The following is a 72089-nucleotide window of genomic DNA, read 5'->3' as shown; positions in this document are numbered from 1 at the left end:
GCAGTTAATTTCCTGTCAGAGGTCAGGGTCTGCCAGATGGGTTCCTATTGCATAATCGAACTTCCAGAAGGTCAAACATCATATGTTCGAACTTGGAAGATCGAAATGTGATAATATCGAAACATCAGAACAGCAAAATTTTTCCCAGGGAAAAAAATTCACTGTTCCGAAAAACAAACACACAACACAAGCACACCAAAAACCTTATAAATCTACACTAAACCTTACATACATAACTATCTATGCACTAACCTTAACCCAAACCCTAACCCTAAAATCTGTCACTATCGCACACTTACCTTACCCGCACCCTAACCCCAAAGTCCATCACTATAGCACACTTACCTTACCCGCACCCTAACCCTAAAGTTCGTCACTATCGCACACTTACCTTACCCGCACGCTAACCCCAACATCCATCACAATCGCACACTTACCTTAACCCGTTCTGTAACTTTCGCACCACAGTAAAGAAAATGTTGAAGCCACAGAAACGTCCAACCAGACTTCTGTGGCTTCGACTTCTTGTGTTCAACCTTCTGGAAGTTCGATTACATAATAGGAACCCCTGCCAGATAACACAACCACTCAGTTCACTAAACTCCAAGTACCAGTATGACTTAGTCCATGTGCGCATAAATTAACTGAAATATGCCTAATTTGACTATATGCAGATAGACATGTTTGAGCTGTCGGATTATGTGTCACAAACAGGCATGACCCTAGCATTGAGCAGGATTCTACCATCTCCAGAGATGATACCACAATGCCAACAGAAAATGACTGACTTTAATAAGTGGCTTAGCTACTGGTGTCTCATATTTGTCAGCCTTGGAAAACATAGTTGACAGACCATGCTGCTTTGTTAGGAATGGTCTTCCCCTTTCACCACTAGGCTTTTGGATATTGGCTAAAACACTAACCACCCCTATAGTGTCTTTATAGGCAGTGCCAAACAGGCAAACCTTCCAACATAGCAAAATCTATTCAGAATAAGCTAAAGACATTACTGCTCAATGCTAGAAGTCTCAACAAGAAACTGCACTCCCTGGAAGTGTTCACCACCCTGGAGAATGCAGTCATCTGTGCAGTTTCTAAAACATTGTTCAATGCCACAGAAAGAAGTCCGGCATATGTTTAGTCATCCAGTCACATACACAGTGCATACATCTATATAAACTATTGGCACACCTCAATGTTGGTCAAACAATATGACATGCTTGAACTACTCCATGTCCAGCTAATCATACAAAAAATCAATTCACATATTTTTGCTAGTTACAGGTCCCCCATTATGAACAAGGAAACCCATGCACTATACCCAAAGTTACTTGAATCACTCAACATTCAGACCAATACCATACTCATGGGTGATTTTAACTACCCCTCCATTAATTGTGAAGCATACATGTCCACTAGCATGCAGTCCCAAAAGATTTCTAGTCTTTGTTAATGCATATGCCCTGGAGCAGCTAGTCTGCATTCCTATTATGGGTGCAAATATCCTGGTCTGGCTACGCACAAATATGCAAGAGTGCTGCAACCCCCACTCTCCAAGTGAAATGTGCTCACTGGTTAGATCAATTCACAAAGCAGTGTCCTTGAAAATAAATAAACAACTAGACCCCCCACTCAACCCCAAAATCTTTAAGAATTTTTCTAAGGCAATATACCTCCTATTAAGTGATGGCATAGCTAGTTTCTAAGCTCCCCCTAACCCAGAAAACACAGAAGCCTATGTGGAAGCTTACATAAAAACCTTGTATGACCATACAAACAACTGTGTAGAGATGGCAGTACCAGACTGAATTAAACCTAGGCCAAGCCACAAAATCAAGCCACCTTGGTTAATCCCTGATATTTACAGGTTGTACAAGAAAAGAAAGAAAACCCTGGCTAGTGGTAGGAGGCAATGTGCACAACAGAGCAAAAACTTCCTCATAAGACTAAACAAGTAAATCAGGGAACTATTCAAGTCTTCAAAAGCAAATTTTGAAGCAAAAATAACTTCCAAAGCTAAGGTAACAACACATTTTTCAGTTATGTCTGCATTGTTAAGGGCAATACCCAAGATTGTGTAGAAATAGTTATAGATGGCATCACATACACTCAGCCTATAAATTCAGCTCAAGTTTCATCTCCCCATCAACTCCAATTATGCCCCCCCCCTAAGAAATACCCCCACCATTTCTCTACCAGTTATCATTAAAGAACAGGCTGCTAGTGTGCTCCCTAAAGGTAAAAACATGGCTTTGATGGGTCCTGATGATGTCCAAGGATGCCTCTTAAATAGCTTGAAACAGGATATTTCAGGCCCACCAGTATGTCTATTTAACCACAGCCTTCAGACTACCTTTGTCTCAGTGGAGTGGAGGACAGCAGTCATACCTGTGTATAAAGGGACCATCAACTGACCCTGGAAATTACTGACCCATAAGCTTGATTAGTCTTATATGCAACGCTTTGGAAAGAATAATCATGGACCTTATAAATAATGATGTAAAAAACCTCCAAACACTGGACCCAACCCAATTTGGCATTGTCAAGGGCAGGACATGCCTACTAAATCCGGCAGACTTATTTGAGAAACTCACTAGGATTGTGAATATGGGTAAAACAGAACATACTGCTAACCTTGACCTGGCCAGGGAATTTGACACAACTCCCCACTCAGGAATTAAAAATAAACTCATAAAACTGGGCATAAATCCCTACATCACCAAATGTATAGCCAAATGGCTCATGGAGAGGACACATGTTAAAGTGGATGAATCCAGATCCAGCAAGAGGCCATTTACTAATGGTGTACCACAGGGCTCAGTGCTAGGACTACCCCTGTTTGGAATATAATTTTCGGAAATCAAGGCAAAAGTAGAAAGCCTCTGGGTGACAAAGTTTGTCGACAACCCCAAAGATGGAAATATCCTTCAGAAAGATCTGGCTTAGACAAATGACTGATGCCAGGGCCTTGGCCTAAAACTAAATACAAAAAATGCATAATTATACTCTTTACATGAACACCGCCCCATAATAGTGGACTCAGAGGTGAGAGATCTAGATACACAGATAGATATATAGTAGCCTGAACTTTGACCATCATGTGTCCACAGTGGTGAAGAAGTCCTTCTATGTAGCACAGCTTATAAGTAAAGGTATGACATCCAGATCCAAGGAAGTTATAGTCCCACTGTACTCATCCCTCATCAGTCTAATCAAGTACAATGCATCTTTTTTCATGCACTAGACTTGGCACTTAGAACAGATGGAAGTAGCTCAGAGGTTCCTCACAAAGAAAATACAGGGTGTAAACAACATGCCCTATGTGGGCAGACTGAAAGCCAAATCCCTTTACTCTGTCTCCTACGGATTATTAAGGGGTGACCTAAGCCTATCCTACAAGGCACTCACAAATTCAGCACTGATGGAAATGTTGCACATTCGTAAGACTAACAGCAGGAGAGTCACCCAGTCAAGAGATATAAACCTGGTCTGTGGCTCAAACAAAACATGTAGGAGGGACAGATATGTGAATCAGATGCTACCCCTTCTCTAGGACAGACTTTTTATTCACATTAAGCAGAGCTCTTCCTCGACCCTCTTCTAATGCAGTTTGAATAATTGGATGGGGAATCATAAATTCACTCCTAGGGTAGCATCTATGTCCCTTATGGACAGAGGTAGTCTGTAAAATATTCAAAGGCATAGGTACAAGTGATTCTCTAGCCCCCAGGGATCATAAATTGGGTAAGATTTGGATAATATTGGCCAGGCTTGTAAGGACTCTTAAAATGTTAGCCTAGTAATTTCCTATGAACCTATGAACCACACACTCTTGCATAGACACTACCAAACTTAATGCTGAAATTCTTGGCATATTCAAAAGTTTCAGGATTAACACTCATTCCCACATACCATAACCAAAAGCACTTCCCCAATGACACATAAACATTCTGCAAAGCTGATTTTGGTAAACCATTATTCAGCAAATTATGCTGCTGGTAAAAATAAAGAATTGTTCACTCTGTTGAGAAAATGAACATGTGTCAAAGTAAACTGCTAAAATAGAGATGAGAGAGGGAGAGAGAGAGAGAGACAGACAGACAGAAAGAGACAGAGAGACAGAAACATGGAAGAGAGAGAAATGATAGTCATCACCTAATCTAATATAACTGATTTAAATTTTTTACATCCAACCCAGCATAAAAAATGTGCTTTGCAAGGGGGGCTGCCTTCTAATTCCCCCCATCTGTGTGTGGGGGACTGCCCCAGCACTCCCCTAACTTATATATAACAACTCAATGGTCACACTACGGTGGAAGGAAATGCATACATGCAGAGAAACATTAATACAAATATTTCAGACAGGGAAAATAATGCCCTTCTAGCCTACCAGTATATAAAAAATGGTTATGCCCATAATAAGTGCCCAGGTTGCTCTTAAAAATATTTAAACAAGTGCTTGTTTTAATGTAATTTGGTAGTCTGTTCTATGAGTCAGCTACTCTGTCAGCGAAACAATTACTATACACCTCATTCCTATATAAACTACATATATTATCTAATGATTTTGCACTTCTTTTTGATAAAACCAAAACATTCCTAGAGGTAATTGTTTCTAAATGCAGAATATAACCATATAATGTTTCCTTATAAATGTCTGTTTGAGACACTGCATAAATTCAAATATTTTTGTCTTTCATAATAATTTAAATGTTCACATACATGGATGTCTTTGGTTCATAGGTTCATAGGTTGGTACTAGGCTATTAGCCCTAGGGCCTATACAAGCCTAGTCATAACAATTCCCTGGATATTTCTTCCCACAATATTTACTTCCCTGGACCCCTGTCTGGCAGGGTGATTGACATGATTCCTGGGGTGAATTTCCTATCTCCCATCCAATCATCAAGGTTCCTTTTGAAGAGGGCCAAGGAGGCGCTCTGCTTGACATGTATGGGCAGTCTATTCGGGAGTCTCTGGGTCAGTAATCTATCCCTCCAGCATGTTTTGTTCATTGTGATGACAAAGTTTAGATCCCTGGAGCATGTGGCTCTGAGGGATTGGGATTTCTTTAAGTGGAGCATGTCCAACAGCTCAGGGTTTGACATGACCTTGTATGTTAAGCAGAGATCGCCTCTGAGTAGACGATATGCCACAGAGTATAGCTGGAGTTTTTTTAGATGGTCAGCATATGGCATCTGTTTTAGGCCCATGATTCTTTTAGTGAGGTATTTCTGCAGCCTTTCCAGCTGTTGCAGATGTCTTGTGAGGTACATACCAAGCAGGGCATCATATCCTATAATGGGTCTAATGAGGGATGAGTACAGTGGAACAATGACCTCCTTTTTCCTGGATGAAAAGCCCTTAATGATGCGGTGTGCCACATAGAAGGATTTCCTGACTGTTGTGGTGATGTGGTTATCGAAGGTGAGACCACTGTCCACCTGTGTCCCTAAGTCTCTCATCACACTTTCGGTGTCTAGTGTACTGCCACTTATGTGGTAATTCATGGGTACATGTTTTTTCCCAAAGGGGATAACTATACATTTCTTGGCATTAAGCTTGAGCCCATGGCTGTGGCACCAAGCATCTGTTTCTGTAAGGCGCTTTTGTAGAATATCCACAACATTTGAGAATTCAATAATGGCTCCCAGTTTGCAGTCATCTGTATTTCCACTGTACTCTTTCCAATTTAATCATGCTTGTTTCCTTATAAGGTTTCCATATAGTTATTTCATCTTCAAGCTTGAGTTTAGTGTAATTTACAAACAATTATTTCATCATTTCTGATTTCCTAGACTTTCTAAATCGTTTTATACAACCTACAGGTCTATAACTATTGTTAACCAATTGGTTGATATGATTAGAAAAATCTCAAAGCTGGATTTACCCATATACCTGAGTCCTTAAATAAATCTAAAGTCTCAGTTACTAAGTGCTGTATTAAATTTTCACCTTTCACTTTATGTCATATGCTCAGTTTTTGATGTATTTAACAGCATGTTATTCTCCTTTTCCCAAATGGTCTCTTTAGTCAAGTTCTTTTGCAGAGATGCCCTCTCTGTAACAGGTGATCAGTTTGACCATTTTCAAGTCATCTCTATACAGACTATATAACACCTCAGATGAAAAGGATAGATCTAAAAGATACAACCTAAACAACTCTGGGCCTTGGACAGAGCTCTGTGGGACATGTGAACTGTAACCTAGCATTTCACCTGTCCAGTTGCTGTATGACCCTTGCCGTGTACTATTTGTAAGACATACAGCTATTAGTCTTATTAAGGGTACATCAATGCCTAGTTGTTCTACTTTATTGATCAGTTGTTTGTGTATGACCTTATCAAATGCTGATGTTAAGACTATATAAATTACATCACAGCACAAATTTTCATTTATAGCTGTTATTTTATTGTTATAGAACATCATGTTATCGATGTTTATAGAACTATTTTTGACATAGACATGCTGAAATATGGTTTCAAGCCACAACCTTTCCAATTCTGACACTAATTTAGCCAAAACAGCCTTTTCCGTTATTTTTCACAACATGAAAGTAAACTTAAGTGTCTGTGTGAGTTTGGGTTTGTCCTTTTCCCCTTTCCATTTAAACTAGGTTCAACAAGTGCATGTCACCAATCTAGGAATCTCCCCATTTCTAAATGACCTAGTAAAATAGCATATATAATAGTAGTGTAAGTTCATGCCAAAGTTTTCTCAGGTCATTATTACCAACTCTGCTTCCTTTTTGTACATTTTTGGGTGCAGTTTGACTAAATATTTTTAATATAATCTAATTTGATTTCAGTATCTGGGGTTACCTGGATGTTACTAGGAAAATGAGTCACCCCCTTTATGGAGCCAAACTGCTTTGTGTAAGATTTTGTAAATATATCTATAATCTATTGAGTTTGAGAATAAATTTTAGAACCTACACACAGTTTATCATTTTGTGTGTCTTTACTCTTACCACATCTTATGCATTTATAAAATTTTTCTTTATTATGCACAATATTTGTATATAATTTTTCTTCATTTTTTTTTTCTTGTTCTTGTCTAAAACTATGTTTAATGTGTCTTTTCAGCTTACTTATTTCAGTCTTCAAAGTTATAGTTTGACCTCTTTTCCATTTCTTGTATTTTCTGTTTCAAACCTTAATCAAGTATCGTAGTCTTATGGAAATATATCCTCCTGACACTGTGTCCCTATCCTAATGTTAAACATTTTTTGTTGCATTTAAGCAAGTTCTCTTTTAAAACTCTATGCTCTTTCTGCATTTTTTTACAGTGAACACATTGCTCCAATTAGTTACATGATGACTGTTTTATTCCCATATAATCTGTTATTAATATTCCACACATTTCTTAAGATTTCAGATTGGCAGAATTATCTAGCAAGAATTTAACCTTTATAACTCCATGATCATTGTGCATAAAAGTTAGTAAGACTTGATATGAAGTAGCAGTCATTCGTCTAATATGAACTGTTCCCTGGTAGGCTTTTTTACAATCTAAAGCAATTATTGTTCCTGAAAATATATTGTAAATAATGTCTCTACTAATGTTGAAGCAATATTATTCCAGTCTGTTTGTGGTAAATTTAAGTTCCGAGCCACTGCTATTCTTCCTTCATGTGTTTTATGCAAGAAATGTATGAATTGCTCTACGTCATCAGCACTTGACCTTGGTGATCTACGTGCTCCAACAATTGTTATTTGCTCCAGGTTTGTCTTTACAGAATCTATAGTATTGGTATTATTGTTTAACATGTAATAATCACAGGTCTCATAACAATCTTTAAAACCTAACATGACACCTCCACCTGATTTTTGTTAGAATTACTGTTACAGTAAAAACATTTATACCCAGACTGAAGTGGTTTCCAGTTATTGTTCTTTAACCATGTTTCACAAACAATAATAACACCAGTCTTAGGGGAATATAACAAATTTTCCAATGAAAAGGGAAAAAAAGACTTCTAGCGTGGCACACTGTGATAAAGTCGACTGCAAAATTATTTGTAAATCTTTAAGAAAAGCCATACCAGTACTACAAAATTTGTAAACGTTACAATTATCAGAATTATAATTGGTAAAATGTACTAAAGATATCATTAGCAGAAATGTGATTAGATCACTTTCCTAGCCCACTTCTGATTAGATATCATGATAAACTAGTATGACACAGATATATCTACATACATACATGCATGTCTTTCTACATATATGCAAATCTATATCTATATCCATATCTATATATCTATAGTTATAGATATCTATCAAGATAGATATCGATAAAGATAGATACATATGAGAAGATACTAGGAGAGAAGTTAAAAGAAGTTCTCTCCTTCTTAAATACTGCAGTCAGCTATTTCTAAACAATGTGCACATGCACAACACTGGCACCGGTAGTCTCATTAAACACAACAGATGCATAAAATTAATGTAACATAGCACCCATTTCTCTGAAAAGTATACATAGTAACAAACTTTTCTTTCCGTCTTCCAATAAAGAAACTTCTCTGTATGCATTTGTAAATAATACAGTGAAACATAATATACAGGCAGACATTATTAAATTGAGAAAAAATGTTACACTCGTAGTGGAATTTTTAATAAAATGTTGTAATATTGCTCTTGTCGATCTTACAAGTCCAGTGTGCTACTTGTTTGATACAGATATTGCAGTCACTGCAAGATCATGTGACAAATAATTACAAATAATAAAGTCTGTGCTAGAAATAAAATGTCTGCTTATACAATATGTCAGTTAATCCAGAATTTTGCAGGACACTTGAAAAGATATTGTTTAGATTTATTATTCCAGTATTGGTTAAATCTAAAAAATGACATTTGTATAATAACACCAAGGCAAATAGTAAATCAAGGCTAGTTTGAAATGCACCATTTCTGCAGTTTGCAAAATGTCTAATAACAGTCACTTGAATGTCATACAGGCTGGGACAGAAAATCATAAGTCTTGTTATTACAATATTTGTTGTATGGTTTGTTTGACATTTTTATTGCTGGACTAAAGCTGAATGCTTTAAAATATGTATACACTAAAATAAGACTGGATTTAGATCTGGATGGGAATATTAACTGCACTAGATGCAGCTTTGAAATGTTTAATAATGTTAGTGATATGTTAAAACACTACATGATAAATACAGCATAGTATTTTTTTTTCATTTAGTTTATACCAAGAAGTTGTAAAAGAATGTTTAGAAGCAGTACAAAGCAGGCAGAGGAGGTGGTGAGTCTATGGCATGCTTTACACTATCTGTTTACATGAAAATTAAAAGAGGTTAGATGACTATGCTTGGAACTGCACTGAAGAATGGTAAAGAAAAAAAAAAGGAAATTGAAACACAAAGTGCTGTGTGCCACCTGCCAGAGCAGGAAAATGGTGTATCTCATTGTTATGCTGCCAGAGTAGAGTCTGTTGCATGTTGCAAAGAAATGTTTGGAGCCTGTTGCAAATGTGAAAAGAAATTGTCAAATTTGGAGCAAGTTTGTACTGACTGTTAGTTCACCTAAAATGCAAAAACTCTGATAATGAAAAGGTTGAATGGCCTTTTCTAAGCTTGAGATACCTGGGAAGAAATCACATCTGTTGTAGAGGGGCCACCTTGTTCAGTCTTGGAACTTCAAGAAAACTAAAAGAGCTATGTTTTCTTTGTTTTAAAATGCATTGAAACTGCTCAAGTAAAGATAAGGGTCAGGACTGAATAAGCTCTGTGTAGGCTCCGTGCAGAGCCTATACAGAGCATTCCTGTTACCATGACAGTGCTTAGTGAGTGGTAGCAAGCAATGCATATTAATGAGCACTGAGTATGCCTAAACTAGGTTTTGCAGATTTCAAAAGTATTGCTGGCCACGAAAACATGTAATTGAACATGGATATTGAGTCCATGTAAAGGAGAACACATATGGGGCACTGATTTGCGCGGAATGCCACAATGATCACCAGGGCTGTACACATCATAGCTCTCACCCTCTTAATGCAAGAGATCTGGACAAAGCCTGGCATAATCAGGGGACAATGGCCAATAGTTCTTTTAAACTTGGAAATTAGCTAGTATAACAGGGTTTGTGTTAAGATGCATTTTCTAAAGGATTGGAAGTCTAAAACCCAAATGTATGTAATTATTTAGTGAGTTCAGTCCTGAAATAATCCCAGTGATATGGCAAAAATAACAAATTTTATGAGGAGCAGACCAAAAATCGGAGGCAAACATCGGGACATTCTGTGAACATCTGGACATACATACTTCTGAAACTCTTAGAGCAAGAAAAATGGACAAAATGAATAAATAATGTGAGGACAAAGGATGACATCTAGGGACTATACCTCTCAACCTCTTGGTACAAGAAATTTGGACATATCATGACATAGTGTGGGGACAAAGAGCCAAAAATAGGGATACATTTGAAATATTGCTCTTATAAATTTAGATAGTTGTTAGAATAACAGAATTTGTGGTAGCATGCATTTTCGGAAGGATATGAAGTCTGGAACTTATAGACATGTCTTTATTTAGTGACTTTAATCTTCAGATCATACTAGCGATTTGTCAGAAAATCATAAATTATATGAGGAACAGGGCAAAAATCTGGACATTCTGTGAACATCTGGACAGTTGAGAGGCATGATACACATACTTCTGAAAGTCGTAGAGCAAGAAATATGGACAAAAAAACATAAATAATCTGGGTGACAAAGGATGACAACTAGGGACCATACCTCTTACTCTCTTGACACAAGGAATCTGGACAAAGCATGAAATAATGTGTGGACAAAAGGCCAAAAATAGGAACACATTTGAAATATTGCTCTTATAAACTTAGAAAGTTGTTAGAATAACAGAATTTGTGTCAGCATGAATTTTTGGAAGGATATGAAGTATGAAACTCAAAGGCATGTCATTATGTAGTAACTTTAATAATCAGATCATACTAGTGATTTGTCAGAAAACCATAATTTTAAACAGGGCAAAAATAATTGGCAAAAATCTGGACATTCTTTAGAAATCTGGACAGCTGAGAGGTATGCTAGGGACACACATTAAATATTACTCTTACAAACTTAAAAAGTTGATAGGTTGACAGGTTTTGCATTCCCATTAATTTTCAGAAAGGAAGGAGCTCTGAGACTCAAATGGCTGTCACTATTTTCTGACTTCAAGCCTCAGTATTTTAACAATGATTTGCCAGAAGACCACAATTGTATGAGAAATAGACCAAAATGTGAGGCAAAATCTGGGCAGTCTGAAAAAAAAAATCTGAACAGTTGAGAGGTGTGGCTGTATAAATAGCTGCAATTCTGTTACTGCAACATATCTGCACAAAGGCCAACTTAATGAGAGGAAAAATAACCAGTAATATGGACACATTTGACATAGATGTCACATGCCAATGTGTTTGAATGTATTGAGAAATGTAGACAAAGCCATAAAAATGAGGGGACAAAGGGCCAGAAATAAGGACAGATTGTAAATATTCCATGTCCAAACTTATGAAGTTGATACAATATTTAGGTTGTACATCAGCATGAGCTTCCAGCTGCGGTAGCATTGTCACCTCACAGTTAGACGTTGCCCGTTCGATTCTTGTGTGTCGACATGCGTGAATGGGCGTTTCTTCGTTGAAGGTTGTGTGTTAGGCACGGCAATCCAGCACGTGAAAATCTACTGCCAATCATTAGCGGACCAGAGTTCCGCTGTGGTGACCCCTAACCAGGAAAAGCTGAAAGACACAAACAAACAAACAAACACAGACAAACATCAGCATGAACTTTCTGAAGAGCATCAAGTTTCAAAACTCAGATGTCAGTCATCAGTTACTGACTGCAATCTGCAATGCCATGCCAATGATTTGCCAGGAAAACAACATGTTATGAGGAAAAGATCACAAATATGAGATAAAAACTGGACATTTTGCACAGATCAGGGCAGATGAGAGGTATGAATCCAAATGTCTGTAATACTGACAAACAGCAGTCCAGAGATCATCCCAGTGATATGGTAGGAAGCCACATGTTTGATAAGGAAGACATATGGACATCCTGGGAATATCTAGATATTTGAGAGGTATAAATGTGAAGTATATGGGCCAAACACAGACCAGGACAGTGCAACTACAGTGCAGAGTATTGTGAGATCCCATTCCTGCAATTCTGTACTGAAACCGTGTTAATGATCTGTAACAGGACATGTGACTGCCATGTAAAATAATCACTATGGGGAAATGTGTGTGTTGAATAGGGACACACAGATGAATTGTAGGAATGAACACAGGGGAAGAGTACAGGTGAAACTCCTGCACATGCAGCAGAGGAGGGCATGTCAATGGAGGGTGGCTGCAGCAGCAACACCAAGCACATATCTATATGGTACAGTATGGAATAAAAATATGGTGTCTGTGACTGACACACTAGGTGACATAATAATGGGGAGAATGTGTGTGTGAGATAAGCATCCTTACATGAATAAGGCAAAGGACATTTATCAGTGATCTGACATGCAAATGAGGTAGGAAAGCTGTGCAAACTGTTATACCTGAATATGAGTGTACTCTCAGCATACGTCTTCTGCATGGTGGCCTCAGGTAGATTATGGCAAACATTACAAGATCCAACCACAATCATGGAGAATATATGAATAATAACACCACTGATCCTATGCCTCTGACATAACATATGTGATGTGGAGTGATAACAGATGAGCCTGCACACACACTCGACAACTAGTATAAAACATCCACATTAGAGAGTAACCAGGCACACTGCCCTGGTACTGTAGTATCTGGATGAGGTGTTAGGAGGGACACTGCTATACCAGTATATGACAGTCTGGGCACTACAGGCTAGTTGCACTGTGTGCGTGGCATATATCAGTGGCAAAATTCACATCGTTACAAATTATATACATGTCAATAATGTTGCCAAACACATATGTATGCAGTGTGTGCATAAGGCGAACAAGTAGCACACATGTATCAGGTGAAACTACTTGATTGTTGTCCCACACCATCAGACAGTCATGTATATTACACAGAAATAATACCTATGTATAGAAAATGTATAGAGAGGTACATGGAGAAGGGTGCATTGTACTCAGTTATTGGTGTGATGAAGACTGGGAACCATGACATTAGTATGCCATCTAAAATGCATGTCCTTCACATACCCAGTACTTATATTACAGTCAAGGCAGTAGTCAGCACTGTGACCACATGCTGGTGGTATGTACCACTCACTCTCTACCCCAGGACACAGGTCACATATCTATTGGTGTGATGTCTACATTATACATGGGTTTTGTGTCTTTTTCCTGATGCAACACATTCCTCCATGTGTCTCTTCAATGCAGGTGCTGTCATGGCTGTGGCAGCAGTCTCTGCTATGTGTTGATACTGTGTATATTTTACTTATATCACAGATGTAGTAATGATTGGCCACAAGCTGTAGTCCTTCAGGCAGCTGTTTGGAAACAGAATGTATATGTCATCTGTGATGTCCATTACTTAACTAAGGGGCAGGCAAGGGCCTAGCAGATACCCCTGAAATACAGACTTGATCACTGGACCTGAGATATATGTCACTTCACACATTTCAACATAGTGAGATGCCATGTGTGTCATACACTGGTCTTACCATTTGTTGATATAGCTGTTTATGGCCACAAATGACAGTGTTGATTGAATACCACAGTGTGACTTTTTGTCAAATGCCTTCATCTGATCAGTTTCCACAAGATGATACTGTTGTCAACATGCATGCCCTTGATTACCTCGTTGAGGACATCTATCAGATGTAATGGACCTGATGTAGCACTAACAACTCACACAGATCTGTTGTATACACCTGGAATATTACTAGTATGTATGTAGAAGAGTTCCATAATGACATGTTGGTCTGCCTCACAGATGAGGAGAGTCAAGATGTCTGTATACATGCATGCACCAGGTGCTGTCTCCCAACTCGAGTGGATGCATGTTGATGTACACCCTTGTATGAGAATATAGGCCATGTAGAGGGTGTGTTGAGCTGTATATTCCAGCGTATCAGGATGGTATATATGCTGGGTCACACCATAGCTAATCTGTGATGTAGTCACTGCACATTGATTCCATGTGACAGCCCTAGAGGAAGGTAAGACAGTGCATTCTACCTATTGTGATCTGGCCTAGGGTTTTGACACAATCTCAGATGCAGGCATCATTGAGAAAACCTCCAAGCTAGGGATTAAATCTTGCACCAGTTGATGGATAAACAATTTGCTTACTGACAGAACACATCATGTGGCATTTGCTGCATCAACCTGTACCAGTAGAGCTATCACCATTGGCAAACACCAGAGATCTGTGCTTGGCCTTTCACTGTTTGAACTGTATTTTCTGACATTTCAGGCTAATGTATATGGCCATTGGCTTACCAAGTTTGCTGATTCTTGCATATTGTTGAGTCCACCAATGGTGATACCAGAGTACAGGAATTAGGACAAAGGCATACAATCTATGAATAAATGCAGAAATGTAGGCTTGTAATGTTGTCTGTCTGAAAAATGGAATTCTATGTTAATCACAGCATTGTCAACAGTCCTGCTACTCAGAATCCCAATGATGCAAGCACTGGGAATACATTTAGATAGCAATCTGAACTTTGACCATGAAGTGTCCAAACTGCTATTGAAAGCTTATGTTGTGCACATCATATGTCATGCCATCATATTGACATCTTAGGATTGTATGACAGTACTGTAGTCAAACTGCATTACAGCACTAATAGAGTATAATGCTCTTTTTTACATGTACCTCACCAGACACATATAACAGCTGGAGAGACCACAGGGCTTTCACTGCAAGACAACACAGGGCCTACACACCATCCCATGCATGTTTGCAGATAGACTAAAAGCCATGTCACTGTAAACTTTATTGTATAGGATGATGTGACAAAATATCAGTGTCCCACATGGTGTAAAATGCTCTCTGTAATGTCAAACAATAGTTCACACACACACACACACACACACACACACACACACACACACGCATACACAAACACCTCCCAGTTAACTGCAGTGAGAATAGATCCCATACCTAAGTGCACAGACTACAGAACACGGAATTTTATGCAAGAGCCAGAGCTCAAGTCTGATTTAGAGTTCGTCAGACAACACTTTATAGATGATGATATCAGCAGTAGCTGGTGAGGAGAATATGGTAATAACAATGTTCCACGTGCTGGTGTAAAAGGCTGTCTGTAATGTCAAGCAACAGCTCATAAACACCCACACCCAGTTGACTGGAGTAAGAATATAACCCTTATCTATCTAAATAAACAGACAACAGAACACACTGCTTAACACAGGCACCACAGCTCAAGTCTAATTTGATAAGGAGTGCAGGTGAACTTATAGTAGATGACATCAGCAGGTCATGTGGGAAACATGAGGTTTGGAGGCCTGCATGGAATGTATGTGTAGGCATGTGCAAGTATCAAAATAACAGCAAACCATGCCATTGGAGAAGTAACTGTGGGATACACACTTCTGCTGTTCAGTCTAGACACCCACACATGCATGCACACACACACACACACACACACACACACACACACACACACACACACACACACACACACACACACACACACACACACACACACACACACACACACACACACAGACTACTGAACACAGTACATAATGCAAGCACCATGGTGCAAGTCTGATTTATATAGGAGTGCAGATAAACTTATAGTAGATGACATCAGCAGGCCATGTGGGGGACAACAGATTGTGAGGCCTGCATAGGCACATAGCTTCATAGGCTCAAATCGGGCTACTAGCCAAATAGCATTATGGTGTGCAGAAGCCTAGCTATGTAAAAACACAGGTACTCTTATTGAGCATAGTTGAATGGTTGTTTTAGCACAAAGTGTTTATGAGCAGCACCGGCTGGCCATGTCCATGACGGACATAGGTGTCAGCACAGAGATGACTGTACAATCACCCAACCAGTAGTTAAGGTTCCTATTTTACATAGTCATTGAGGAACACAGTTTCACATGCAGTGGGAGCCTATTACAGACTCTGGGGTGGCACCTATGTCCCTCATAGACAGGCCCAGTTGCTGCTGTTCGATAAATTGCTCTGCTAACAATGACCATCTAAATATGCTTAATAAGGGTACATTTCTATTGCATCATATAGTGATAGCCATGTACTCCTAATGCTTACCAATATAGTACAATGGGTGGGAGATGCAAGTATACAATAAATCTAGAATAAATTTTCTCTCTCAGGTAACAAAGAAACAGATTTCAAACAGGTTGTCAGCACACATACTTCACCTCCTCAACAACCAAGTGCACAACACATAAACTCACTTACACAGACATGCTCATTAGAAGATTACAGAAAGAGCAGAGACCTCACAAATGCAAACCTTCTGCACACATAACAGTCCCAACAGAACCCATGACACATAAAAACAAATGTATCAGTGTCTCACCCATTAAGCCCTTAAGGAACAAACACCTCAAAATCAATGTCTTTGTCATAGGAAAATCCAAAGTGAGACACACAGATGTCCCCCTCACCAAGTTGTACAAAGAGAAAGTCATGGTCAGCTGCCTGTCAGGTGCCACAATCCACAAAGTCATGCATGCACTCAAGTCTTTCAACAGCAACCACAGTTATGCCCTGCTGTACTCCATGTTGGGGTAAATGACTTCAGCTGTACCTCACTGTACTATATGAAAAGAGATATGACTGACCTCTCAGATTTTGTGTCCCAAACATGCATGTCCGTAGCCCTAAGCAGCATTCTACCTTTACTCTGGATGATGCCTCAATACAAACAAAAGAATTATTGACTTCAACAATTGGCTTCGCTACTGGTGTCACTCCAGGAGGATACAGTAGTTTTCATGCTGGGAAGATATGGCCGACAAACCACACTGTTTTGCCAGGGATGTTCTACATCTGTCACATCTTGCCTTTTGGTTACTGGCCAAGGTACTTGCCTCCCTATAGTGACTTTTCATGGCAATGTCATAAGAACAAACTTCTTGACATAAAATATCCTCAAAATACAAACTCAAGGTTATGCTGCTTAATGCCAGCAGTTTAAATCAAAAACTACACTCGGTGGAGGCACTTATTATTTGGGAAGATATTGATGCTTGTGCAGTCACATAGACATGGTTTAGGGGTGCAGAGAGTACTCCGCCATGAAAGTCTATAATGCCTTCTACACATTCAGGCCACAAAATGAAAGTGTAAGAACCAAAGGAGCAGGTGTATCCATCTTCATAAAAGACAAGTACACCTCAAGATTGGTTAAGCAGTATGACTGCTTAGAGTTACTACAAGTTCAACTAACTTAGGAGAAACCCCATCCACATCATTGTTAGCTATAGGTCCACCAACATGAACCATGAAAACCACACAGTGCTTTCCTGGACTTACTTGAATCACTCATAATACAGACAAACACCCTAGGCAAGGGTAACTTTAACTATCCTTCCATCAGCTGAGATACATATATGAGCTCAAACACAATTGCACTAAGGTTCCTGTACTTTGTAAACACAAATGCTCTCGAATAGTCTATGCCCTCACAAGGGACTCGAATGTTCTTGACCTAGTACTCACCAACATGGGAAATCGCTGCACCACCCCAGGTGTGAGACTCTCACTGGTAAGGTCTGACCATAAATCAATCACATTAAATGTAACAATTGTACCTGACCCTCCCTGCATGATCCAGAAGGTAGAAAAATCTCTGCAAAGCAAACTATAGCCTCCAAAGTGATGGCATATTTACTTTCAAGCCTACTGTTACCACTGACAGTATAGACTCCTATACAGAGGTGTACACAAATGCCCTGAATAAACTCCTTTACAAGTGTATAGTCTTAGCTGAACCAGAATGGATCAAAACTTGCTCTTAAAAAACATCTCCCTGGTGGGCATCTAGCATAAATATATTATACAACAAGAGAAAGAAACTGATGTCCAGGAATAAGAAGGAAAAGTCTCAATAGAAAATTACTCTCCATAGCTTGAACAAGCAAATTAGACATCTTGTAGAGTCATCTAAAGCTAATTACAAAACTAAATTAGCATCCATAGCTAAGGATAATCACAAGGCATTCCTTAGCTATGTCTGTAATGTAAAAGGGAAGGCCCAGCTTTGCATCAAATTCAGAGTGGACAGTAACACTCATACTGAACCTGAGGATATAGCCAATCTGTTAGCAGACAGGTTTGGGAAAAATTTCACAACCTATCAATCATACCACACAGCATGTCTGTCAACAATATGATACCTATTATCGCCAAATACCTGGTCATAACTGCACTCATCAATGCCAAAAACACAGCCTCTATGGGACTGGATAACCAGCAGAACCACTGGGTACTCTCTTCAACTACAGTCTAAGTACTGGCTTTGTCCTGGAAGGCGGAAAACAGCAGCCATAATACAATTGGCAGAGGGGGCCCTCAACTGACCCAAGGAACTATACACGCATAAGCCTGACCAACCTTGTCTGTAAGGCCATGGGGAGAATCAGCAAGGAAATTGGTGACCTTCAAACTCTTCACCCGACCCACTTTGGCTTCATCAAGGGCAGATCATGCCTGTTAAACTTAGTGGAATTCTTTGAGAGTGTCACCAAAGACCTGGATGAAGGAAAATCAGTACATATTACCCATCTTTACTTGCCCAAGGGCTTTGACACAATCTCCCACTGAGACATCATTGCAGAACTCAGCCACCTGGGGATTAACCCATACAGCATCAGATGGGTAGTCAGCCGGCTCACCAAAAGAATGCATACAGTCATAGTTGGGGATTTAATCTCTACCAGCAGACCTGTTACCAGTGGTGTCCCACAAGGGTCTATGCTGGGCACCCTACTGTTTGGAATTTATTCCACAGAAAATTAGAAATAAAAGAGATGGCCTGTGGCTCAACAAGTTCACTGATGACTGCAAACTGGGTGAAATCATTGAACCTACAAATGATGTCAACATACTACAAAAATGTGCTTGCATACATAAATGATTGCTGCAAAGCCACAAATAATACACTGTTATTCCTTTGGACAAAGGAAAATTTCATGCAAATTACACTATTACTAATACCCCATGTGTTTTAACCCAGTGGTGAGAGATTTGGGAATGCAGGTTGATTGCAACCTCATCTTTGATCATCATGTGTCCACTGTGATAATGAAGGCCCTTTATGTTGCACACCTCCTAAGTGAGGGTATAGCATCAAAGACTAAGGATGTTATAATGCCACTGTACTCATCCCTCATCAGACCAATAAGAGAGTACAGTGCTCCCTTTTGCATGTACTTCACCAGACACCTGCAGCAGCTGGAGATACCTCAGAGGTTTCTCACTAAGATTAATCCAGGGACTTCCAACATGTTATCTACATGGACAGACTGAAGGCCCTGTTACTGTACTCTGTATCATATAGACTGCTGAGAGGTGACTTGTGACTGGCCTAAACAGCAGTTTCAAACCTTGTCTTAATGCACCACCACAAATCACATGGGCAAGACTCACTCACTCTAGGGACCTAAATCTAGCCTGCAACATCAACAGGACATGCTGGAAAGACAGAAATGTCTCCCAGAGATTGCGACTCCCATGGAACAGACTCACAATTCACATGAAACTGAGCTCATCAATTACTCTATTTAAGCATATCTGGGACAATCGGATGGGAAAGCGTAGATTTACCCCAGTGGTTTCACCAATGTCACTCTTGGAGAGGGTCCACCAGTGCTGATCACAGATTCACAAACATGGACTACATCTCTTGGTCTATAAGGGAACAATGGTACAATTTTGGTAGGCTTGACAAGGCCCAAGGGCCATTAACCTAGTAACCTCCTATGAACCTAGGGCCATTATGGTAATAACTTTGTATGAACCTATGAAGCTATAACCCTATTTAGGCCTGCCAGCATCTTCTCACACACACATGGGCTGCTGCTGTCATGTACTATAAGTTCAGCTGCAGTCTTGCAAATGTCAGACTTGTACCATGGCACTTGCATTATGTACTGTTTCAAATGTCACCTTATCTTGTACCAGACAGATGTCTGTGACATGGCTTTTAATCTGTCTATGTACATCATGCCATGGTTTGTAGGCCCTATGTTATCTTCCTTAGAAAGCCCTGTGGCTTCTCCAGCTGCTGCTTGTGTCTGTAGAGGTACATGCAAAAGAGACCATTATACTATATTACGGTTTTGATGAGGTTTGACTACAGTGGTGTTATGCAAGCCTAAGATCTGAATATGATGGTGTGACTTATGATGTGTACCATACTTTTGTCCTGGAAGATCATTAAAGAGAGAAGTTAGCAAGTAATGATACACATTGCAGTTGCTGACATCAACACCCTTACAAGAGCACTCATTATAACATTGTGAAATTTTGATGCTATCAACTGTCTAATCAAAGGTACAATGACCAGTAATACAACACAAATGCAGATATACCGAATACTAAGTTAGTTATGCACCTTAAACATCAGGCACAGCTTTTTTATCCCTGAATCCAAAAGATGGAAAACAGGGATATGGCACAGTTGTCATCATTTGCACAGGGTGTTTTGTGTGTGTGTGTGGGGGGGGGGGGCAGGAAGCCTAGGCTGACTAAGAAGGTCGGTGAGTGTGTGTGAGTAGGAAGTAAGGAGGAAAAGGCAGACATTGGAATAAAACAACAAGTGCCCAGTGAGACAAACCAAGTAATTGTTGTGCATGTGTCTGTAGGGGTTCTCCAGGTGAAATTGGTTTGTGAGTGTCTGCATGAACACAGCCAAGCTCTGTACTAGGTCTATGTCTTGGTCTATCAGACAGGAATGAGCCATGCATGGTAGTGGTGGAAGTTCATCATTGTCTTCCCAACCACAAGAACTGGCTCTGCCAGGAGCTGCACTTGCAAGTCCACACTCACAGTCAGATGCAGTGCTTCAACCTGAACATGACTCATGTCTGCTGGATGACCTCCCTACATGGGGATGGTCAAGACCAAAAACCCATGGCCTGTCATATCTGGCTGTGGACAGCAGACTCACTATGGGAGTATGATCAGTCACTGCCACCTTAGCTGACAGCAGATGATGTGGCTGATCTATGCCCATAAGGATGTTGTTCCCCTCCCAGCAGACGTTCCATCACAGACACTTCTTGTTCTATGACAGATAACCTTCAGTTCATCCAAACACCACTCATTCCAATGTGTCATTCATTAGTTCTAGTGAATCAGCAACACAGTGGAGTCAGTTATGTATGTCTGACTGTGCCACATCCTCAACACTGAACATTTGTCTGAAGCACCTATGGGAAAGTGATTGTGCCTCCATGATGGCCCTAAACATATGTTGAGTGGCACAGGACGTGACACCTTCACCAGTTTGAGGAGGAAAAGCAGGCCCCCTCCTAGCACTCCTATCAATCCTCCTGTGTGACACCACACCCACGCTTTGGCTATGGACAGACTCAACAAGCACTGAAGCCACAGTTGGCACACTTCCCTGATCAATGTCCTCACCCTTCACGTGTGAAATATCTGTGGGCACAATAGACTGGGTAGGCATAAGCCTACTGGCTGTGTTCAATGGAAATGCAGTGGATAGCTATATGTCAGCCTCTGTGTCAGATTCATCCTCTGCAGCTACCAACTGTGCCTCATTTTGGCTACCATCATCATCAGAGTATGTGGATCCACTGACATCAGGTGGCACAGGGTCCACACTCCCACTCTCATGATCACCTGTGACGAAAATCATAAAATACCGGAATACATTAATACCTGCACTACTATATTGTGATATATGCTAACAAACTAACAGTGCTGCCACTATCACAGGCAGTACAGCAATACATACAATAAGCCTGAATTCAAAATCAGAAAGTACAATATTTCTTTAAATTGCTCAGCCCTACTGACAAAAATATTTGGCTTACTATCGGCAGAAGATGTACTGCACTGTACTCCAGACGGTCCAGGAAGAAGTTAAGCAAGAGGTAAGGGCAACATCATCACAATTAACAGTAGCACAGGGGGTAATACATTTACCCCTGTATATGTGCATTAATGGTATTTTGAATGAGAACGTGTCTGACAACTCCAAACTAAGCTTATAACTATAGCAATCTTCAATCCCCCCAAAAACAAGACATGTAGATACAAAATTAACTTATTCATTACAATTGTTTTACTATAAAACTGTATATCAAAGCTTACTTGGAAGATCCTTCTGCAATGTTCTTGCTGTCTCGGAAGTTGTTGCCTCCACATCCAGGAGATGCTGTATTGCTCTCTCCTGGGCACTGTGTGGTTCTCTCAAACTGGCCAGAAACTCTTCATTGGGGGTTAGGGGTGGTTCCCTAGCAGGCCCACCCTGGTAACCATTTGTTCACAGACAACTATAGATGCTCACCTCCTTGCAGATATTATCATGTCAGTGGCCCTGCGGTGAACATGTTCGTAAGTTCTGCCATGGCCACCCATAGCACTGATATCATGAACAATCCGCTGCCATATTCACATCCTACAGGCCATATCTCCACACCCCTTCTCGAGGAGAAAAGCATCATATTGCTGAAAGCCATGGACTATGACTTGCTTTTCAGCATCAGTGAAAGGGGGTATCCATGGATTGACATGCCTGAGTAACATATTTGTAGGTGTCCTAAAACACAACATAAGTATAATACACATAAGTATCACATAACTACAAAATAACTGTTTGCCAATAAAACAGAAAAGGTAGCTAGTCAGTATTATCCACTTGAGGAACATAAAACGGTCTAGAAATGTGAAATACGAGCAACAGGCATGATGCAAAACAAAGAGAGTAACAAGACCAACATATCCTTGTGTGTGCTATAACAGTAAGTCACCGTTGCCCCCCCCCCCCCCCAGAAATAACAGTCCATTCTTGTTTGTGCCATAACAGTAACTTACCCCCCTACAAAAGAACAGGCAAATGACCCATCTTGCTAAAAAAAAAAAAACTCTTTGTAATGCTAAATGTGCTATCAAAGGACACATTTGCACATATTCGTCACACTGCATTCTATTTTTATGTATTGTCAATCATGGGTACCTCTAAAATGGCTTGAAAAACAGGTCCATGCCATCTGTACACGTCTAACTAATGCATACAGATAAAAATATAAAAGCCTTTGCTTCACACTATTCTTAAATACATTCCAGCATATGCAGTCTGTAGGTGACAAAATGGAAGCATACTTGTTGAAGTTCAGTATTCCTCTGTACAGATATATCCTGAAGAAAAAAGAGTGTTGCAATCTTCCAAACATATACAACTCTCTTCACCATCAGTCTGGATAGCTATAAGTTTGCCTTTTTATAATGGTGTAGATTATTAATGGATCGTATCTGTCTTTGTCTGTGTTTCATGGATACAAATTTCAGCATAAGCAGCTGAATTGCTTGCTAATCAACAATCCATCACTGTGGAGTTATTCAACAAGCTATAAAGCATCCATGTGGAATCTATGCTGGTTTTTCCTGCAGATGCCACACTTTTGAAATACAGACATGGAAAGTCTACACAGACAGAATGTTAGGGGCTGCTGCTTTAATCCATTTGTACGTGCTAGAGGCTGAAGCCAACTATTGCTTCTGTCAATAGACCTATGCTGAGAAGAAGAGTTTGCAGGCCATGTTTAGCTTATCACAACCTACATGACATGGAAATTGTATTGCGTTACAGGGTAGACAGAGACACACTACAGAAACTCTGCATACTCGGCATCCCTCAACTCAGTGCCAGAGACAACCGAGGGGAACCCATCCCAGTGAAAACTAAGCTATGTGTATCCCTTAGAATATTAACTACAGATACATTTCAAAGACCAACAGAGGACATGTAGGGCTGTCACAGACATCAGCATCTTGGATCCTCCACCAATTCCTGGATGCTATGCTCCAACATGCCAGTGAGCATATATATTTTCCATGCAGTTCTAAGGAGAGGGACAAAAATATGCAACAGTTATACCAGGTAGCACACTACCCAGCAGTACTGGGTGCCACATATTGCATGTGGAAATGAAGGCACCACAAGGAAATAAGTAGGCTCTACATTAACAGAAATGGCTACCACTCAGTCAACTGCCAAGTCATGTGTAATGCCAAGTGAAACATTTTGAACGTGTGCTAGCAATCCTAGCAGTTGCCAAGACTCACATATCTGGCATATCTCCCAACTGTACTAGATGTTTGCTAGAGGGGATATCCCACAGGTCATATACTAAGCTACAGAAGAAAACTATTTGGCAACTTAGGCTAGGGGCTGATAAACAGCCTGGGGTGAATGAGACAGAAATGGCTACCACTCAGTCAACTGCCAAGTCATGTGTAATGCCAAGGGAAACATTTTGAATGTGTGCTAGCAATCCTGGCAGTTGTCAAGACTCACATATCTGGCATATCTCCCAACTGTACTAGATGTTTGCTAGAGGGGATATCCCACAGGTCATATACTAAGCTACAGAAGAAAACTATTTGGCAACTTAGGCTAGGGGCTGATAAACAGCCTGGGGTGAATGAGACTATTAATATCAAATGTTTTTTTTTTAAAGGACAGGAGGTTAAGAGTACTAAAAAACAATTAAAATATATACAACAGGTTATATCTGTTTGTATATATTTTTTTTATATTTTGCTGTATTTTAGTCTTAAATTGGCATTGTACCTTTTGTATTTATGTCTGTTCCTTTAATGAGTCAAGTATTGTTGAATTGATTTTTTAATTGATTTATAATGTCATTGTCTTTGAAGGTATATAAACTGAAGTTTTTTTTTTGTGGAAATTGATTCTGATGAAGTCTCTTTAAGACAAAAGTGACATTAAAGCAGTGTTTTGCTAAGAAAGTGGTATTTTCTTACTGGTGACCTTATTCTGCCTGCTTGGTAATTTTTGTTTTGTGGTTCTATTATACTACTGCATCCAGTTGGGACTTTTATTTGTGGTTACTAGGCTGAGAAGATGAGTTTGCAGGCCATGTTTAGTTTATCACAACCTACATGACATGGAAATTGTAAAGCACTACAGGGTAGACAGAGACACAACAGGAACTCTGTGTCCTCTGCCACCCTCAACTCAGAGCCAGAGCCAACCAAGGAAAACCCATCCCAGTGAAAACTAAGGTATGTGCATCCCTTAGAATATTAACTCTAGGTACCTTTCAAAGACCAACAGAGGACATGCTGGGGGAGTCACAGACACCAGCATCCTGAATCCTCCACCAATTCCTGGATGCTATGCTCCAACATGCCAGTGAGCATATATATTTTGCCTGTAGTTCTGAGGAGAGGGTCAAAAATATGCAACAGTTCTACAAGGTAGCACACTACCCAGCAGTACTGGGTGCCACAGATTGCACTCATGCAGAAATGAAGGCACCACAAGGAAACAGGTAGACTCTACATTAACAGAAATGGCTACCACTCTATCAACTGCCAAGTCATGTGTAATGCCAAGGAAAACATTTTGAATTTGTGTGCTAGCAATCCTGGCAGTTACCAAGACTCACATATCTGGCACACCTCCCAACTGTACCAGATGTTAGCTAAAGGGGATAGTCCACAGGGTCATATACTGGGCTATGTGCAGGAACTGTGGCTGACAACACCCGCCATAAATGCACACACACCCATGGAAGAACGCCATAATGAAGCACATGCTCAGATAAGAAATGTGATAGAGCATGTGTTTGGCCTGCTGAAGTCATGGTTCCAGTGCATAGATATATCTGGGGGAGCCCTGCTGTACAATCCATAGACATGTACAGAAATCTTTGCAGTATGTGCCATACTACACAACATAATCCTGAGGAAAATCTGCAGCTGAATCTGCAAATGGAAGGGGCACACATCACATCACCAGTGCCAAGGTCACCACAACCACATGCAGATGAGTAGTCAGAGGAGGAAACACCATATTCTGTTGGTATAGGCAGGCATAGGCATGCTCAGTATGCCTTTGCGTTGGCTAAGAGACAATGCATAGCCACTCACTCACCACCTAGGAGCCTCAAACCTTTGTCCTACTCACATACTTATAGTAACATTGATGCCAGGCAACTCACACAACCTTTATCTCCTCATGTATTGGCTGTGCACTGCTTGCATCTGACAGAGTCAGCCCTGGATGAACACTGTGGCAACTGCTGCATTTACAAGGTAAGTCTTGAACCTGGAGTGTATTGTTTAATATATTAAAGCATAACATTGTATTTCATCACTTGTTACAGTAAGCAAGCAAAGGGTGGGAGATTTATACAAACATTACCATAACATGTGACAGCAGAGACATATTTGATTTATATGTGTTCATTAGTAAGTAGGAGGTCTCAGGCATCAAAGATTCACACAGTCATACCTCTTAAAATTACTGAAGATCACTGCATGCCCTCAGTTTAGCACCATATGCTTGTACTGGAAAATCATTGAAGAGAGAAGTTAGAAAGTAATGAAGACATTACAGTTTCTGACTTCACAACCATGATAAGATCAAACAATAGGAAGGATGCCAAACAAGGAGAGTAACAAGGGCAACATATCCCTGTTTGTGCCATAACAGTAACTCACCTTTGCTCACCCTAAAATAATAGTCTATGTCTGTATGTGCCATAACAGTAACTCATCTTTACCCCACCAAAAAGAAAAAGTGCAGTCTGTGCTTGTTTGTGCAATCCAACCTGCCCTTTAGTTGTTGGCAAATGCATATCATATTATTGCCAGTTAATATCCTCACACATTTTAAGGCCAATGATATACCATGGCTTACAGACTGCATGTCTCAGAGTACTGGTCAGATAACTGATGAATGATCAGGAAATACAGAAAGGTAAGACAGAGCTGCATAGTTCCAAGCAATAGTTATAACAGGTTGTATGACCACTAAGTGCACTACATCCAAGTATAATAATAAATAGGTTAATAGATTATACTAGGTTGACTGCCTTTGTGAGGCTTTTTAAGCTTAGCCAATTAACCCATCTGAGAATCAAAGCTTGCACCTTGAGACTGTAAGGCAAATATTTTAACTATTATGTCAACCTCCCCCTGTGGTTTATGGTTTTATATCAGTGTACATTGCTGTTGGTTATGTGATGAATAACTTCAGTTCTTTGCCGCAAAAATGTTTGTGTGCAAAAAGGGATACGGCACCCATCCTGGTTTTCTGAAGGTGCATTGGAGTGAGAGTTGAAATCCAGACCTATGTAGACATATCTCTTGTGTCCTAACATTTTCTACAGTGTATGTCATACACTGCTTTTCCTCCTTTCAACTATTTCTCCCTTTTTATTATTTTCTTTTCTTTTATACTAAATAATACTAAAACTGGATAGAGAAAACACAATATGTAAACAAATAAAGAGGAGGTTGGATGTTAAAGAAACAGAACCTATGAATTGTGCACTGTTTACTTGCATTTCTGACCTTGATAGACATACATGTAACACTTTGTAAGTCTAACCTGACACACCCGCTTGATGTAAGCATTCAAAGTTGCCATCCCATAAACACAAACACTGAGGGAGTGGCCTATAGGATCTGAACATCACTACATGGATACAACTTTTGGGATTCTGGAATTCTAATGAGTTCAGACCTCATGTGCATGTTCACCATACTGACAACCCAGAATCTATACCATTAGCAACCATGTAGCTGGGGAAACTGAAGCGGAAACCAAAAACCAATATGGAGATGGCAGCGATCAAAAACAAACTAGGAACACACACCCAATATGCTGCAGAACTCCACTGAAGGAAGAGCCAAAATATAGGTATGTAGCTTATTATTAAAATCCAACACCAATAACACACAGAGAAAATTTCATTAACACAGTGAAATATGATAATTGCGTATTGGTTCAACACTTCATCAGATGTAAAACTTTACATGCAATGCTTTTACATCTGATGAATTGTTGAACCAAAATACAATTATCATATTTCACTGCATTAATGAAATTTTTTCTGTTTGTTATCGGTGTTGGAATTTAATAATAAACTACATTCCTATATTTTGGCTCTCCCTTCATTGGACTTCTAGAGAGTATTGGGTATGTGAAACTGAAGGGGAGCTGAATGTTGAACACAGTAGGGAGGGTATTACATTTAAAAATGTTCCTATTTTGAGACTTTGTGTCCTGTTTATTTTAAGATTATCCAGATATCCAGATAATACTTGCCATCTGATTAGTGAAAGTAAAGATTTCCAACATCCAAATATGAATTATATTTTTAAACCTAGATTTTATGCTTCCTGTAATGATTCAAATCTTATCTATCTAGCAAGCTGTAAACAATGTCAAGCCTTCTATGTAGGCATGACATCAAGAAGATTAAGGGACAGGATCTACAATCATATTTATGACATCAGGAAACTTAATCAGTTGAATGCCCTGGCTAAACATGCTACTATGCATAAGGGACACTCGTTTGTTTTTAGAGTGTTACAACTAGTTAACAAAAGTGAGAGAGGAGGTAACATTTTAAATAGGCTAGAAACTATTGAACTTCAATGGATTTTTAGAATGCAAGCACATCAACTTCCAGGTCTCAACCAGTATATAAGTATTAAATCAGTGCTTGATTCACGCCCCTTAAAATAAAGCTGCATATACATATGTCCAATTATTTATTTATTTTGGTTAACAAAATTTAATATTTTATGATGAAAGGTTTTTTTAGATTCATGTCCTATAGATATTTTTAAATTAGTATATGTTTATTGTTATTGTGATTTGTTAAATGTTAAATTGCAAGTGCTTTCTATAACATAACACTGATCAGTTAAGTTGGTTTACTTGATTGTACTGTTTCAGACTTTATAGTCCAGTAAGAAATGTTAGTTAACACTTGATTGATTAATTGAATAATTGATTAATTAATGCTTCTAATTGAATTTATGTATACTATTTAAGACAAGAAGCTTTTGTTGTATTTTGAGATCTGAAGAAGCGTACCTAGTGTGTACATGAAAGCGCTTATCAATTTTTTCTGGATTAAAAGTATATTATTTTATCGTGGTGGTCCAGTTTTGTATTTTTTCAATGTTTACTTCTCATCTTCAAGATTTGGATCTTTGGACAGCAGCATTGCTTCTTTTTTGTCTTGGAGTTTATATCTTTTTGGTAACGCAGCAGTCACACGCTACTAGGTTTACTATGGAATCAACTGCTATTGAACTTAATTACGCTCCTGAAAGGAAGGAAATAAGTCGTAAATGGTCTAATATTACTGAGTTGAATACAAATCCTTTACTCAGTTTAGAACTGCAGTTACCATCTATGCAAACTCACTCAGGTACAATGGAGAATATGCAAGAATTTAACGTTCTTATCAAGAATTTAGAGAACGATCTTTATAAATTGCAAAGGTTAATATGGCAGCAACGCCATATAGAGGCATGCCTTCACTTTCAAGTGATACCTCGTGGTATGAGAGTATTATGCATGCCAACCTATGGTAATACCTACCCTGAGTTACTGAAAAGATGGCAATAGCCAAATATTGATTTAAGCAGTAAGTACATGAGACTTTTAATTGATTTTTTTACACCAATAGAGAATGAACTGGCAGCAAAAGTGGAGTCCCTGAATAGGGATCTACAGACACGCTTTAAAGGAGAAGTATTTGAGAAGAGATTAGATGGTATGTATTCCCAAATCACTCTGTATAGTGATAAACTGCACCACATAAAATATCATAAGTTGCAGAGAGACTACAAAGATTTCACTAGTGGACAGATTTTTGTGTGGCCGAAACGTGAGTCTTTGGACTTGAATCAACCTGATTTTTCTAATCATAATGGCACAGTAACGAACTCTGAAGCTCACACTGATGTACAAAATACGCCAGCTCCTTTAAATATCTCAGCTACTCGCACAGCTGAGAACAACGAAACCACACCCTTGATGACATCACCTCGTAGTTCCGCTGTTTTAGGAAGTGATCTACCTAGCGATACACCACCACCAAACCAACAGGCACTTGTTACTGGCATTAATACATCAACCATGGGAGCAAGACCAAAACAATATAGTGGCAATATTGAGCGTTTTTTGCCGCTAACCATACAAACAAGTTTTCGAGCACAGAGCAGATCAAACAGCAGGGGAAGAAGAAAAAGGAAGTTTTCCGGAGTGAACTACAGACCAAGACATCGAGTGCGAGAGTGAATGGTATAGTTTTTAACTATTCGAGTCATGAATTGTCCGAATTTGACTTGTCTCTTTTAAATAGAGGCTTAACTTTTATACCATCTCAAAGCAGCTGTTTAAGTGAACTTTTGGTAGACCTGAGAATGTTTGGACATTCAGTGACTTTGAATTCAATGTTTTTGAATGACACCAGTAAATATGAAACAGGTAATAAGTATATGTTTAAACGGAAAAGTTCTTTTATGCCAGCATTTTCAAATGTTCTAGATAGCTTTATTAAATTATGTGAAAGAGATTTTTACAAGTACTTTAAGAAACGGAAATGCTGTTTCTTTAATATTACTCAACATGAAAAAAGCTCTTTATTTAGTCTATCAAAAAATTTGAACTTAATTATAAAACCTGCTGATAAAGGGGATGGGATAGTAATACTAGATACCAGTGAATATAATGAACTGATGTTGACAATGCTTTCAGATGCTGTTACCTACTGTAAAATTGATCAGAGTATGCTAAGAAAATTAATTTACAAGATTTACGATGATCTGTATGATCTCTTGATCTGCAGACAAATTGCATATGAATTGTATGAGTTTTTTCTTGTTGAACATCCTTTGGTACCATATATAAAAGGTTAGCCTAAAGTGCATAAGGATATTTTACCGCTACCCATGCGCCCGATAGTAGCAGGAGAGAGATGGGCGATGGTGACGATTTCAGTCTATATAGAAAAAACTCTTAGTCCATTGATTAATAATATACCTACAATTTTAAAAGATACATACCAATTAATCAATGTTATTAATACTATGCCATATAAATCTATACCTACTACTTGTCTATTGGTCACTCTAGATGTTAAGAATTTATTTACTTCTATACCCAACGAATATGGGCTAGAAGCTATAAGGGAGTTATTAAACCATTTGTTTAACTTTGATTTTGAGAAACAGACTTTAATATGTGCTTTACTTGACATTATTCTGAATAATAATGTCTTTATGTTTAATAATCAGTTATATTTACAAAAATGGGGTGTCGCAATGGGCACCCCGTGTGCTAATACTTATGCTAATCTTGTGGTATACTATTGAGAATTGAACCATCTATTTAATAGTGTATTCTTTAAAAAAGTTATATTATATAAAAGGTTTGTGGATGATATACTTTTATTTTGGAATGGTACAATAGTGGAATTGATGGAATTTGTGAATTTTTTGGAAACTACGACCAGTTTTCTAAGATTTACGATGGAACACTCTGAGTATACTATTGATTTCTTAGATGTTACTATCACCAAAGACTCCTATGGTTCTTTATCCACAAACCGTTTTAGGAAATAATGTTGGAAGAACACAATACTTGAATATAGCAGCATGCATCCCCGCCATATATTCCCGAATGTGATAAAAAGCCAGTTTACTAGAATAAGTAGATTATGTAAAGAACCTACTCAGCTCAAAGAACAAGCTGACATTTTGCTAGGTTTATTTATAGATAGAGGATATAAGACCACTATTGTAAAAAATATTAGGGAGAAGGTGTTAAAAGAATTGAACATGACATCTAGTGATATTACAATTAATAATCTACATGTAGCGTGTAAGTATGATGGGTGTAACAAATTTAAAAGTAGGACTACTTTTAAAAATGGAGTTACTTTTATAACTAGATACACTAATGATAGTAGCATCATAGTAGGAATTATACAGAAGCATTGGCACATACTTGACCTTGATCCTAATATTAGTAAAATTGTAGGCATACAACCAAAATTCACTTATAGGAATAACAAAAATCTAAAGAGATTACTCTGTATTGATCACAGTATACCAGATGAATATGCTTACTCTCTGAGATCAGGAAGGTCTTTTGGAACTTTTCCATGTGGTTCTTGTAATACTTGCCATCTGATTAGTGAAAGTAAAGATTTCCAACATCCAAATATGAATTATATTTTTAAACCTAGATTTTATGCTTCCTGTAATGATTCGAATCTTATCTATCTAGCAAGCTCTAAACAATGTCAAGCCTTCTATATAGGCATGACATCAAGAAGATTAAGGGACAGGATCTACAATCATATTTATGACATCAGGAAACTTAATCAGTTGAATGCCCTGGCTAAACATGCTACTATGCATAAGGGACACTTGTTTGTTTTTAGAGTGTTACAACTAGTTAACAAAAGTGAGAGAGGAGGTAACATTTTAAATAGGCTAGAAACTATTGAACTTCAATGGATTTTTAGAATGCAAGCACATCAACTTCCAGGTCTCAACCAGTATATAAGTAATTCACGCCCCTTAAAATAAAGCTGCATATACATATGTCCAATTATTTATTTATTTTGGTTAACAAAATTTAATATTTTATGATGAAAGGTTTTTTTAGATTCATGTCCTATAGATATTTTTAAATTAGTATATGTTTATTGTTATTGTGATTTGTTAAATGTTAAATTGCAAGTGCTTTCTATAACATAACACTGATCAGTTAAGTTGGTTTACTTGATTGTACTGTTTCAGACTTTATAGTCAAGTAAGAAATGTGAGTTAACACTTGATTGATTAATTGAATAATTGATTAATTAATGCTTCTAATTGAATTTATGTATACTATTTAAAACAAGAAGCTTTTGTTGTATTTTGAGATCTGAAGAAGCGTACCTAGTGTGTACGTTTTTCTGGATTAAAAGTTTATTATTTTATCGTGGTGGTCCAGTTTTGTATTTTTTTCAATATTCAAGATTATCCAGATACCTTGATCTAGCATACCTCTCAACTGTATATATTTTTGCAGATCTATCTATTAAAGTCACTAAATAATGACATGGCATTTGAGTTTCAGACTTCATAATCAACAGAAAATACATGCTAACACAAATCCTGTTATTCTAGCAAATTTCAAAGTTAATAAGAGCTATTTAAAATGTGCCCTTATTTTTGTGCATTTCTCCACCCCCCATTATGTCAAGCTTTGCCCATATTTCTTGTGCTAAGAGACTGAGAGGTATGTGTAAGAGGTCAAGAGGTATGCAAAGCTAATAACTGCAGCCACTGCTGCCAGGGATCACTTGATCACTGTCACTATTAGGTATATATAAGAGGTGGAGAGGTACACAAAGTTGTTAACTGCTGCCACTGCTGCCAGGGATAGCTTGATCACTGTCACTATTAGGTATGCATAAGAAGTAGAGAGGTACACAAAGCTGTTTACTGCTGCCACTGCCACCAGGGATCACTCGCTCATTGTCACTGTGGAGAGGTACACAAAGCTGTTAACTGCTGCAGCTGCAAACCTGTTGTTCTATCAATTTTCTAAGTTTATAAGAGCAATATTTAAAATGTGTCCCTATTTCTGGCCCTTTGTCCCCCCATTATTGATGGCTTTTCTCCAGATTTCTTGCTTTAAGAGGTTGAGAGGTATGGCATGTAGACTAATTTCAAAAAGTTTTTGAATAAGACAGAACACCACTATGGAGTCTACATGGTTGCTTCCTACCTTGATGAATCACTCTGCAGTGTTTCTTGTGTCCATTAGCATACTATTTAACTGCTTATGTTGCGATTAGCATGTTACAGTGTTTAACTGTATTTTGCGGGGGTGCACACCTCTACATGGCACTTATGGAATTCAAATCTTCCCTTGTCCATGTGCACATCAGGCCACAACTCAAACACAGTGAAAAACCACCATGCAGGTTTTGTTGAATCCCCCCGGGGATGTTTTATGTTTGAGATGTAGTCAGGATTATTAACGTCTTTTTATTTAAGGTTGCTCTTGTTTTGTTGCTTTCTTCAGAAAAGCAAACCAATCTATAACTGATATATACTTTACAACAGTGCTTTGGTAAAATGGGCTGACATATGTTTTTCAAAGGGCATATGATCAGACATGCTATAGCATGCATTTCTTTATTTTTAGCCTCATGTTCTCACTCATAAGCTTACATAGATAAGTTTTAGAATACTAAATACAATATATTTCAGAAACAGGATTTGGTTAAGCATTAGTAAGATGAACGCATCCACACTATACCTCATCAGATGTGAAGTGACAAGTCATATGGAAGCCATTTATTCTTTATGTGAGAGATACACTCTATACTAGTCTGCTACATTGCTCTGAAACCAGTTTAAGTTCTTAAGTACCCTTACAAAAAATGCCAAGTGGGTAATACTGCTTTAAGTGGATGTAGTTTTAATGTTTGTACACAATATGTGTAACGACTCAAGGCCATAAAAGTAGGATGCAATTATTCTGCAGTTTGCTAATTCAGAGTTAATAACGTGAGGAGAAAAATGGACAATTATTTCATTCTTGTGAGGCACAGGGTTTACCCCACATTTTGTTTTCATTGTGAACTGTTTGGTCATACTGTTATTTCTTTGTACTGGTTTTCTAAGAAAAGGTTCTTAGATCATTTCTGCATTTAGTCTGTGAATTTTATAATTACTTGGAATAAGATTATGCATTTTATATAGCAGATCACCAATTTTATGACAGAAGAGCAAAGAGCAGAGAAGAGAAAATGCATATCTTTTCCTTGACATTTATTATTTATTATTATTATAAGACAATAATAATACGATTATTATTAGACAATTATTTATTTATATCATGCAGTGTAAAGTTTGATTTAGAGGTATTGGCCCTGTTCTGTTCAGTGACTGGCTATGTGAAATGTAAGGAATCAGCTAATCTCTGTAATTATAATTTTTGAAATCCAACCAGTCCAAATTTAGATCTCATACTATCACAAGTTTATGATGTTAACATGTTCTAAAATACTGAATACAGCCATTTCTCTTAATGCTAATGAAGAAGGATAGATGTGAGTCCTAAATAATAACTATGAAAAAGAAAAACAAGAAACTGAAGTCACATAAAAATAATGTTTAAGTGCTTTCATTCCTTTAATCGTCAGAACTTCATCAGAAAACAGAACAATAATCATGTACCCTTCCCTGGTGGCCATTTGGTTTGTTGTCAAAGACAGCACAGTTAGAAGCAAAATATGTGGGAATGTGAAAGAGTCTTGTGAACAAGATTATGTTATAACAATATATTTTGAAGGATGGTGTGCAAACCTGGTTGGGGACTATTTTTTAATGTTGCCAACATTCATGTAACTTAGAGTAAAGGTTTTGTGTAGACAGGGCTGAGCAGGTAGTAGATGAGAGGGAGGACAGAGTTAACATTTATGTCTCTTCCTTCCAGGAAAAATGAGTTCAGAGTAGCTATGATGTTTGAATTTTTTAAAAGAAAATTTTCAGTTTGCAACTGGAGAGTAGCAGTAAGTTAGTAAAATATGACCTTGTAAATAGAGGAGCAGCTGATTATATGCATATATTATTGTAAATAGGCAGGCATATATCAACAGCTTTAGAGGTACTATTGGAGAAGAATGGAGGCGGAGTCTGAAAGGCAACCTTAATTATAAAGGAAGTCTAAATTAGAAAGTATAAAAAATAGAGTGGAATTAAGTATTACCAGCTTGAAGAGTGACACATTGAATAGTAGATGGGCGCTGCAGGAGTGCAGCTGTTAGCCTTGTCATCTCACAAGAGGTTCTCCAGTTCGATTATCGATTGGGGTGTCTTCTGTGCAAAGTCTGCATATCTTCCTTGTGTTCACATGGGTTTCATCTTGGTGCTGCAGTTTCCTCCCACATTCCAAAGACATGTGTCTGGAGCATTTCTCCCTTGGCCTCCAATGAAAATGGGCTCTGTCTCAGTCGGACTTTCCCGGTAAACATATGTTAAATAAATGAAAAACAGATAAAAAATCATAAGTTGGAGATGGCAGGGCTGCAATGTATTCAAAGTAAAGTGCAAGGGGAAAAGGATGGAGTACCAAAGGAGTACAATTGAGTAAGGGAAGAGGTGGTGTCTGAGAAGAATGAGATATGGGGACTAGTATAACAGACCAGGAGGGAAAGGTTAATTAGGGAATTGTGGGCAGAGGTGGAATAAGATACATACAAAATATATGGTAATGGAGAGGATAGGAAAGGGATAGGATAGAGGAGTATGTTGAACTGAGTAAAGCAAGGTTAATCTGACTTGTGCAGATCCATATCTCAGCCAATTTGATTAGTGAATGCACAGTTTAGAAAGATAAGAAGCAATAGTAGTACAGATGGAATGGCATGTATAAGAGGAAAAAAAACTAGAATACATAACAGATAAGCATATCAATGGGCAGAAGGAGCAATACAGAAGATGAAGAGCAGGGCAATGGTCAAGGCAAACCAACAGTGGGTAAAATGAATGAATAAGAGGCTAGATTGAAGAGAGGTGAGAGATAGGTAAAACGGTAGTCTATATTGTATGCAGTGCACAGCTGTCTGTTTAAATTAGTAGTAACAGTCTTTGTAAGTCCTGGATAACCAAACTATTCATCAGTACCATTAAAATAGAGCAGGAGTGCTCCCTGTTTAGCACTATTGGGAAATAGATTTTAGCTCTTCTTCTAGTGAAATGTCAAATTAAGGCAGGGCAAATTTCAGCTCAGGAAATCAGAAGTTCCTACCTCAGTCTTATTGGAGGGTAAGATTACCTGCAATTTTCAGATCACCACATTGAGAGGACATAAAGATCTAATGGCTCTGAAGTGGTTGGAATCCTTCCTATGTCTTAACATCCAAAAAAGAACAAGAAGGGAAAAGGTAATCTAGAGATGATAGGTAGTGTTTATCAACTACAGCAACATAAAGGCTATAGGATAGAAGGCTTTTTAACCAGTGTAGTTCCAACGTTGCACCAAATAACCCAGTCAGTGCACTGAGGCAAAAAAAAAAAACACCGCTGATGAGATAGTGAAGACAAGGACAATTTATTATATAATATTCTTTGGACTTTATTTCAAACTAGAATAGATGGGAGAAGTTACAACAATGTCCAATACTTCTGTGGGAAACTACCAAGTCAGTTGAGATTAGCATTAAGTAAAATTGTTTCCTTCCAAGCACAGCTAAGAACTGTAAAAAGTGTACTGGACACAGCCTCAGCAAAAAACATATGTGCAAAGACACCACTGAACAACACTAGCTGAGGAGCACAAAAATGGGTGGACAGATCTGAATAGACACCATGCAGCAGCATAAAGGAAATAATCAATTCAATAATGCTTTTATCAAGTAAAACACTCAACAATCACTCCACACATTCATTATCTATATGTGTTATGACCAGTGATGGCAGAAATGTTAAATAACAAGGAAAACAAATATTTTACATTACAGCATTTTACTAAGCACTACACACTAGTCTGTGTTGTACAATTAACACATGATGAATTAAAATCAAGAATAGGAAGACAGCAAGGACTTGTTTGCTAAACATACTAAATTTGTATGTACAAATTTACCCTATAAAGTATTATATCAGATAAGTGCAGTTGATAAATAAATCAAATTTACTTTAGAGGTAACTGCAGTAAAATAATTATATGAAATAAGAAAACAAGTATGTTAATTGTCAGTTGTCAACACACACTATAATAGAAATTGATAGTGCATAGTGGAGAACTTCCCTATTTGGCAGCAAGCACCTACCAACAGCATTTAATAATCTCTACTTTTTTGCAGATTAGCAGCAAGCAAGGAGTAATACAACAAAAATAAAATGAGTGCGATGACAGAAAACTAACTAGAAATGCAGAGCATGAAAGAAACAGCATGGCATACGTGTTTTGGTACATCGAATCCTAATTAACCATAACAATAGACTTTAAATCATAATAGAAAACAGAAATGAACAGAGAACTTTCCTGCTTGTGCCTAGTTCCTACCAACAACTGTTTGTAATCTCTGTTTTGTGCAGTTTAACATAAAACAAGGTACAGTACAGCAACAAGTGCAATAATACAGAACTAACCTCAAAATGCAGAACATCAAAGACATATTATGAACTGTACGGCTCAGTATATGTAGAGGCATAATTTACATTACATATAAGAGTGCTCACCATCATAAAACAGGAACAACTGTAATGATAACAGGAAAAGAACTACTCTAGAAGTAAACTCAGAGGAGAAGAAACAGAGAGCAGCAACAATCACAGCGGAGATTAATGTTAAATTAGGGGACTAGCAACATTAAAGCTCCAGTGTGTTACGTGATATAGAAAGTTATGAAAAACAGAGGGAAGAGAATGATGATGGAATGCAAAACAAAATTAAAATATGCAAGGTAAGTCAGGAGTGGGGTGGGGGTTGGGGGTAAAATATCACGATGAAGAAAATATAAAATATGGTTAGAGTGAGACACAGAAGGAAGGAGTACAAATAACTTAGCACCATGTCTCGGCCCAGAGACAAACAGTGGCTACCCAGCTTAGGCATGCAAGAAGCAGGTGTTATTGAGATGGAGTATGGAACAGAATAAATAGAGTAAGTAAATCGCAAACAAGGATATCAAAGGCAGAAGGTGCTAACGAGGATGGGACCACTTTGAAGATGAAGAGATGAAGAGTGAAATAAGGTAGAAGTGTAGATGAAGGGGAAAAAAGTAGAGAATAGATTAGAGAACTAAGAGATAGGAAAAGTGCATTTTTATAAAGCAGGTGGTATGCAAAGTTCTGTTTAAATCAGTTGTAACAAACTGTTAGTAATCACTGAGTAAACAAACTATTTATCAGGACCATAACATTGCAGTAGGAGCATGCCTTCCTTAGCAGTAATGAGACATAGAATCTATGTGAGCACTTCTGCTGAAATATAAAGTTAAGGTAGACCAAATTGCTACTTGAGAAAGGAGAATTACTTTGCTCATCCTTGTTAGAATTGAAGATGATGTGTAGTTTTCTGAAAGACTGCTGAGAATTTTCCACATAAGGAAATAATGGATATATGAAGGGAATAAAATCCTCCCAATGCTCTAACCCCCTTCCCCCCATTACAAATAGACTCCCCATTCTCTGAAAAGGAGTGCCCATGTGCTTTCAGGTCATTCTCCCTGATTTGCTGTTTAGGGATGGAACTGTCCTTATCATGGCTATAAATCTGGCTACTGTTACTTTCCTTTTAGCTGCATGAGTGTGATTCTACAATAACAGCTCCATAGTTCTTACTCTAGTCAACGGACCTAGACACAGCTGCTCTCATCAGAGAGAATGAAAGCTCCCAAAAGACAACATAGGACTCTCTCTGTCTCTCCCTATCTCTCCCTCCCTCTCATTTTGAAAACTATAATCAGACTGGATGCTCCTTTATAATGACAACGTCTGCAGTGATTGGACTTTGTAATAAAAAATATACCAAAAATACCCGCTGCACTTTTACAGTTTTCAAGAATGTGGAACTCTAAATACAGCAGAGACTTTAGAGATTCCAGCCTCAGAAAACAACAGTTTATTGAATAAAAGAATTAAAAAGATACAGGTTCTTTTCAAATAAAGTCTTAGGGATAACCACAATATCACAGCAAGTGCCTTCACAGCAGTTCCTTATAACTGAATTATAGTCTCTTATAGTCAGTGCCTCTACACTTGTCTTCATTAATAGTTGAAGACTTCTTTCATAGAAGCAAATTCCAGTTTCCTAGCTAGTAATTTGGCATAGAGAGATACAGACCTGACTACATCAGTTGCAACTTAGGTTCAATTAGCTACTCGGGCACATAAGGTGCTGGAAGGGTAGGATGTGGGTAGTCATCCTGGTGGGTAAGGTTGCATTTCAATGAAATTTGTGTTTTTTCTCTTCAAGGAGCTAACACATGCCAGGTTCATTGCCCTTAAGGCAGAAAGGGGACACTGGTGGAGATACCTCACAGGTGGGATGATAAATCAGCAGGTCCTAAAGCATATCCTACCCAGGATGTTTTGAATGCATGCAAGGGGAGGAGAAGTTAGGGCATGAAATAACACTCTCCAACAGCAAAATGATGCTGCTCCAGGCATCTCAATCTCCTCACCAGTTCTGAGTTTGGAATACAGAAAGTCACGTGTTAAGAAGGGAGGGCCCAGTAGATCCAATGGATGGGAAGATGCCCTGGGAACTGCAGATATCTAACTATGAGGATCCAAAACATTCTAAAACCTTACTGGCATTTCCTTCTAGTTCATATATTTTTATATGTTTATATAGATTATATATATATATATATATATATATATATATATATATAAAGGGAGAGAGAGTAAAAATTCATTAGTTGGAGAGTTCATTATCTGCTATGTGTACACCAAGTGTGGTTGCATTTACAAAAGTGTGCCATAGAAGGGAAGTGCTCAGTTCCTGTGAAATACACAATAGACAATAGACAAGTGAAACAAAAAAGGTTCTCCATGACAACTGATGTTGAACACTAATGTATTAAGGCCAAAGTCTTTGGAGATTAGATTCCCTGACTACTAGGCGCAGTGAGTGCCCCAAAGGAGTCCCCAGGAGTTAAATGTGAAGGCTGAAGGCAGTCTGGAAAGTGTCACAAAATACAGGAATAAGAACAGGAGCCATTGTTTTTGGTGATGGCGAGGAGCATAATGAGAAGAAAAGAAAATCTATACAAATTATTTTTGTTGATTTACCATCACTGAGGAAAGCACTGCATATTCTGGATTATTAACATCAACTATGGAAAAGAACACAGAAGTGCATGAATCATTGTGTTTCTTTTTGGGCATTCCCTGTAAATCAATTTCCCTTAAAATGAGTATATATATATATATCTATATATCACCTTCACCACATCAAATCCTCACATTATCAAATCCAACTTCATTGAGCCCACTTTGTTGAATCTTCATTATATTGAACTCCTGGAACTATGAATATGAACCCCGGGAAAGGAACCACATAGCCACCATGGTGAACTTTGCCCTTCCTCCACTGTAGTGCGATCTCAGAGTTGGTATATTTAGTTGGGGGGGGGTGCAGCCCCCACTTGGAAGTTTTTTTTGTTTTGCTCTTTGTTGTTTAGTCCTGGTGGTCTAGTGGTTCCTTCCCCAGGGTTCATTTTTGTTGTGCTGGGACTTCGATATAATGAATATTTAATGAAGTGGGTTCCATGAAACTGGATTTGATAATGTGAGTATTCAATGATTTGAAGTAGACCTATATATATATATACATGCATATATATATATATATATATATATATATATATATATATATATATATATATATATATATATATATATATATATATATATATACGGGTTGCCTTCATTTCATCGAAAGCTCATTTGACTGACACTTGTTTGACTGAGACCAAATGACTGAAACTTCCTTTCACTGGCACTTGATTTGACTGACAGTTCATTTGACTGACAATTAGTACTGGCAGTGTCTAGAGCACTGTAAGGCAAGTAAAAGGAATATGTCCTTTTCCCCACTGAAGTGCAACCCTGGAGTTAGTATATATAGTTAGGGGGGTGTGGGTGGCACAGCCCCCCACATTGGGGGGTGTGGGGTGTAGCCCCCCCCACTTACTTTCATGTTATATTCTCCGCTTTTGTTTTTATATTGTTTAGTAAAATGAAACTAAGTGGGAAGCTGCACCCCCTCTCACTATATATAATAACTCCAGGGTCGCACTTCAGTGGGGAAAAGGATATATTCCTTTTACTTGCCTTACAGTGCTCTACACACTGCCAGTATAAATTGTCAGTGAAATTAAATGTCAATGAAATGAAGTTTCAGTCATTTGGTCTCAGTCATATGAGTATCAGTCAAATGAGCTTTCGACAAAATGAAGGTAACCCATATATACATATATATATATATATATATATATATATATATATATATATATATATATATATTGATAGAAAGATTTGCATGTCTTTGTGTGCATGTAGTTGTCTATATACTTACACACACACAGTTATGTCAGTCTATCTATCTATCTATCTATCTAGAGAGATAGGTAGATAGATAGATAGATAGATAGATAGATAGATAGATAGATAGATAGATAGATAGATAAACACATATGCTATTGCTTCCTCTTTCTTTCTCTCTGTTAGATACACAGACACGTGCAAACACACACACACACACACACACACACACACACACACATACACACACACAGGCAGAATGACAGAGACAGATAGATGTATATATATATTGATAGATGATAGAATGAAAGATAGATAAAAAGCAATATACATACATAAATATATGCAAGCATACTCACATACACATATACAGAGATACATAGATAAATAAATACATGTGCAGCTGTACTGAACACATGTTTATATTTGTATTCAGGAAGAAAATGACATCAGTGACAACCTTTCCCAGCTTTCCTTAAGAGGTTTTGTCTTTCTCTAATATTTCATACTCTCATTTAGGAACACATATATTTAGTAACTGATTAATGTTAAAATGTTATGTTGTAACTCTACATGAAAAGCTTACTTCTCCCCAAAACCCCATCATAATTCAATAGGATATGTTTTCTTTCTCAGAACTGTAATAATTATTCTATATTTTACACTTAATATATTTCTGTTCACCCAACACTTTCTCATGTGAGGCTATTCTTGTAAAAGAAAATGTGTTTCTTTTAGAAACTGATGCTTCACATTTTCTGTAAAGTGCTTATTGCTAAAATGAATTATTTTTATACAGTTCACTGACATAGAGCTAAAATGAAACTGCTTAGCCGAGCTATAAATCAAAATAAAAAAAAAATGGTGCTGTGCTCGAACAATTTCCTGAACTAGTTCTACTGAAATTTGCTATAAATGTTTATTGTTGATTTATTAATATTTGTATTCATAGCAGCTTCCAAAGCAATAAAATATGATAATATTTTACATTACAGTCATGACAAGATGGAAAATAGAGATAACGTGTAATACAAAAGGTAACTATTTTAAAATGATTTAATGTATATTTTACTTTGAGTAACATTATGCCTTCAATTCAAACAGTAATAACCATGTCTGAGTAATTACACATACAGATTTACTTTGCATTGATTACTTTGATTATTTATACATTTGCATTTTATCTTATGTACATCTCCTTTACAGTATACTGAGATGCAGGTTTCAGTAGATGATTTCTTGAACTCTGAAGTCATTCTGAAAACCGTTGTTTTCAGCACAGTGAGTGAGACGTTACGTTGATTTTATGTAAGAAATAAACATTATGATAATCAACTCATTGCACATGTATCCGGTTATAATATTTGGTCAGAATTGTTTTAAGAAATAAATGTCAAGAAAAATGCATTCGATATGAATTTCTTCTTCTCTGCTCTTTGCTCTTCTGTCATAAAATTGGTGGTCTGCTATTTAAAATACATAATCTGATTCCAAGTAATTATAAAACTCACAGACTAAATACAGAAATGATCTGAGAACCTTCTCTTAGAAAACCAGTACAAAGAAATAACAGTATGACCAAACAGTTCACAATGAAAACAAAATGTGGGGTAAACCCTGTGCCTCACAAGAATGAAATAATTGTCCATTTTTCTCCTCACGTTATTAACTCTGAATTAGCAAACTGCAGAATAATCGCATCCTACTTTTATGGCCTTGAGTCGTTACACATATTGTGTACAAACATTAAAACTACATCCACTTAAAGCAGTATTACCCACTTGGCATATTTTGTAAGGGTACTTAAGAACTTAAACTGGTTTCAGAGCAATGTAGCAGACTAGTATAGAGTGCATCTCTCACATAAAGAATAAATGGCTTCCATATGACTTGTCACTTCACATCTGATGAGGTATAGTGTGGATGCATTCATCTTACTAATGCTTAACCAAATCCCGTTTCTGAAATATATTGTATTTAGTATTCTAAAACTTATCTATGAAAGCTTATGAGTGAGAACTTGAGGCTGAAATTAAAGAAATGCATGCTATAGCATGTCTGATCATATGCCCTTTGAAAAACATATGTCAGCCCATTTTACCAAAGCACTGTTGTAAAGTATACATCAGTTATAGATTGGTTTGCTTTTCTGAAGAAAGCAACAAAACAAGAGCAACCTTAAATAAAAAGACGTTAATAATCCTGACTACGTCTCAAACATAAAACATCCCCGGGGGGATTCAACAAAACCTGCATGGTGGTTTTTCACTGTGCTTGAGTTGTGGCATGATGCACACATGGACAAGGGAAGATTTGAATTCCATAAGTGCCATGTAGGGGTGTGCACCCCCGCAAAATACAGTTAAACACTGTAACATGCTAATCGCAGCATAAGCAGTTAAATAGTATGCTAATGGGCACAAAAAACACTGCAGAGTGATTCATCAAGGTAGGAAGCAACCATGTAGACTCCATAGTGGTGTTCTGTCTTATTCAAAAACTTTTTGAAATGAGTCTACATGCCATACCTCTCATCCTCTTAAAGCAAGAAATCTGGAGAAAAGCCATCAATAATGGGGGGACAAAGGGCCAGAAATAGGGACACATTTTAAATATTGCTCTTATAAACTTAGAAAATTGATTGAACAACAGGTTTGTAGCAGCAACAGTTAACATCTTTGCGTACCTCTCCACAGTAACAATGATGGAGTGATCTCTGGCAGCAGTAGTAGCAGTTTAAGAGCTTTGTGCACCTCTCCATCTCTTATGCATACCTAATAGTGACAGTGAGCAAGTGATCCTTGGCAGCAGTGGCAGCAGTTAACAGCTTTGTGTACCTCTCCATCTCTTATGCATACCTAATAGTGACAGTGAGCAAGTGATCCTTGGCAGCAGTGGCAGCAGTTAACAGCTTTGTGCACCTCTCCATCTCTTATGCATACCTAATAGTGACAGTGAGCAAGTGATCCTTGGCAGCAGTGGCAGCAGTTAACAGCTTTGTGCACCTCTCCATCTCTTATGCATACCTAATAGTGACAGTGAGCAAGTGATCCTTGGCAGCAGTGGCAGCAGTTAACAGCTTTGTGTACCTCTCCATCTCTTATGCATACCTAATAGTGACAGTGAGCAAGTGATCCCTGGCAGCAGTGGCAGCAGTTAACAGCTTTGTGTACCTCTCCATCTCTTATGCATACCTAATAGTGACAGTGATCATGTGATCCCTGGCAGCAGTGGCAACAGTTAACAGCTTTGTGTACCTCTCCATCTCTTATGCATACCTAATAGTGACAGTGAGTAATTGATCCCTGGCAGCAGTGGCAGCAGTTATCAGCTTTGCATACCTCTTGACCTCTTACACATACCTTTCAGCCTCTTAGCACAAGAAAAGTGGGCAAAGCTTGAAATAATGGGGGGAGAAATGCGCAAAAATAAGGACACATTTTAAAAATTTTAATTTTTTTATTTTGATTTATAGCTCAGCTAAGCAGTTTCATTTTAGCTCTATGTCAGTGAACTGTATAAAAATAATTAATTTTAGCAATAAGCACTTTACAGAAAATGTGAAGCAGCAATTTCCAAAAGAAATGCATTTGCTTTTACAAGAATAGCCTCACAGGAGAAAGTGTTTGGTGAACAGAAATATATTAAGTGCAAAATATAGAATAATTATTACAGTTTTGAGAAAGAAAGCCTATCGTATTGAGTTATGATGGGGTTTGGGGGGAAGTAAGCTTTTCATGTAGAGTTACAACATAACATTTTAACATTAATCAGTTACTAAATCTATTTCACAAAAAAGTAGCAAAGGTCTGGCTTTAAATTTCCCAATAGGCATAAATATCCACGCAAAATCCAGTAATATTGAGCAGCTCTATTTTATTCAGTACAGCACAAGCACTTTCACAATAGCTTCATCAGGTGCATAGAGATAAATAGATAAATAAAATGCACACCTTATATAGTCAATACAATCACATGACTTCAATTAATATTTAAAATGCTAGTACATACTAAAAACTAAAAACACTTACCAAAAAACTAAATACTTATAAACATGTAAAACACTATTACATACAAAATTACATACAAAATTAATGTATGTAACTAAATAATTTAAATAGACCTCTCTTTTGTAAGATAGGTTTTAAACATATGTACTCATTAAGGCCATGTCCATAATTAGCTCTTAACCTTACTATCCATTGCGTCTCTATTTATTCAGTTCTTGCTCTGATATTACCTCCTCTAATACTAATAAAATTCCTTCCTAATACAGTAAATTTAAATGTATGATGTATATCTGTGTTCTTCACATGTTTAGCCAGAGCATTATTAATATTAAGCTTCTTTATGTGGTATAAATGCTCTCTGATTCTTTCCCTGAGACTACGATCTGTTTTACCCACATAGAATTTGTTGCATACACAACAGGAAGCCAAATAAATAACATGTGTAGTATCACAAGAAGCTGAAGTCCTTATAGTAAAAATTTCTCCTGTATCAGGATGTTGAAACATAGTATCCTTTGAAATATAGATGCAATATTTACATTGACTACATGTTTTAGTACTTCCTAGTAATCGCATAGAATTATTTTGTTTATTCATGCACAGCCTATTCTCCAATTATTTTTTATTTTTAAAACAAAACTGAGGTTTAGTACCTATAACTTCTCTAATTTCTGTGTCAGTCATTAGAATGTCCCAATCTTCATTGATAATACTTGTATAACTAGAGACATCTCTAGTATAGCTAAACGACATTCTAAGCTTATTATAATTATTATGTTTATTTCTACGTAGTGGAGCTGAAAAATATGGCTTTGCTGTAGTATCTCTCAAATTCCTAACTATAGCCGAATTCCTATCAATCAAACTTCTCTCATATCCTCTTTCTATTAAATCAATTTCCGTTGCCTGCATCTGTCTCTCATAATCATTTCTATTCACATTCAGCCTCGAAGCCCTAAAAAATTGATTTCTAGCTACATTGCTAAAAACAAACTGCGGATGCATACTCTCCCTTCTGAGTAATTGGTTAGCATGGCATTCCTTTCTATATAGCTTCATGGAAATTTTACTTTGTTCATCTTTATAAATATATACATCTAAGAAATTTATACCACTCTCTGATACATTCAATGTAAATTTTAAAAAGTCACTTGAACTATTAACATATGTTTTAAAGTCATCCAATTGTTCCATTGACCCTTTCCATAAAATAAAGAGGTCATCTACAAACCTCCTATAAAATAAAATAAACTGACTAAAAGGACCTGTTAACAAATATTCTGTTTCCCATACTAACATGACTGCATTAGCATAGCTATTGGAGCAAGAGCTACCCACAGCTACCCTATGCTTTTGCCTAAAAATCTTGTCTCCAAAAGTAAAAATGTTATTATTAAGAACTAAGTTCAATAATGTTATAATTAAGCTATTTGCTTCTGTAAATTCACTATTGTTACTAAGTAGTTTGGTTACATATTCTAAACCAGTTTGATTGGGTATTACTGTAAATAAAGAAACTACATCTAAAGTAACAAATAAAAATTGTCCACTATAATTATCAACATCCATATCACAAAATAAATCACATAAAAATGTTCAGTATCTTTCAAAATTACTGAAGAAATACTAATTAATTTCCTAAGATGTTTCTCCAAAAAAATGGAAAGGGCTTCAGTACTCCAATTATGACCAGCAACTATAGGTCTTAGAGGAGGTTTAGTGGGATGTTTATGTATTTTTGGACGCCCCTGTATAACTGGTATAGATGGAAATGTTACATTAAAATATTTGGCTAAGTCACTAGAAATAAGACATGCCCTTTCTAGATACTTAATGGTGTTTGCTATATTGTTTATCATGATATCTACTTGTGATTGAGTAATAACCTCATAAAACATTGTATCACTTACCATTTCATACATTGCATTATTATATACAGCTTTGTCCATTACCACAATTTGTCCCCCTTTATCTGCTGGTTTAATGACCAACTGATCATTATGTTCAAGGGCTTTTAAAGCATCAAATTCTTTCCTACTCAAATTATGCCATTCATTATATTTGTCAGCTTTCCTTCTCTGTTCATATACTTTATAAATGTCTGCTATACACATTTGTTCAAATGCATTAATCAATGAGTTTTGTTTTGGTATAAACGTACTAGGCCTTTTAAAACAAGTTTCAGAAGTACCTTGACTGTCTTTAAACATAATTTTCAAAGTTAAATTTCGAGTGAACATCTTTACATCAAAAATAGCATCAGTAATACACATATTAGTAGCAGGTATAAATGCTAGTCCTTTCTCCAAAACCTTGTATTCATAGTCAGAGAGACAATAGCTAGATAAATTATAAACTAATGTCTTACTTGTTGTATCTGTTGAAATGCTCTTTTGATAGTATACTGATTGTCCATCTCTTCGTTCATTTTCCGTTTGTTGTGCGTCATACTTCTGCCCCTTATTTGAGTTTTCGGTTGTCTCCCTCTCCTGTTGCTCAACGATCTTTCCCTCATGGGTAAAGGGAACTGCAGACCTATGTCGTTTACATCCCTTAAAAAAGGTTTATCTGCATCAGAAGTTTGTGCAATACCTTCAGCTGTTTGATGAACGTCAGCTGTTACTAATATAGTTTTCCTTTTAGCTCATAAAGCACCATCTCTTAAATTAGGTAAAGTATTCTGGTTTTCAGGAACTTCCTGTGTTGGTCCCATAGTTTCATTGACCGGTGATGTTAAATTTAAGGCATTAGCCTCTGTAGAAACAGTAACAGCAGTCTTTATAACTTCCGTCTGTTCTTGCGAGCCGTTAATAACGGAATCCTCTCGCATGGGCGGATGTGATGTAGATCCGGGCATATTGTTTTGAAATTTACGTGGCCACATGAAGATATTACCGGCTATGAAATCCTTATGATCTCTTTGTAATTTATTATATTTAGTTTGTAACAATTTCCTAGAATATGTTCTTACATTATCAATAGTATCAGTCATAGGTTTAGATAAAATAGCCGAGCTGTACTTCTTACATATGTTAACATACTTTTCTTTTATCTTTTTGTCTTTTAGCTGAATGGACAAGAAGTGTCATGTAACCGAAACTGGTAGAAATATTCAACTGCTGCCTTTCACTCAGCAGTTGCACATCACAGTCAATCTGTGCCGGCATTTTGAGTACTCGTAAGCCATGAGGAATAATTTTTTCAGACAAACTGGCTTCAAGATGGTATTTTTCAAATTGTATTCTTTTTAATTTACTTAAATATTTCTCCAAAGCCAACAGCTCACCTCTTAACGCCAAATAATCCACATTAGGTTCACAGTCAGTTCGTACCGATAAATTATTGTTGTAAAGAGGATTTTCAGCATCACTTACTTTGGAAATAAAAAGATTTACTGTCATTTCTGACCACTCTGGTTCAGCAGTTGGTACATAATCCAGTTCAACGATATTTGTTCCAGTAGCCATATTCCAAGTGGAAACAGGTATCCAAACGTAAAAATGTTCTTGTTTTTTCTTGTCGCTACTAAATATATTTGTTCCCAAATGAGAGTATGAAATATTAGAGAAAGACAAAACCTCTTAAGGAAAGCTGGGAAAGGTTGTCACTGATGTCATTTTCTTCCTGAATACAAATATAAACATGTGTTCAGTACAGCTGTACATGTATTTATTTATCTATGTATCTCTGTATATGTGTATGTGAGTATGCTTGCATATATTTATGTATGTATATTGCTTTTAATCTATCTTTCACTCTATCATCTATCAGTATATCTATACATCTATCTGTCTGTGTGTGTGCATGTGTGTGTGTGTGTGTGTGTGTGTGTGTGTGTGTGTGTGTGTGTGTGTGTGTGTGTGTCTGTGTATCTAAGAGAGAGAAAGAAAGAAAGAGATTGCATATGTGTTTCTATTTGTTTATCTATTTTTCTATCTCTCTCTCTCTCTCTCTCTCTCTCTCTATCTATCTATCTAGCTATCTATCTATCTTCCTATCTTTCTAGAAACATAACATAAAAGAAACACAATCATTCATGCACTCCTGTATTATTTTCCATAGTTGATGTTAATAATCCAGAATATGCAGTGCTTTCCTCAATTATGGCCAATTAACAAAAATAATTTGTAAACATTTTCTTTTCTTCTCATTATGTTCCTCTTCACCACCAAAAACAATGGCTCATGTCCTTATTCTTGTATTCAGTGACACTTTCCAGACTGCCTTCATCCTTCACATTTAATTCATGGTGAATCCTTTGGGGCACTCACTGTACCTAGTAGTCAGGGAATCTAATCTCCAAAGAGTTTGGCCATAATACATCACATGACATTAGTGTTCAACATCAGTTGTCATGGAGAACCTTTTTTGTTTCACCTGTCTATTCTGTATTTCACAGGAACTGAGCACTTCCCTTCTATGGCACACTTTTGTAAATGCAACCACAAACTGGGTTTTTTTAACAACTTATCATAAAAACTATACTCGTCTTAATGACATATTTCATTTTTATACATCTTGAAATAGTTATGCTATACTCCTGATTATTGTAGAGAAGGACAAAGCTCTCTATTCGACCTTACCATCCAATCAGTAAAACAGTTCACTGTACCTATCCAGGCATGTCCGAAGGGTAGTTTCAGGTGTACTCTCCGGTCCAACTGGTGAATCTGGGCATTTTGTGGCAATGTTACAATTGCCTCGTGTACACAGACAACCCTCTCCTCCTTCCACCAAACACTGATACATGCGAGAGATGCAATTATACAGCCAAACTGGAGGCTAAGCTCTCTCAACCCAAGACAGGACCAGGCAGTCAAGAGGAGAAGGGAATTACTTGTATCACACCACCAGTCTCACATTGACCTATGAAACTAGCACTGACAAAAAACACACATAAATACACAAAAACATACTTAAAGGCTCTAAATAAAAATCTGCAAAAGCAATACAGACCTCCAAAGCAGACATCCAAGCAACCTCCACCCCCAACACAAACCATGAAACACATACTTCACAAAACCAGTGTGCCACACAATCACAGCCCTTAAGGCAAAATAACATACCCAACACACTAGTAATAGGTGACTCTATAGTCAGGCACACTGAAGTCCCACTCACTAAACTGAACAAGATGAAGGTTACTGTTAGCTGCCTGTCGGGTGCCAGGATCCGCCACATAAAACGAGCACTCAGGTCACTCCAAAACAAGTACAAATATGACTCTGTCATTATCCATGTTGTTGTGAATGAGCTGAGCCGTATCTCCCTGGACTACATGAAAAGAGACATGGAGGAGCACTCTGATCACGTAGCCCAGGCCTGTATGACCCTGACCCTGAGTAGCATCCTGCTGTCATGGTATAGAGAAAAAATTATAAATTTCAACAATTAGCTAAGCTTCTGGTGTCATTCAAAGGGGATCCAGTGTCTGTCAGCCTGGGATGACATGCTCGACAAGCCATGCTGCTTCGCTAGAGAAGGCTTGCACATGTCACCCTTAGGCTTTTGAATACTGGCCAAGGCTCTTGCCAACCCCATAGTGCCTTTTTTAGATGAGGCTTAAAAGACAAACCCATGGCCGTAAATAGCACAAGTAACAAAAAACTGAGGGTAATGCTACTCAATGCCAGGAGTCTAAACCTCAAACTGCACGCACTCAAGGCACTCCTCAGTATGGAGAAAATCGATATATGTGCAATAACAGAAACCTGGTTTAAGGCTCTAGAGAGCAATCCAGCACTACCAGGCTGCTACTCATACCATACATTTCAGACACAAAACCCGGACCGAAATGCAAAAGGCATGGGAGTATCCATATTCATCAAGGATACCCACACCTCCAAGTTAGTGGCACAGCACTATTCTTCAGAGATCATCCATGTGCAACTAACAATGGGCAAAACTGCTATTCAAATTATAGCTTGTTACAGATCATCCACCATGTCCCAGGACCCCCACTCCGCATTCCTGGAAACACTGGGAAACATAAAGTTCCTGCAAAACACCCTGATATTGGATGATTTCAATTACCCAAACATTAACTGTAAGAACTACTCATGTACAAACTCCCTTGCCCAACATTTCCTAGAATTTATAAACTTAAATGCCCTGGATCAACTGGTCAACACCCCCACCAGAGGGGAAAACATATTGGATCTGGTCATCACCAACATGGGCAACTGGTGTTCCATACCGGAGGTCAACCCCTCACTGGTTAGATCTGACCATAAACTAATCACTCTGGATATCCACATTCCGCCACCACCCCCGGTCAAAGAAACCACCATGAAAAACTTTTCAAAAGCAAACTTCACATTACATAATTGTTCTCTTTCTCTTTTCCCACCTTTGCTGAACTAGATTAGTCCAGATTTCAAGTTTTGCTGAATTTCGGACTGTGGTATAGTTTCCTGTGTTGCCCATATCCTTACTTGGATAGGAGGAGGCTTCTCTGTTCACCAGTGAGAGTGGGGAGCTTTGAGCAGCCTATCTGTCCCTGGAGGAGTGGTCTCAGCCATGAAACTAGTAGCTTATTGGCCGTTTTGGGTCAATTCCTATCTCTTTCAGTTTCCCTGCTTTTAAACCCGCATTTGCGTGGTTTTGCACAATTTTGCGCATAGCGCAGCATCTGGCAGCACCGCTTAATAGGTTTAAATGATTCCCGGCTCCACAAAGTCTGCTCTACACTTTTTCCCTTAGAACTGTTCTAAATCTCAAAGTAAGCACTCTATTTGCATTCTAAAGCCCTGCAATTGCTCGTATAAGTAATCTTATAAGTAAGCACTAATAAACTAAATCACTACACCCTCTTTTACTCCCTTTAAGTACTTGCCTCCCTATTGGTCCTTTTTGATCAGTCAAAAAGTAGTTCCTTATATTATTCTGGCATGTCCAAAAGTCAGTTTCGGTTTTACTCTCCAGTCCAGCTGGTGAATCTGGGAATCTTGAGGCAATGTTACAACTGCCTTATGTACACAGACCACCCTCTCCTCCTCCCAACAAGCTCAAATATATGTGAGAGATGCAACTATATAGCCAAACTGGAGGCTGAGCTCTCTCAACCCAGTACTGGCACAGTCAGTCAGGAGGAGAAGGTAACCACACACACCACAAATCCAGTCTCACATAGACCTATTGCAACAGCAAACCAAACACATAAACACACAAAAACATACTCAAAGGCTCTAAATAAAATTCTGCCCAAGCAGCAGACACCTCCAAAGCAGACATCCAAGCAACCGCTACCCCACAACAATACCCACATATCACATAGTTCACAAAGTCAGTGTGCCACACAGTCACAGCCCTTAAGGCTAAACAACACACCTAATACACTTGTAATAGGTGACTCTATTGTCAGACACACTGACGTCCCACTCTCCAGGCTGAACAAGGAGAAGGTCACTGTAAGCTGCCTGTCGGGTGCCAGGATCTGCCACATAACACAAGCACTCAGGTCACTCCAAAGCAAGTACAAATATGACTCTGTTATTGTCCATGCTGGTGTGAATGACCTGAGATGTACCTCCCTGGACTACATGAAAAGAAACATAGAGGAGCTCTCTGATCATGTAGCCCAGGCCGGTATGACCCTGACCTTGAGTAGCATCTTACCCTCACCAAGAATGATGCCACAGTATAAAGACAAAATGATCAATTTTAACAATTGGCTAAAGTATTGGTGTCATTCAAAGGGGATCCAGTGTCTGTCAGCCTGGGATAACATGCTCGACAATCCACGTTGCTTCACTAGGGATGGCTTGCACCTGTCACCCCTGGGCTTTCAAATACTAGCTAAGGCTCTTGCCACCCCCATAGTGCCTTTTTTAGGCAAGGCTCAAAAGACAACCCACCTCCATAGACAACATAAGGAAAAAGAAGCTAAGGGTAATGCTGCTCAATGCCAGAAGTCTAAACCTCAAGATGCACGCACTCGAGGCTCTCTTCAGTATGGAGAATATCGATATCTGTGCAGTAACAGAAACCTGGTTCAAGGCTCCAGAGAGCACACCAGCACTACCAAGTTATACCTCATACCATGCTTTTTGGCCTTAAAACTCAGACCGAACCACAAAGGAGGGGGAGTATCCATATTCATCAAAGATACCCACACCTCCAGGTTAGTGGCACTGTATGAAGCATCGGAGACCATCCATGTGAAACTAACAGTGGGCAAAACTGCCTTCCAGTTTGTAGCCTGCTACAAACCACCCGCCCAAACTCAGGAACCCCACTCGGCTTTCCTGAGAACACTGGAGAATATGAAGGTCTCTCCAAACACCATTATATTGGGTGACTTCAACTACCCAAACATAGACTGGGAGCACTACTCAAGCCCCAACACCCTCACCCAACGGTTCCTAGAATTTATAAATTCAAATGCTATGGAACAACTGGTCACCACTCCCACAAGAGGGGAAAACATATTGGACCTGATCATCACCAACATGGGTACTCTATGTTCCATACCAGAGGTATACCTCTCATTGGTAAGATCTGACCATAAATTAATCTCACTGGACATCCATATCCCGTCCCCACCCCCAGCCAAGGAAACCATGGTGAAGAACTTCTCAAAAGCAAACTTCACACTTCTCAAAACCGAGGTGGAATCCTTCAAAGCCCCCAGGCCAGTGGAAAATATGGTTCAAACCGCAGAATCCTTTACAAACACATTCTATGGACACCTACAGGAATGCATGGATCGTGCTATCCCAAATAAATGCAAGACTCACTCCTCCAAAGGCAGGAGACCTGTCTGGTGGACCACAGCCATAAATAAGCTATACAACAGAAGGAGGAAGCTACTACATGACAGAGCAAAATCCCAAAAAGGGAAGGCATCTCTGATCAGTACTAGCAAGAAACTACGATCCCTCATAAAATCATCTAAGGCCAGCTTTGAAAGAAAATTGCACAAGACGCTAAAGATAATCACAATGCCTTCTTTAGTTATGTCATGAACCTGGGTGGCAACTCCCAGATATGCTGTGAGTTAGTGCAAAATGAAAAAGATACACTGAACCCACAGACATTGCCAACATCCTGGCAGACAGGTTCAGTGCAAACTTCTCCCCCCTTGCCCCCCAAAAGAGCAAATGTCTATCCCAACAGAGTGTAGCCTCCCTGACATCACAGATGCACAGGTGAGAGCTGCCCTCTCCAAAGCAAAAAACACAGCATCAAGGGGACAGGACGGTGTCCCGGGCTGCGTCTTACACGAGCTCCAAGAAGAACTGAACCCTCACATAAAGTCACTGTTCAATCTCAGCCTTACTACAGGATATGTACCCAAGGAATGGCGTACAGCAACAGTGGTCCCACTCCACAAAGGTGGTGCCACAACAGACCCTGGAAACTATCGCCCTATAAGCCTGACTAGCCTGGTCTGGAAAGCTATGGAGCATATCGTCATGGAACTCATAAACAAAGACATTGGGAACCTCCAAACACTGGATCCTACCCAATTCGGCTTTGTTAAGGGCAGATCTTGCCTCTTGAACCTGGCTGACTTGTTTGAAACAGTCACCAAGGCCATAGATGAAGGGAAGGTAGTCCACACAGCCTACCTGGACGTCGCAAAAGCCTTTGACACAATACCCCACTCGGGCATCATAAATAAGCTCACCAGCTTAAATATCAACACCTATGTCACAAGACGGGTTGCAAACTGGCTCAGGGATAGAACCCATATGGTCAGAATTGCAGGTGCTATGTCAGACTCTAAACTTGTTACAAGTGGCGTCCCACAAGGCTCAGTCCTGGGACCTCTCTTGTTCGGTATATATTTCTCTGAGGTACAGGCTAACAACAAAATGCCCACAAATTACCACATAGGTGGTAATCCATTAAGTACAGAAGAAGTAATTAGGGATTTGGGGACCCAAGTAGATAGCAATCTCTCCTTTGACAATCACATTGCCAAAGTGGTTAGAAAGACCTTCTATATAGCCCACCTTATCATGAAAGGGTTCACATCTAGATCAAGTGATGTCATTGTGCCCCTCTCCTCATCACTCATCAGGCCCATAATTGAATACAATGCCCCATTTGGGATGTACCTTACCCGGCACCTGCAGCAACTGGAAAGACCCCAAATGTACCTCACTAAGAGGATCAAGGGACTCAAACAGATGCCCTACGCAGTGACCTACTATACAGAGGCACAGTCAACTAATCTAAAAGGGTGGCGAAAGCCAAACACACTCTGGCTAGGCTTATAAATGCCCTAGGGCAGATAGCCTAGTATCAACCTATGAACCTATAAGACAGAGGTGGGAAGTTTTGAAGCCCCCATGCTAAAGGAAAACGCTGCCCAAGCTGCAAAATCCTTTACTAATGCACTCCATGGGCACCTGCAAGAATACATGGATTGTGCTATCCCAAACAAAACCAAGACTCACTCCTCCAAGAAAAGGAAACCAGTCTGATGGACCCCTGCCATAAACAAGCTATACAATAGAAGGAGGAATCTAGTACAGAAAAGAGTAAAATCCCAAGAAGAGAAGACATCTCTGATCAGTATCATCAAGAAACTACGTTCCCTCATAAAATTATCCATGGCTAGCTTCAAAAGAAAAATTGCCATGGACTCCAAAGATAACCACAAGGCATTCTTTAGCTATGTCAAGAATCTAAGTGGCAATTCTCAGATCTGCTCGGAGTTAGTGCAGAATGGCACAAAATACACTGAACCGACCGATATAGCCAACATCCTGGCAGACAGGTTCAGTGCAAACTTCACCCCATCTCACCCCCAAAAGGGCCCATAACTATACCGGAAGAATGTAGTGCCCCTGAAATCACAGACACTCAAGTTAAAACAGCCTTCTCCAAAGCCAAAAACACAGCATCAATGGGTCCGGACGGTGTCCAAGGCTGTGTCCTACACGAGCTCAAAGAGGAATTAACATCTCACCTAAACACACTGTTTAAACTCAGCCTCTCCACAGGCTACATGCCCACAGAGTGGTGTACAGCAATGGTTATTCTGCTCCACAAAGGTGGAGCCACAATGGACCACAGGAACTATCACCCTGTAAGCCTTACTAGCTTGGTCTGCAAAGCTATGGAGCGCATCATCATGGATCTCATTAACAGAGACATTGGAAACCTCCAAACACTGGACCCTACCCATTTCGGCTTTATTAAGGGCAGATTATGCCTCCTAAAACTGGTGGACTTCTTTGAGACAGTTACTAAGGCTATAGAGAAGAGAAAAGTGGTCCACACAGCCTATCTAGACCTCGCAAAGGCCTTTGACACTATTCCCCACTCAGGTATCATAGACAAGCTCACCAGCCTGAGTATACACCCCTACATCATGAGATGGTTTGCTAACTGGCTCATGGACAGAATCCACATGATAAGAGTTGCGAGAGCTAGGTCTGACTCTAAACCGGTTACAAGTGGTGTTCCCCAGGGCTCAGTCCTGGGACCCCTCCTGTTTGGTATATACTTCTCAGAGGTACAGCCAAGCACAGGAGGACTATGGCTGACCAAGTTCACAGACGACTGCAAACTAGGAGCTATAATTGACTCTCTGGCTGACACAGACATCCTCCAAAAGGGTCACACTGAGACAGATACCTGGTGTCAAAACCATGGCCTCAAGCTAAAGGCCAAAAAGTGCATAGTCATCCCCTTAGGAAAAAACAAAGTACCCACAAACTACCACATAGGTGGTAGCCCCCTAAATACAGAAGACATAATAAGGGATCTGGGGAGCCAAGTAGATAGTAACCTCTCCTTTGATAATCACATTGCCAAAGTGGTTAGAAAATCCTTCTATGTGGCACACCTAATCCCAAAAGGGTTTGCATCCAGATCGAAAGAGGTCATTGGGCCCCTCTACACATCACTCATCAGACCCATCATAGAGTACAATGCCCCATTTGGGATGTACCTTACAAGACACCTGCAACAACTGGAAAGACCACAGAAGTACCTCACCAAGTGGATCACTGGCCTCAAGCAGCTGCCCTATGCAGCTTGACTGAAGAATTGCCAGCTATACTCGCTTGCATACCGCCTACTCACAGGTGATCTCTGCTTGACATACAAGGCCATGCGCAACCCAGAATTGATGGAAATGCTCCACCTAATGAAAGCCATATCCCCTTGAGCCACATGCTCCAGGGATCTAAACCTCATCACAACAATAAATAGGATGTGCTGGAGGGTAAATTCCTGTCCCAGAGATTTCCCATGCTCTGGAACAAGATTCCAATCTACATTAGGCAGAGCTCCTCACTAACCCTCTTCAAGAGAAACCTTGACGAGTGGATGGGAAACAGAAAGTTCACCGCAGGGATCACTTCAATGGCTCTGCTGGACAGAGGCACAGGGAACTAATCTAAGGGGTGGCGAAAGCCAACACATTCTGGCTAGGCTTATAAATGCCTTCGGGCAGATAGCCTAGTACCTACCTATGAACCTATGAACCTATGACACTGTATAACATTGTATTGCTACTTAATGCCTTGTAATAATCCAGTAACATTGCTGTTTAATTCTAATTTATAATGAAAATTGTATAATATGTTAGAGCTTTTCTCCCCAGGCCTCTGCTGAAAAAGGGCTCTTCAGCTCAGTCGGACAATCCCAGTCAACAAATGTAATATGAATAAATAAATAAATAAATAAATAAATGGTGTACACATGGCAAATAATGAACTCTCCAACTAATGATTTTTTACTCTCTCTCTCTCTATATATATATATATATATATATTTTATATATATATATATATATATATATATATATATATATATATATATATATATATATATATATATATATATATATATATATATATAATCATCATCATCTTTCGGTTTTTCCCATTAGGGGTCGCCAGAGCGGATCATCTCTTTCCATTTCTTCCTATCCTCTGCATCCTGCTCTGTCACACCAACCGCCTGCATGTCCTCTTTCACCACGTCCATAAACCTTATCTTAGGCCTTCCTCTTTTCCTCTTACCTGGCAGCTCCATCCTTAGCATCTTTTTCCCAATATACCCATCATCCCTCCTCAGTACATGTCCAAACTAATGCAATCTTGTCTCTCTTGCTTTGTCTCCAAACTGTCCAACATGAGCTGACCCCCTAATATACTGATTCCTAATCCTATCCATCCTAGTCACACCGAGTGCAAATCTTAACATCTTTAACTCTGCCACATCCAGCTCTGACTCCTGCCTTTTTGTCAATGCCACTGTCTCCAACCCATATAACATAGCTGGTCTCACTACCCTCTTGTAGACCTTCCCTTTCACTCTTACTGGTACCCGTCTGTCACAAATCATTCCTGACGCTCTTCTCCACCCATTCCACCCTGCCTGTACTCTCTTCTTCACCTCTCTTTCACATTCACCATTACTCTGAACTGTTTATCCCAAGTACTTAAACTCGTCCACCTTTACCAACTCTACTCCCTGCATCCTCACCATTCCTCTACCCTCCCTCTCATTTACACACATATATTCTGTCTTAGCCCTGCTGACCTTCATTCCTCTGCTCTCTAGTGCATATCTCCACCTCTCCAGAATCTCCTCAACCTGATTCCTACTCTCACTACAGATCACAATGTCATCTGCAAACATCATAGTCCACGGGGCCTCCTGTCTGATCTCATCTGTCAACCTGTCCATCACCACTGCAAATAAGAAAGGACTCAGAGCTGATCCTTGATGTAATCCCACCTCCACCATAAATGGATCTGTCTCTCCCACTGCAGTCCTCACCACTGTCACACTACCCTTGTACATATCCTGTACCACTCTTACATACTTCTCTGTCACTCCCGACTTCCTCATACAATACCACAACTCTTCTCTAGGCACCCTGTCATATGCTTTCTCCAAGTCTACAAAGACACAATGCAACTCCTTCTGACCTTCTCTGTATTTCTCCAATAACACTCTCAGAGCAAACATTGCATCTGTAGTGCTCTTTCCTGGTATGAAACCATACTGCTGATCACTAATCATCATCTCTCTTCTTAACCTAGCTTCTACTACTCTTTCCCATAACTTCAAGCTGTGACTGATCAGTTTTATCCCTCTGTAATTACTGCAGCTCTGCACATCACCCTTATTCTTAAAGATAGGTACCAAAACACTTTTTCTCCACTCCTCAGGCATCCTCTGACTTTCCAAAATTTCATTAAACAATCTAGTTAAAAATTCCACTGCCATTTCTCCTAAGCACCTCCATGCTTCCATTGGTATGTCATCTGGGCCAACAGCCTTTCCATTCTTCATCCTCTTCATAGCTGTCCTTACTTCCTCCTTGCTAATCTGTTTCACTTCTTGATTCACTATCCCCACATCATCCAACCTTCTCTCTCTCTCATTCTCTTCATTCATCAGCCTCTCAAAATACTCTTTCCATCTACTCAACACACTCTCCTCTCTTGTGAGTACCTTTCCCTCACTATCCTTTATCACCCTTACTTGCTGCACATCTTTCCCAGCTCTGTTCCTCTGTCTAGCCAATCGGTACAGGTCCTTTTCTCCCTCTTTAGTGTCCAGTCTCTCATACAACTCTCCATACGCCTTATCCTTAGCTTTCACCACCTATCTCTTTGTCATGTGCCTCATCTCCTTATATTCATGTCTACTTTCTTCATCTCTTTGGCAGTCCCACTTCTTCTTCACCAGCCTCTTCCTCTGTATACTCTCCTGTACTTCCTCATTCCACCACCAGGCCTCCTTGTCCTCCTTCGTCTGTCGAGATGTCACACCAAGCACCTTTCTAGCAGTCTCCCTTACTAGTTCTGCTGTAGTTACCCAGCTATTCGGTAACTCTCCACTGCCTCCCAGTGCCTGTCTTAACTCTTCACTAAACTCCACTTCACAATCACCCTTTTTTTAACTTCCACCATTTAATCCTTGGCACTGCTTTCACACTTCTCCTCCTCTTCTTGATCACCAACGTTATCCTAAAGACCACCATTCTATGCTGCTTAACTACACTTTCCCCTGCCACCACTTTACAGTCTTCAATCTCCTTCAGACTGGCCCTTCTACATAGGATATAATCCACCTGTGTGCATCTTCCTCCACTCTTGTACGTCACCTTATGCTCCTCCCCCTTATTAAAATATATTCTGTATGTATTTCTCTATATATATGTTCCTGCGCTATAACCTAATCTCTTCACTCTCCTTATATGAGTATTAAACTCCTATGGCTTTTGCTACTAGTGACTGATGATACTTTCTCCATATTTATTTTTATCTTCACTTGTTCATACTGGTACAATAATACTGATTAATATATCTCTGTTTATCCCATTCTGATTGAATTTATTGAATTCTGCTTTAATGTATATTTTCTGTATATATTACTGTAATCAAACAAACTAGATTCCTGCTTTTATATATATATTCTATATATGTTGCTATATTTACTATCTGTAACTCTGTTTCTACTTCTGTAATAATTAATTTTTATATTTTTTCTGTATCTCGTTGGAGCTTTTCTTCCAAGGCCTCCACTGAAAATGGGCTCTTTTAGGCCTAGTGGACTTTCCCGGTAAACAAATGTAATAAAATAAATATATATGTTCATACTTATATATTTAAATATATAATAACACAGTACTTACAGGTTTGTAATTTCAAATAAGTACATTCACCTACTTTCCCAAATAAAGCATGTGTGTTAATTAAGTCTGCGATACAAAACCAGTAAAAATGGCTGAAAGGGCAAAGTGATAATAACAAATAACTAAAATAAAATATCTGCAACAGAAATCAGTTTCTTTCAGCAAAGTTTCAAAGAAATCTGTTAATGAAGTTCAGTGCAATCAAGGTAGACAGACTCTAGTTGACAAGCAGTGTTTTAGTTGTCTCTATCCTTTAGACAAAATAAAAAATGAAACCAGTAACTTTCATGAGGTTCAATCTTCCTACAATCCCTTACAATTTTTCAGACATCCTTTAATTAGAACATGGTAGCTAAGACAAGAACACTGTCTATAACTGCAGCATGCAATTAACAATTTCTCCATATTTTATAAACGTCTCCTCCCAGTACAGGATAGGATTTATTCTATGAACATTTTAGGAAAGTGTTAGTTTATGGATTAATTAAAATATTAGATAATCTATTAGACACAGAGACAATGTTTGATCAGACTGGGAAAGGGAATCATGCAATTCAGAAAACACAAAATGTATAGCAAATTAAAACAAAAAGCTAGACTGATAACGGTCAAGCTCATTACATATAATAGAACACTCCAAACTATTAATTCAATTCATCTCAAGAAATTTTGGAAATACTTACAAATCTAGTGTTTTATAGACTTACTCCTAAAATTGGAGAAGTTTTCAACCATGGGTCTTCCCTACTTACTGAACTTAAAGGTAACACCAGTGACACCCCTCTGCACAGTTAAGCCATTGCTTCCAAATCCCCTCTCTATAAATTCTTCCTTTCCTGAAAATAAGGTGCATTGGTATCATCCATTTCATAAAGCCCTCATAACGATACAAGTACAAAAATGCATACAAAGTATGGATCGTGCATAAACTCGTTTTTCAGAGCATTCATTACAATGTTAAATTAGGCAGCAAAACACTTTTTAAGTAACTGATTTAACTGTTTAATTTAACTCTAACAATTAAAATGGCATCCCTTAGTTTTTGCTTCTAGCCAAAATCTCTACCACTTCATCAACAAGGAAATTCCAGCCTATCTCTAGTCCATGTCCCCTTTACCAGAATTCTTAAAAAAGGTTGTATAGAAATAAATTCTAGAGTGCTTTCTAAAAGATGACATACACAGGGACTGACAGTGTGGATTTTCCTCTGGCTACAATATTAGTAATGCTATTTTCTCAATTATTAACCATATTAACTGTAATTTGGAACAACACAAAATAATTGATGCACTTTTCCTGTATTGAAGAAAGGCATTCACTACTGTTGATCACTCCTTGCTACTGCAAAAATACTCTGAGATCATTCCTCCTCTGATGTTCTACAATGGCATAAGTTCTATCTTTCCACTGTATCTTTACTCAACATGGAACTTACAAATCCAGCATTACAAGAACCATGTGCAAAGGTGTCCCTCAAAGGGCTTTTGCTCCATCACCTCCCAATCAACTAACTTCCTAAAAAGTCCTGTTTTTCCTCTTCCCCTACAGATTAAAGGATACACTTTAACATCTCTCTGTCATATTTAACCATGTGAATGATTTTATACTGGATGTTTAAAGTGCTGCTTCTGTTTGCAGTTGTAATCATTTTCCTTCTCTGGGATTCATTAATGTTTACACTAAAAGTGCACAATGTGTACTCCCTTCTGAGTGACCAGACAGCACAAGTATAACTTACAACTTCCTCCTCCTAATTATAGTTTTCCTACTGATTTACTTGCAGCCTTAAATACTGAGGGGAATTCATAAAGGTTACCAGAAAGTGTAGACTACACGCACACTTTGTGTAATCTTTCTGAGTGAGGATGTTCTTGAATACAGATTGTATACTCTTTGTGTACACTCAGTGTAGGTGTTAATGAATCTGGCTTCACGCCTTTCCATATACGATACATATCTTTGCTTTCATGGATTTCATACCTATGAGAGATATATATATATATATATATATATATATATATATATATATATATATACATACATACATACATGTCATTATTATCCTCTCTACTGACTTCTGTAATGTTCAATAGACAATTGCTGTGATCATTTGCAATGCATTATTTTCTGTATTTTTTATCATTGGTTCATAGGTTGATAGGAGGTTACTAGGTTATTGGCTACAGAGCCCTTACAAGCCAACCATATTTACTTGGAGTTGCCTCAGTTGTTGCTGGTTAGGTGAGTTTGCAGGGGTAAGGGTCTATGGTAGTTAATACTGACTTCCTCTCTCCAGAAGGGATATGGCACTACCCAAGGAGAGAATTTGCTGTCATCAGAGTGCTGCTTGTTTAGTTTTTTGCCTTGAGAATTTGCAGTCACCCATCCATTGATATAGATTGCATTTGAAAAGGGTATGGAAGGGGCTCTGTTTCACATGAGTTGGAAGCTTATTCCAGAGAAGTGCCAGTCTCTGGCAGATGTATCTATCTCTCCTGCATGACCTGCTTATGTCAGAGGCTAGGTTAACATCCCTGAAGTGAGTGACCTTTCTGCAGTTTGATGTATGAATGTATAGCATTTACATAAGGGCAGGGTCAAATACTGTACTGTAAGCCAAGCACAGGTCACAACATAGTAACCTGTATGAGACAAAATGCAATGACAGAGCTTTCAGTCTTTCAGCGTATGACTTGTTTTGTATACCCTGTAATTTCTTAATGAGAATACTCTGTGGTCAGTCCAATTGTGTCTGGTGAGGTACATGCAAAAGGGAGCATTGTACTCAATTACTGGTCTGATGCGGGCTGAGTTTAATGGAATTATCACATCATTAGATCTAGATATGATGCCTTTACTTATAAAATGAGCCTTATAGAAGGATTTCCTTACTACTGTAGATAAGTAGTGGTCAAAGTTCAGATTGTTTTCAACCTGAGTACCTAGGTCACTGGGTATACAGTTTGTGGGGGGTGCTATCCATAATGTAATTAGCAGGGATGTCAGCTTTCCCAAAGGGAAAATAATGCATTTTTTTTTCATTTAGCTTTAATCAGTGTCTTTGGTACCAATCATTTGTCTATGTTAACCATGCCAGCAGTTTATTAACATCATCGGGGAACTCAATTTTTCCCAGTTTGCAATCATCTGTAAACTTGGTCAGCCACAGCCTGTCCAGGTTTGCCTGGACTTCTGAGAAATAAATTCTGAACAGAAAGGTGCCCAACACAGAACCTTGTGGTATGCCATTGGTCTTTTGCTAGAGGTGAAGTCACCCTCTTTGACAGTATGTGTTCTGTCGGTGAGCCATGTGGCTACCCATCTGGTAATGTAGGAATTAGTTCCCAATTGGGAGAGTTTCTCTATAATACCTGAGTGGGGGATTGTGTCTAATGCCTTGGCAAGGTCAAGATAGGCAGTATTGGCTGTCTTTCCTTCGTCCAGGGCCATAGTGACTTTCTTGAAGAAGTCAACCATGTTTAACAGGCATAATCTACGTTTAACTAAAGGAAACCGAGTTGGATCCAGACTTTGGAGATTAACTATGTCCTTGTTAATAAGATCCATAATGATTCTTTCCATGGCCTTGCAGAATGGGGCTAGTCAGGCATATGCACCTATAATTCCAAGGGTCAGTTGATGGTTCCCCTTTGTGCAGAGGGATTACTTTTGCTATTCTCCATTCCACTGGAACATAGCCAGTTCTCAGGCTGTGGCTAAACACGCATCCAAGTGTATCTGTTCGGTCATGTTTAGGTTGTTTAAAAGGCAACCTGAGGTGTTGTCTGGTCCTATTGATGGCATGTGTTTGGCCTTGGAGAGTGCTGAGATGACCAGCTCTCTTTAAATAACAGGCTGAGGAATGGTAGCAGGTATACTTTGGGGGAATGACTGGAGGGGAAGGGGGTGAAGTTTTCACCAAATCTATCAGCTAGCTGGTTGGTTATTGCCTCCAGTTGAGTATGGGTGGTGCCATCCACAACCAGTTCGGTGCATAGCTGGGCATTCCCTTTTTATTTTAGATGTAGTTAAATAAGGCCTTGTGATATCCTTAGGTAGGGAGGCTATTTTTGCTTTGTAAGTAGCTTTGGAGGACTTGACAAGATCTATAATTTGTTTGTTTAAGCTAGAGAGGGATTTCTTCCTTTTCTGAGCCAATTCCCTCTTGTTCTTAGACATTAGTTTCTTTTTTTGTTGTATAGCCTGTTTATACTAGGGGTCCATCAGGGTGGCTTGTTTTTTCGGCAAAACCTGTTATTAATCTGATCAGGTACAGCTGATTCTATACAACTGCTTAAGTGGTTATACAGGGCATTGGTGTACAATTGTGCATAGGAGTCCATCTTATCTGCATTTGAGTGGGCTTTGAAACTCCTTATACCATCACTTTGTAGGAGGCAATTTGCCTTAGAAATTCTTTTGAGGTTGATGGGGTATCTGGTCTTATAATTTTACTGATTTATTTTCCAATCTTACAAGGGAGGACATCACATGGGGGAGGTACAATGCTCTTCCATGTTAGTGAATACTATGTCCAGGACATTTCACCCTGTTGTGGATGTGCTGACTAGCTGTTCCAGAGCATTTGCCCTGACAAAGTCCAAGAACCTCTGAGCCAGCATGTTTGTGGTTATGTATGTTTCCCAGTTGATCGTAGGATAATTAGAATCACCCACGAGTAAGGTGTTGGGCTGTATGGTAAGTGACTCCATTAAGTCCAGGTATGCATTATGCTTTTCCTGTTTCATGGTGAGGGACCTATAGCTAGCTAACTTAATTAGACATGGAGTAGCACAAGAAAGTCATACTGTTTGACCAGTCTTGAGGTTTACTTATCCTTGATGAAGATGGATACACCTCTTCAATTGGTTCTTTGAATGGTCAGTTGGCGATCTGAATGTATGGAAGGCATGCTGGAGTGCTTTACATGCCTTTGAACCATGTATTGGTGATTGCATGGACATAAGCATCTTCCAAAGTGAGGAGTGAAAAGTGAGGAGATGTTTACCTATTTGGCTCTGGTTGTGGCTAAATAGATCATTGGACTAGTTCATGTACCTGATAAACAAATGTTTAATAAATATGTAAATTGTCACCTTTAATTGATGTGTCCATCAAGATATGTCAGGCTAAGCCTACTCGCTCTGGCTTTCTTGAGCATGGAAGGGACTGAGATTCATGACTACAAAAAGATTTAAATGGTTTTACTGCCAGAACTATTGTTAAATCACAGACAAATCTTAAAATGTTTCATATCTGAAGTTTTTCTCTTAAAAAAATGGCAAAACTTGTTTTAGAATGAGTACGGTTGAGAGCAGAGGCCATTATCAGCTTTATCCTAACAGGGTCATATCAAAGGGTAAGGGTTGGGAGGGTGGCCTAATGGTTAAGGTGTTTGCCTTACAAACACAAGGTGCAGGGTTTGAGTCTCAAAAGGGATAATTGGCTAGGCTTAAAAATGGCTCGCAAGGGCAGTTAGCTTAGTACTAACCTATGAACCTATAAAAAAAAAAAAAAAAAAAAAAAAAGAGCCCTGTTCAGCTTAAAGAGTGTAATCAGAAAATTAGTATCTTTTTCTCCTCATTGCTCCCCAACCAGCAACAGCTTCTGTCGGGCACTTACACAGTCCATGGTAATTAAGGGATACCTCTGTATCCATTTATATAATGTGGGGAGCGGGGGGCACCAGATCTAAGTGTCTGAATGTTCTGTGATATATTTTATGTCTAACTTTTGAAATATGTGTATTTGTTAGCTGCATTTTTACTGATACCTAGAAGAATAATGTACGTATGTGTCCTGGCATTATTAGGTGGATGCACAGATAAAAATTGGAATATTTTCTACACACACACACACACACACACACACACACACACACACACACGCACACACGCACACACGCATTAGCCATAGCGGTACTAGATTTGTACTTATTTCAGCAAATTGCAATACATTGTACAGTACTGGTACTGCCTTACTAGATCAGTGACTACTGTTTAAAAGTTGTCAAACAGCAACAGGGGTAAGTCACTTTTATATACCTCATTGAGGAGTGATGGACAGCTGTCACTATTCCTGATCTCACAGACCTTCTCTGATTTTGCTTATAATGTTGCTCTGTATTTCAAAAAATGCTGGTAAATCATTCAGGATTACAGACAGTCAATAAATCCAGACATCAGAGTTTTTTTTATATTTCTTATTGTCCAAAAAGTACATGTTGATGCAAAGAGTATTATTTTATTAACTTTTTAAGTGAATTAGAGTAATATTTAAAATGTGTTCCTGATTTTGAGCCTTTATTCTGCTATTATTTCTGGCATTGCACTGAATTCTTCAGCAAAGAAGTTGAGAGTTATAGTATCGGGTGTTCTGCTATTATTTATAAAACTCCATGAAACTGAAACCATCCCTATAGACTGGAAGCATCAGCTCTTCTTACAATCCAAGGTTTGCTTTGAGATCAGTCACTCTGAGCTGCTGATCTCTAGTGCTTAACTTTCTCATGTTCATTACTGCTTTATCCCAACAGAGTCATATCACGGCCCTGTTCAGGTTAAAGTGCATAACCAGGAAATTAATATTTTTTTCTCCTCATTTTTCCCCAACCAGCAGCGGCTTTTGTGGGGCCCCCCATACAGTCAAAGATGATTAATGGCCCCCCTGCAGCCATGCATGTTGCAGGTACCTAGAGTTGGCTATGTTGTTAGTTTTGTGGAGTTAACAAACTTAAAGATTTATTAAAGGCAGTAGTTTGCCTTTTGATGACACAAGTGCAGAGCAAGGGTTAATGTATGCAACAAAGCTGTTAGAAAGGCTGTGAGAAGAAGCTGGTACATATTAGATTCCTTCCATGGGGTTATTTATATTTCAAACAGTGCCTGGGTTGTCTTCAAGAATTGTGCCTTAGAGCCATAAGATTGATAATGCTCCTACAGGGAAAGTACTGGCTTGGCTGATTGTTAAAACTTCATGAAACTAAAAGTGACAGTTTTCCTACTGAGTTAGAAGCTTTTCAATAAATAGTAGCCAGCACACCAGGGTGAGATAAACCAACATACTCTTTAATGGAGCAGAAGCAAGACAAACCGGTTTCGGCTGTTAAACCAAAGCCTTCTTCAGTGTCAAGTAAAATAATCACCAATACCACAAATAAATATTAGCCACAATTAGAATCCAGGCATCCCATAGGTTCATCATAATAATCTATTAAGTCCAGGTGGGAATAATCCCCCCAATCTAACAATCCACTTCTTTTCTGTATTATCCAATATAGTGTGCCAACCAATAGGGTTATTCCTTTTGCAAGAAATGGTGTCTATAATAGTAAATCTCTAAGCAGCAGATGAATGTGTTACACAATGTTTCTATAGGGCAATTTGTAATCCTTTTGTGTTTAATGTCACTTAAATGCTAGCTGACCCAAAATTTAAATGTCTTAGAGGTTTGGCCCAAATAAAAGGCCCCACAGGAACACGTGGCAAGATATATCATCCAATCTGAGGAACAGTTAGCAAAAAAGTTGATGTCATAAACTCTACTTGTGTTCAGAGTACTGAAACTCTTAATTTTATTAATTCTATTACAGTGGACACAGTGACTGCATGGAAAACATCCAATGATGGTCTTGCCTGTCAGTGTAGACTGTGTTGAACCCCTAACCTTATTCAACCTTTGTTTATAATGATTTAAATGTGTCCTCACTGTCTTTCCTCTTCTGAAACCAAAATGGCATCTATTCTAAATGACCCATCCCAATTTGTGGTCAGGCATTAATATGTTCCAATTCTGATGAATAACCTGCCAAACACGCCAGTGTTTCGAACATATGTGGTAATAAACCTGGGTTGAGATAAATTAGTTTTAGGTTTGTCCTGATATGTCATAAGATCAGAACTATCTTTACATGATACCTGATGAAAAGCCATGATGATAAACTCTGGTTTATAACCTCTGCATTTAAATCTACAGACCATATCCTGCCTGGAGTTCTCATATTGCTGGGCATTGGAACAAATCCTTTTAAGTTTAATAAATTGTGACTTGGGAATGTTACGGGTGACATGTGGTGGATGAAAACTGCTGGCATGTAAAATCAAGTTGTATTAAGGGAACTTGCAAAAAACTTAGATGTTCAATGTACCATCAACATTCTTAGTCACTAAAATATCTAAGAAAGTTCTCCGATGTTGATCATAGTGGCAAGTAAATTGTAAACCCCATTTATTATCGTTGATGTATTGAACAAATTCCTCAAGATATTCTGCATCCCCCCTCCATATAAGCCAGCAGTCTTCTAAATAGCGATGCCAAATATTAAGTTCAGGTATGTAAATATTATGTAGGGCATCATAAATTAATTGTTCCTCTACATATGCCATGAATAAATCTGCGTATATAGGGGCAAATGATGCCCCCATGGCGGTTCCACATGTTTGCCAAAAACATACCTCTTGATAGTAAAATATGTTCATAGTAAGAACTTTTTCTGTAAGCCCAATCAAAAAAGTATTGAACCCAGGAGGATATAGCTCAAAGATCTGTAACCAATATTCCACAGCCAAAAGACCGGCCCAATGTGGAATATTGGTATAAAGGACGGTTACATCCAAAGTACATAGAAGCTATTCTGGTTCAGTTTGGGCATCAGAAATAATCTGTAAAAATTCTGTTGTATCTTTTAATCTAGACTGAACATGTTTCAACAAAGGTTTCAAATATTTTGTAAGAAAAACAGATATGGGTTCTGTAAGGGATCCTCTCCCTGAATCTATTGGTCTGCCAGGTGGATCAATTAATGATTTGTTAATCTTTGGTAACAAATAAAGATACTGTCTGCTGGGGTCATGTACAATCAGTTGTTCAGAGGTGGTATTAGAAATAATTCCTTCCTCGACCACCAATTTGATAAAAGCATCAATTTGTTCTTTGAAAAAAGTGTGAGGTTGAGTGGCATAGGCATATAATATTGTTGATCCCCTAGTTGTCTCTGGGCTTCTAAATTATATTTATCAGAATCCATTACCACCACTGCACCACCCTTATCAGTAGACATCACCACAATGTTAGTATTATTCTTCAGATACTGTAGGGCTTGACTTTCATCATTAGAAAGATTAATAAGTTTTTGGATCCCCTTACCATATTAATCATGTAGATCTTTGAGAACTTGATTGATGAACATTTGTACTGTAGGGTTCATTGGTGGCATAAAAGCTGATTTCCTAAATCTAAATGCATCATCCTGCATCTTATTCAAGTCACCCTGAAAAAATAACTTTAGGTTTAATAACCGTGCAAAGGAATAGACATCATTAACAAAATCTTCCTCTTGTACAAAAAATGCGGGAAAAAGATTCAACCCTTTATTGAGCAATCCAATCTGACTGTTGGTCAAAATCTGTGAGGATATATTCAATACATTCTGATCAATCACTTCTTGCTCATCATGTGTAACAATGTTTCCATATTTAGAATATCTGTACCACTTTTTGTGTTTCCTCCCTGCCCTTTGTATTCTAACCCTAAAGGGGCATCATTATTGGTCCATTTGTGTGTGGGTGAGACCTGTGTGTGTGCTGTTTCAGTATCAGTGAAGGAAGAAGATGTACCCCCAAAGGGAGAGGTGGATTTTCTTAAAATAGATCTTGGCCATTTTCTTTTCCAGATTTGGGCATAGAATTTGCAAATTTAACATTTGCATATAGAGCAAAGGGCTTGCCCCTCTTGTAATTACCTTGATCCCTTTTGAATTTATTGACTTTCCTTTCCTTCAACTGACATTCCAGAGCTAATAAATCTTGACCAAGTTATTGAATGCATGTATGATAAATAGTCTGCCCCTCAAATTGTTTGGACTGTTCACTAAGAGAGGTAATGTCATTCAACCCCTGGTCAATACATCTGTCATAATAGGAAGACATGGCTTCCACAAAGCCCAGAGATACATGCTGTTGTACCCTGGTCCAATGTTCTTCTAATTCCTGATCTATCATATGTACCAAGTGTTGTGTCCTTACTTGTAAACCCCTAGGACTAATATTTTTAGCCATATAGGCTTTAAATAGCCTTAAATGCCAAACATCAGATTGTAAGGACTTCATACATTTATAAAGTTTAGAAAATATGTCCGTACAATCAGGTATATGTTGTGGTTTGATATGAATTATTAGAAATACTGTTATTGGTATTTAACCCAAAAATCCCTAGGTCATTGCAATCAGAGGATAAACCATGTAACAGCTGATTTAAATCCATTTTAATATAAATATCAAAAGGGAAAATTTATTTTTAAATATATAAAATATATATATATATATATATATATATATATATATATATATATATATATATATATATATATATAGGACCAAAACACTGAAATTGTTATTAGGTATCCAAAGATACCTAAATAGGT

Source organism: Protopterus annectens, chromosome 5.part1, assembly GCF_019279795.1.
Source record: "Protopterus annectens isolate FY-2018-M chromosome 5.part1, PAN1.0, whole genome shotgun sequence".
NCBI lineage: Eukaryota > Metazoa > Chordata > Ceratodontiformes > Protopteridae > Protopterus > Protopterus annectens.
Note: the sequence above shows the minus strand (reverse complement) of the source record.